The following is a 72,089-nucleotide window of genomic DNA, read 5'->3' as shown; positions in this document are numbered from 1 at the left end:
AACTTACTTATCTCAACTTTTAAATCATTACAGCTATTCTCTTGTAAACAAGTGAGCTTACTGAATTGATTTTTTAAGTTTTGATTTTCAGTCTTAACTTCCTCGAATAATTGAGAAAGTCTCGAGTACTCTTCCACCATGTCATGCAATGCTTTAATTAAATCAGTTCGTGTAAACTCGTCAGAGTCAAAGTCAATTACCTCTGTAGATGTCGAGGTTGATTCAGTGTCTGCCATTAGACATTTGATCTCTTCTGCATTGCTATCAGTAGAATGACTTTCTGAGTCAGAAGATTCAGAACTAGAGTCCGCCCATTTTGATTTGCTTTCCTCAGCAATCATCGCCTTGCGGTCTCTTATGATCTTCTTGTCATTTTTTTTGTAATCTCTTTTCTTCTGATCATCTTTCTTTGGCTTTGGGCAGTCAGCAATGAAGTGCCCGACTTTTCCACAATTAAAACATGCCATGTCACCAGATGGTGAATCCTTCTTGAAGTTTCGATTGGGACCTTGGTATGCTCGATGATTCTTCTTCATGAATCTGGAGAATTTCTTTACAAACAAAGACATTGCGTCACTGCTGATCTGTTCAGCAGTCTTTTCAGATGTGCTATCAATGATGACAGCAGGTAAAGTTTGTGGAACAACTGCAGTGACAGTAGAAGAAGTAGTAGTGCCAGCAAGAGCTTTGCTCGGTAAATTTGATGAGGGCTCTTCTCCGCTTCTTACTTCCAGTTCGAACTCATAGGCTTTTAAGTTTGCAAAGAGGTCATGCAGTTTTAACTTGTTCAAATCTTTAGATACTCTCGTAGCCATGGTTTTCACGTCCCATTCTCTGGGTAAGGCTCTCATTACTTTGAGCGCTATTTCTCGGTTGTCGTGCTCTTTACCCAGAGCTGCTAGCTCATTGACTAAGCTGCTGAATCGTTCATCAAACTCATTTAGAGTTTCACCAGCCTACATCTTTAGATTTTCAAACTTCTGCATAGCTACAGACAGTTTATTTTCTTTTGTCTGCTCATTTCCTTCACATATCTGAATGAGCTTTTTCCAGATTTCTTTCGCAGTAGAACACATCTTGATTTTGCTGAAGGTGTTCTTATCAAGAGTTTTATAAAGAATGTCCTTCGCAACATTATCAAGATTGGCTTTCTTTTTATCTTTGCCAGTCCATTCGTTTCCTGGTTTTTCAACCATTTGTGGTGCACCCTCAATAACAGCAATAGCTGCATTTGGCTTTAAGATCTTTAATGGGCCGTCTGTGATGACATACCACATGTCATCATCTTGGGCTGCAAGATGAGCTTGCATCCGGATATTCCAATCATCAAAATCTTCTTTCGAGTACATGGGAACCTTGCTAAAATGTGCCATAATTGTTGCAAATTTTCAGAACAAGAGAAATCTACTCTGATACCACTTGTTAGGGATCGATGTGGAGTTTAGAGGGGGGTGAATACACTCTACTCCTTTGACGATAGTTTTTGCAAAGGGTGCTAGAATCCTGTTAGAGATTGTAGTTGTTCTTGTTGGAGTGTAATTCCAGCAGATCACAATAATAAGTGCGGAAACGATCCGATGGAGTAAGGTGAAAACATTAATAACAGTAGGCAATAAAACAGTAGTTGTTTCTGGAAGTTCGAAGATAAAATCTTCTACGTCTCCCCTTCTTCTGTTTCCAGAAGGTATCATTAAAAGACTATGGATTTTACGGTACACCCTTGTACACACCCACTTCAGTAGGGTTTATCTTTTGCCTACTGAAACTCTTAGTAACTCAACACAAAAGTTAAATACAACAAGGTTCTGGAAAAGACTCTTTTTCAGTTTACAAACTCTTCTTCGAAATATAATAAAGTGTTTTGCTTGAAGAGATGAAGAAATAGCAGTACAAAATGATCTCCAAAGATCAGATATATAATATGAAGCATTTACTGCTTTTCTGCAAGTTTGAGCTTAGAAGATGATGATTGGTTCGCGATTGCTCAATGTAGCGTTGGATAGATAAACTGATCAGCGTTGTTCTCTAAATGGTTTTGATGCATATATATAGATAACTTGAATCCAACATCTATAATAAAAAACAGCTCTTTTGATTTCTGATAGAAACAGCTTTATTTCCTAAAGAGGATCCTGCAAAAAGCTTTCAACATTGTCAGTCTTGTTTTATACCAAAACTGGTAAAGCGAATTAAATGACTTCGTACAGCATTAATGGTGCAATTAATGCTTAGTACTAGGTAAAGTAACGGTAACATTTAAGACTTGAACAATCGAGTGGAAATGTTGTTAAGTACTGATCCAGTAGGACTAAGTGCTGCTTCTATTACACTAAGCCATTGAGTACTAACTAAAGTACTGCTTCTGGTAAAGCGAGACAAAGGCTACTGCTTTGCATCATCTTCTGGTTGGTGTTATTTCTACTGGTTTTGATTCTCATCACCACAATAAATTAGGTCTAACAGAATTGATTTTTGGGTAAATAAGTTTAAATTATTGAATTTATGTTATGGGAAACCCGTAGAAGTGAATTATGAATGTTAAGAATTTATGGGTTAATAGTAGGATTCCTAAAATTAAGGACCAATTAGGATAATTTTTGAGGAAATTAAGAATTAGTTTTGCAATTATTAAGAAAATTGGGGACTAATTTAGCAAAAAAGCGGTAATTCGATGGTTTAATTGATAGGAATTTGTGATGATTTGGGCTAGAAAGAATATTTAGAACATTGCGATATCTTAGTTATAATGTTATAAGGAATGTTAATCAAGGGTTTTTAAGAATGAATCGATATTAGGCTTGAAAATTCTAGGCGTTAGCGGATGCGTTTGGGATTTTAAGATTGAAATTTGATAAGTTGATGAACATTTTGGAAATAAATAAAGAAAGTAATATACGATAAGTATGGTCAACCATATTTTTATATTGGGAATTTTAAGAAAAGTTGAAATTCGATGTTATAATAGTAATAGCACTAAGTCATTTGGGTCTTTTTAAGTTGCTATTTGAAAATAAGGATTTAGAAGGTAAAATTAATTGGGATCAAGGAGACATAAGGACATTCTAGAAATTAAGTTTGATCAGAGTAGCGCAGCGGAAGCGTGGATTTTTGGGATACTAGAACTAAGTCAAAACTTTGGGTTATTAAGGATAAGCGAATTTCGAGGACGAACTTCAATCTAAGGAGGGAAGATTGTTACGCCCCGAAAATTTAAAGGTCCACGCGAATCACATGCATGCAATTATTAAATTCTTTGTGTAATTCCATTAATTGTTTTAATTACATAAATTAATTATGTGGTGCATATTTGTATGTTTAAAATATATTTTTCTACATGGTTGCATTAAAATATATTTTAAAGGATATTCAAGTTGCGATCGAGGAACGGAGACCGAGGGCTGAAAAATAGAAAATGTTTTTATTGATTATTTGTTTTTAATTATTTAAAATATGATTGTGGGTTTTTTTTATTTTTGAAAATAAGGGGGTTTTGTGGTGATTTTATACGCCGGGACGTAAATTTTATCGGTGTTGGTTTTTCAACAAAAATACGAACTTGTTGACAACCCGGTTATTAAATTCACAAACTTATTTTTACCAAAACTATTTTAATATTTAATTAAATCCTAATTGAGACTAATGGGCCTAATTTGTTGGCTTAATAGACTTAAGCCTTGTTAGGAATTTAATTAGTATATATATTATACAAAACCCACCCTAAACCCACACAACAACTCACGCCTACACCCCATAAAATTACAAACTCTTTCTTCAAGCTTTACACGGCCACCCACAAGGAGATTTGAAGGGAAAACATCAAGTTCTTCAGAGTTCTTCAAGCCAAGGTCCTCCTCGTCATCGTTCTTCGATTCGTCAACGTTTTATCATGCGTAAAATACGCAAAGACACGCCATTTTCTCATTTTACTCATCATCACACCATATTATATTTTTATGTTTGAAATTGCATGAAAAAAATGAGCACCATGATATATTTTCGTTTGTGCATCCAATGTGATTTTTAAAGCTTACTTTTTGTACCAAAAACATGTTTTATATGTACCTAAATGTGCTAATATGATTATTTTCAATGGTTATGGATGTTTATGGAATTTTTATATGTTAATATGTCAATTTTAAATGTTTCATGATTTAATATGTTAAAACGTTTATTTTAAATGTTTATGATTTAAATATTTATTTTAAACGGTTATGATGTTAAAATATTTATTTTGAAACGTTTATGGCTTTCTAGGATTTTTATACGTTAAAACGTTTATTTTAATATTTACGGATTTTAATCTGTTAAAAATATTTATTTTAAAATGTTTATGGATATTTATGATTTTAATATGTTAAATTATGATTTTTAAATGTTTATGAATTTTATGATTTAAATTGGACATTTAAAAGATATGTTGCATGCTTGATTTCAAAATAAAATGATATTATATACATGTTTTTATTAAGTGATGGTAATACGAGATGTTGAAAGATGTGAAGGATTGTGACTACTACATGTTGGAAATATCGTGAGGGTTACGGTCCCAGTGGGAGCCCGGCGATCGTGTTTCCGTTGATACGAATATGTTAATACGTTGGCCATGGCCTTGTTGACCGGTGAGAGTGTTGCTGGTGTCCCCCGTCGCCCAGTACTGTGGTTTTCTCTAGATGGATCCATCGCCCAATACGATTAAGAATACGAGTCTCAATCACGATCTGAATTCAACAAACATGAACATGAATATGAATATGTTGATACGGATACAGATACGGATACGAATATGGATATGGTTATGAATATGAATATGTTTATGTTGCTATGAAATTATTTATGAAAATGTTTTTATTTAAAGTTTTATGCATCACGAAAATGTTTACGAAAATGTTATGTTTTAAGTTTATGCATCTTCATGAAAATGATATTTTTAAGTACAAGTATTTTTCACTGTTATATGTTAACTGTATTAGTATTATTTGATATCAAGAATATGATGTGTTGAGTCTTTAGACTCACCAGGTGTGATTGATGTAGGTGATTATGATAATATTGTTAATGGAGGTCTTGATGGTTGATCTGACTGGACTGAAGGTGCACATAACCCGAGGACCGACGCTAGTTTTCCGCACTAGTTATGATTTATGATTTTTAGTGATGTTAAAGATAATTTTTTACGACAATTTATTTATGAGTGGTTTTTGAGAGATTATAGCATGAGCTATACTTTTCAAATTTTATTTTTAGATTTGGTAAAGTAGTTGGTTGTTTTACTTTTAAAATTGTTCCAAAACATTTTATGATTCGGCCGAATGCTATGTGAGGTTTTAAAAAGAAAAAAATTTTTTAGTACATTTTAAAAAAACGAATAAGCAGACGTTTCAATAAAAATCATCGAAAAAGAAAAAGTATAGAGAAACATGATGATCACAAAATAAAGAATGATATTCCAACATAAATACATGATGATAAAAATATTCCGTCAGAACCACAAACTGACGAGAATCATGAAATCTCTATCAATTATATTAATATTGGAAAAATATGGAACCGAAAAGATATAAAAGAAATTGATGAGATATTTTCTTATAATGTGACATTTGACATCATAAATGACAACGAAGATCATGAACCAAAATCATTTGGTGAATGTAAAAATCGACAGGACTGGATAAAATGGAAAGATGCCATTCAGGCTGAATTGAATTCGCTAAATAAACGTAATGTTTTTGAGCCTATAGCCCTTACACCTGAAGGTGTAAAGTTTGTTGGGTACAAATGCGTCTTTATTCGAAAGCGAAATGAGAAAGATGAAATAATAAGATATAAAGCTCAACTTGTTGCACAAGATTTTTCTCAAAGGCCTGTGATTGATTATGAAAAAACGTATTCTCCTGTTATGGATGCAATTACGTTTCGGTATTTGATTAATTTGACGGTATCTCAAAATTTAGAAATGCGTCTTATGGATGTTGTCACAACTTACTTATATGGATCACTTGATAGTAATATATATATATATATATATATATATATGAAAATCCCTGAAGGATTTAAGATGTCTGAAGCACAAAGTTCAAAACCCAGATAATGTTATTATGTGAAATTGGAAAGATCATTATATGAGTTCAAGCAATCCGGCCGAATGTGGTATAATCGGCTAAATGAACATTTAATGAAAAAGGGATATGTAAATAATTCAATATGCCCTTGTGTTTTCATTAAGAAACAACATCCGGATGCGTAATTGTTCTGTATATGTTGATGATTTAAACATCATTGGAACAAATAAAAAAATTTAAGAAGTTGTGTCGTATTTGAAGGAAGAATTTGAAATGAAGGACCTTGGAAAAACATAGTAATTTCTGGGTTTGCAAATTGAACATATATAATGTGGAATATTTGTTCACCAGTGAAATTATACAGAAAAGGTCCTTAAACGTTTTAATATAGATAAATCAAATCCTTTAAAGTAATCCAATGGTTGTTAGTTCATTAAACATAGAAAAATGATCCATTCCGTCCATGTGAAGACGATGAAGTACTTCTTGGTCCAGAAGTATCATATCTAAGTGCTAATGGTGTCCTTATGTATATTGCAAACTGCACAAGACCTGATATATCTTTTGCTGTAAATTTATTGGTAAGATTTAGCTCATATCCAACAAAAAGACATTGGAATAGAATTAAACATATATTCCGTTATCTATGAGGATCGACAGACTTGGGACTTTTATATTCAAAAGATACCAACTAAAGCACAATTGGTTATGCTGATTCTGGGTATTTATCTGATCCACACAAGACATGTTCCCAAACAGGATATGTATTTACTCGTGGAAGCACTGCAATTTCTTGGCGTTCACAGAAACATACACTTGTAACTACTTCATCAAATCACGCCGAGATTATTGCACTACATGAAGCAAGGCGTGAATAAGTGTGGCTAAAATCAATGACCGAAAATATCCAAATCTCACGCGGATTATCATTCGACAAGAAGCCCGTGACACTATATGAAGATAATGTTGCATGTGTTGCTCAAATGAAAGAAGGATACATAAAAAACGACATAACTAAACATATTCCCCCTAAGTTTTTATTTACACAAGAGTTTGAGAAGAATAAAGATATTGATATTCGTTACATTTAATCAAGTAAAAACTCATCATATCTATTCACAAAGGCACTTCCTACGACAATATTCAGAAATCATATATATAACATTGGGATGCGCAATCTACAAAATTTGTGAAGAATCGTTCGTGTTAACATGATGGGGAGTTTACGTGACTGCACTCTTTTTCCCTTACTATGGTTTTTATCCTAATGGATTTTTCGTAGTAAGGTTTTTAACGAGGCAGTATAAAACACGTAATAAAGACAATATTGGATCATGATCATCATCACAAGGGGGAGTGTTAAAAAATATGAGCTGTAATATTTGAGTGTTGTAAATAAGAAAGATGAATGTTGAAAATAAGAGTTGTAAATATTTAAAATTAGTATGTTTGATGTATGTAATGATGTATTTATTTTGGATTATTTCCAAAGAAATTATATAAATAAGTCTCTCAATGCGTGAAAAAAATCACAATTGAGTAGAGAGAAAATTTTATAAAGTATATAGTTTGATAAATTCTGAGAGTTTGAGATTTTTACTTTTTATCGTAAATTTTTTCTTTAACAAATATAATATTAATCCATATTTATTTATTTTTACCATGAAGTTTTATCGGGAACTTACTTTATAGAGATTATAAGTTAAAATATGTCGATAAAATTAGATAATTTAGATACATTTTGTTTTGGAACTACTAAACATTTTTGTCATCGTGATTAAAGAAAGATGTAAATAACTATTATCAAACACGTATTGAATTCCATGTTATTGAATTGTAGGAGGATAAGCTGACATCATAAAATTTATAGATATTTTGTTTTTAATATTAAATGAGATTTTTGAAAAATAATATACATATACATATATATATATATATATATATACACACACACTAGTAAAAAATACACACGCGTTGTATGTGTTATTATTATTTTTAATTTGATCAAATAATATTAAACAATTAACACGAAATTATTTTCAATTTAGAAGAGTTGTTCGATTTTAAAGGGGAGTTTTGTTTAGATTTTTTTCTATGTAAAATATGTAGTGACTTGGAGAGGTTTTAGTAGGGTAAAAAGGGTTATATTTATATATTATTTTTTTCGAATTCTGATTAAGGCCAACAACAAACCTGTTTTTTAAAAACCGTATTAGTTGTCAAATATTTTTTTGGGGGAATATAAATAGGTTTTTCTTAAAAAAATACTTTATCAAACAAAATTTTCATAATCTATCATGGCTAAGAATAAATCTCTTGTGATACGGTCTCACGAATTTTTATTTATGAGACGGGTCAACCATATCGATATTCACAATAAAAGTAATAGTCTTAGCATAAAAAGTAGTACTTTTTCATAAATGAACCAAATAAGACATCTGTCTCACAAAATACGACCCGTGAGACCCGTCTCACACAAATTTTTGTCATTTATAAATTATTTAGGAAAAATTGATTCCGATTTCCGACAAACACCATCCTAACTTAGGATGTGATGTAGGACACATTTTCCGAGCTGAAATTTATAAAGGCAATTTTTGATCAAATTTGAGGATATTTTTTACTCAAAAATTTGCTGTCCTAATTAGTTCCTCTAACCACCGCATGCGTGCACGTATCTGTGATTATTATCGGGGAATATTTCACCCTATATGTGAGGGCAGTGCTCCTATTTATAGATCCAGGATTCAGATTTAGCCATAAATACATGAGGTCCACTATTTTTTTTTAAATCACAAATGTGGCTAAATCTGGACCATCTAAATCCTGTGGGGGCTGCCCCCACAGGTAGGATCGAACGAACCTATTATCGAAGAGTGCTTTAAATAGATCGATATTTTCAAAGTATGATATTATGAGGCATAAGCATCTTTCTATATCCACATGGTATAAATTTAGACTTAATTAATGTATCTCATTAGAAAAGTTAATAAGATTTTATGATTTCTCATCATTAACAAAAGTCGATATTAATATCAGATGTGTTGATTAGAACTGAACTACATCACCTTGGAAAAAAATCTGCTCTTACATTTTCCGCAAGTTTCTGTTACATTAACGATTGATTGTCATATTGAGTTTTTATTGTTTTGATAGTTCTTTTTTTTTAAAAAAAAATGATAAATTAGATAACCATTTATAATTTGATATATTTGACGATTAATGGTTAATATAACAAGAAATTACGCAAAAAATTGTTTGAGTAAAAGAATTTTTCTCAACCAAATTCTTCCTTTAAATTGCAAGAAAAAGGAAAAATATAAAGATATTATCATGAAAAAGGTTTTTAAAAATATACTAAATTAATTCACTATAAAAGTTGTAGTAATTCATCCCACATAAATAAAACATGATGTATGAATAAGTATAGAATGATATATAACAGAGAGTCATATAACAACTTGAGTTGAACATTTTTATAAGACAATGAAATGCAAGAAGTGATAGTTGCACGAGTGGATTGTGCAAACGCGCTTATACGACTTGTACCCGAGACATGACATAAGCCCATATATGATTGAAATAGGGTGAAGTGTCCTAAAATCCCTAAATCCAAATGCAAGTTTAAGCCCATATTGTTTTATGTCAACATTCTCATTTTATATTGGGCCATGAAAATAGTATCAGAAACGAGGTAAAATAGTTCAAAACATACAATATTATTACTGTGTAATTACATGTTTGAGGAGAAGATTTTTTTCAAATTATGGATTTGAGCATATGTTCGAGATTTATTATTTTCAAGTTTTATTTCAATATTTTGGAATATTTAAAACAAGAAGATTTAACTCAGTAGGATATCAAGAGGAAATTGGAACAGATCAAAGAACTCGGGTATTATTCAAAATATTAGTTTTCTAGAAATATTTTCAGAATTTCTCTAAACTTTTCGAACATCTTAGAGAAATCTAAAAGATGGTACAAAACTATGACAGCCAGCTAACTATGTACCACGTAAAATTGAAAAAATCCTTGAAAAACGAGAATAATTTTTTAGAACTTGAAAGGATATTCAAACAAAATTCAAACTCTAGAACAACAACCAAGTTCTAGTAAAAAGATCTCGGAAGGAAGGTTATCACCATCATTTGGCACCGAACCCTTAGTAGATCATAAAGGAAAGCCAAAGAAAGGTTTGATCCAAACATATAGATCTGTATTTCTAATACATTAGATGTTTCCCCCATATCGTTCATGGAGAATTTACCAGCTAATCATTCTTTCGTTAATTGGAAATTGCAACATCCTTATATCATTTTCAATTAGTAGTATGTCATCAACATGAAGTACTAGCAATGTCACTACACTCACACTAACCTCCTTGTGAACATAAAGTTTTACAGGATTCTTAACAAAGTCAAACTCTTTGATAATGTTGTCAAATCTGAGGTTCCAACTCCTTGATTCCTGTTTGAATCCACAGATGGATCTCTGTAGTCTGCATATTTTATACTCATTTTTCACTGATTTGAATCCTTTAGGTTGAGACATGTAAATCTTTTTCTTAATGTCACCATTAAGGAATTTCGTCTTCATATACATCTATCATATTTCATAATCATATCTTGCTGATATGGCTACCAGTATCCTCATGGACTTGAAAATCACGACTAGAGCAAATGTTTTGTCATGTTTAATACATTTTCTTTGAGTATATTTTTTTGCTACCAATCTAGCATTGAAAGTCATTATCTTCCTATCTTTTCCAAGATTCTTTTTATAAATTCATTTGATTCATATGAGAACAATTCTCTCAAGTGGATCTACTAAGGACCATAATTGGTTCGAATACATGAAGTCCATCTCGGACTGCACGACTTCAAGACATTTGGATGAATCGACATCTGATAATGCTTCTTTGAAGTTTCATGGATTATGTACAAGATTGGGCTCATATTGGCCTTCTTCAAGAAGCATGATCATCCTCTTAGGTGACCTAGAGACATTTTTGGATCTCGTAAGAGCTTGTATCTCTTCAATTGACTGTTGGGGTGTGAGTTCTTTTATTTTAAGAATGTGTGTTTCTCGTATCTCCTCGAGTTCTATGACCCCAATTTTTATATCTACTACAAATTTTTTCTCCAATAAGGTAGCATTTCCTAAAACAAACACTTTGTTTCTTTGGCATCATAGAAATAATATTCAATAGAATTCTTTGGATATCTCACAAAATAACACAAATTGGCTCTACTATTCAATTTATCCATCACTGCCTACTTCACAAAAGTAGGACATCTCCATATTTTCAGGAAAGAATATTTGAAAAGATTTCTCATCTATATATCATATAGTATTTTATTTACTGTATTTGTATGAACTTAGTTCAACAACATTATCGCAGTCTCAAGTGCAAATCCCCAAAAAAATGATGGCAATTTAGTGAATCTCATCACAGATCGAACAATGTCCGTCAATTTCCGATTACGATGTCCTGACACATCATTCAACTAAGATGTGACATGTGGGGTCCATTGTTAGATAATATCATTCTCCTTAAGGTATTCTTGAAATTCAGTACTTAAGTATTCTTCATCTAGATCAGATCAAAGCATTTTAAAACTTTTTTTTAATTGTTTATCTACTTCAGTTCTGAATTTTTTGAATCTTTCAAATGCTTCATACTTGTATTTAAAATACTCATACCAATACTTCGAGAAGTCACCGATAAAGATAATTAAGTAAGAATGCTAATGTCTTGTGCTAACATCCAGCGAGCCACACACATATGTATAAATCAAATCCAACAGGTCATGTGCACATTCCACTTTCCCTAGGAAATGAGCATTGGTCATTTTTCTTTTCGGATAGGATTTACATGTATTAAGAGACTTTACGTCTGACAAGTCAAACATGGCATCTTCCACTAGTTTGTGCATCCTTTTTTGAAAAATATTTTATAGCCTAGCGTGCTATAACTGTGCTTGATTTCGATTACCTTATTTTTTTGTTTGCTATTGAAATTATATTTACTAGGACGTTGTTAGTTGAAATATATTTTATTTTTAAGTTACAGATATCATTTTCTAATTCGTTTGTTTCAATTAAACATTCATTCTTCTAAATTTTGTAAATATTTTTAGAAAATAAACAATAAAATACATCTTTATCAATAATAAAAATAGAAATAATATTTTTAACCAAGTCATGAATGTATAAAACATATCTAAAAAGTAACTTAAAACTATTGTTTAATAATAAAACAATATCTCTGATGACCTTCATGGCAACCCTTGCTCCATTGCTTATCATCAGGAAGGTCTTACCATCACTTATCATCATACTTCTTGTCATCATCTGTAAATCATTACATGGATGATAATCACATCCATTATCTAATGCCCAATAAGTTGAATTAATGGAGATATTTACTTCAATATGAAACATATAATTGTCAGAACTCTTCTGTGCTCGATATTCTTGTAGTTGTGCTTCAATTGTCCAGGCTTATTGCATTGGAAATAAACATCCTCTGTCTTATTGAGCTTTGTAGGCCCTTTATAAGTGTTTGGAGCTTGTTTCTTGGTAGGTTTGTATTTCTTAAAAGGAGCAGAATGTTTTTTCCCTTCATTTGTGGGCCTTTTCTCGTCCTCAACAAATAGCCTACTAGGAAAACAAGTTTTTTCTTCTTGATGGTGGCTTCATATGCGATAAGCATATTGGCTAGCTCTTCAAGGCTAGCCTCCAGCTTGTTCAAATTGAAGTTCACCACAAACCCATCAAATGATGGCGACGATGACAACAGTAGAATGTCCGTGGAAAATTCGTTTGGGATGGCAAGGTACATGCCCACTAGCTACTCGAGGAGCCAATCATCCTCACACCATGCTCATGGACCGAGTCCCTTTTTCGCAGGCGTGATATCATGAGATCATTGACAGTAGCATGCCTTAAAAGACGTGTTTTTGTACCATACTACTCTTATAGTAACCGTAAATGTCAATCATATTTGCAACATCCTCAAACCACCTCCGCGATTCGTTTGACATAGAAGCTAACATATAACTCCTAGGTTGCAGGTCATGGTCCCATCATTTCTAAAACTTGGCCAATTCTTCGGCAGGGGCATTGGAAGCCGCCTCTTTTGGATAAGCCTTGTTGAGCACATATGGTATTTTCTCATAATTTAAAACAATTAAATTATTCAACCAATCTTGATAATTAGGTTCATTCATCTTATTTTGATCGAGAATAACAGATAGAGGATTTCGCGACGATATCATAAATATATTGAAATGAAAACAGAATAAATGTTACCAGCAATTTTAAAATATTTTATAAAACATAAAAATATGTTATTTTGTTTTTATGAATCATCTCTCACTATTTCTTGAAACATCTCGTATAGAACAAAACATTAGCTGGCCGTTGTATAAAAAACTATAGATGACGTAACCGTACAACCTCAGATCTTTTAAATGTTACAACTACTTCAAATATTTTGATCAATTGATACTCCCAACAAAGTAGACGAGTTACAAATTAGTTCATATAAACTAGTATATCTACGAAGGCTGTCAATTCCAGCACAAGTACAGAGGCCAGGCCAGATAAGGATTTGCACAATCATCCACTACCTTTATCTCAAAGTTGCTTACAGGTGGGCAAGCAGTTCTCAAGGGAGCTTCTCTATTTTCTGGTCTCCAGCAATGATATGCTCCACTCCACATGTTAGGTTGAAGTCGATCATAACTCGAGGATTTTCACATTCGAAAAGAATTAGTTTAAGCGAATCATAAGTTATTATTTACATTTAGAACATGTGAAGAATATTTTATGGATAACCACATTTATCATTCTTGTGTTGTGTGCCTTTGAAGATATGACAAGATGACATATTCAAACTGAATTTTAAGCAATATCTGCTGTTCTAGGTCAATAAAGTTGCAATGTTAGCGTGAGATGGAATTAGGATTTTAGTTAAGAATAATTATTGTTCCAAACAATGTATGTAAAAAGTGTAAGGAGGAAAAGCACGCAAGCATCTAAATAAAGACTTGGAGCCAAGCACGGAATGTGTACAATTACATCGACAAAACATATAAGTCTACAAACATGGGTGCATTGTAACAGTTTATTATTTTCACATCAGATGACAGAAAACACTTACTGTCATTATTTTGGATGAGTTAATGCAAGAAAACACCAAGAGGTCTACTACACACATTAAGAGGAAGTTAAAAAGTTAAAAGCCAAGGACATCATATGGATAAAAGGAAGTAACGTTGACTGTAAACTAAAGTATAAAATAGAAACCTGTTTGGAACTGGTGCAGCTAAATGCCAATATAGAAGGAAGATGGCTCGATACTCCGGCCATGAACTCCTCCCCAATCTTGGACATTCCATATCTAGTCGATCCTCAGTGCACAATAAATACATTTTCACCACGGATAGCATCCCATGGAAGCTAAGTTTGGGAATTGCCAGCCCAAAATCCAGATACATGACCTACAGCAGAAGGTTTCCAAAGATAAAGTGTGACATTTATATATAATATAATTACAATGATCTATATCAAAATTAACATTTATTTTTCTTATTGTCAAAAGCACACTTTTGACTTATAGTAGCCACGAACAGCAATTTAAGTTTCACTGTAGCATGTGATAATGAAATGTAAAACAATAAATTATTTTTCAAACAGAAGACGATACAAATATATTAGAGCTCATCATTTGCACCAAACAATGTTTTTAGGTTACAAAAATATCTTACATATAAACAAAGATAAAAATAAATAAAAAAATTATGCTCATTATTTGTATCTTTAAAGTCAATGGGTATTAATTTTTAGCACCCTTAGCTTGTCCACATTACTTTGTTTAAATCACACAATTTTTACTTTATAATCTAAAGTAATATTTCATAATATTTATCATTTTGTCTTTAGGTATCACTACTGAATTCCACCATGTTTTGCAAATCTTCAGTCAATTTAGAAACATATAGTGGATGATTGTTTGGCTAAACAAAAGTAATAATAACTTTCATGTGTATATCTTTCTAAAATATATATGTAAAATTTAATCAATCCAAATAAATTTAATTTTTCATTGCCAAAATAATGCCTCCAAAATTTCAATGGACTTTTGACTTTGCTATCGATCTGTGTGGTATATATATAAATGCAACATTGTGTGCCTGTAATATATATTTCTTTAAATATTATATCTAATCAATTCTGAAGAGACAAACTACGATGAAATTCGTTTGTTTACTTCTCACTGTTTCTCTATTGTGCTATGTTTATGGTGAGGTGTTTTTTTTAATATCTTTTAGAGAATACATACTTTTTTAATGATAATTTCATGGTAGAAAACTTTGTAATCGGAGACGAATTTTTTTGAGGAGAGTAAAGTTTTAAGTTGCTTTAGATTAAATTATTGAAAATCCGTGATTTTGAATTTATCTTCGTTATTAAATGAATTAAACAGAGAAAAATAAAATTCATTTTCTATTTGTTTACATCATGATTATATTATTTATAATGAATTTCAAATAACTTTAATATTTAAAAGATTTGAAATATATTGTGATTAATATTGATTTGGATTTCTTATATGTAAAAGTTATCTATACAATATAATTTACATTTGAATATATCCGAAAACCTTATATCTTTTGTGAACAAAGTTTGCATTTTCCCAAAAAAAAAAGTTTTATACATAATTTTTTTGCAACTTTTGCTTGAGGGTACGTTTACGACAATCAATATTCTCTATGGTTGTCCAATCGAACCTCACATTATATATAAAAACAATTATTGCTTTTTTTTTTGAAAATTTATATATGTAGAATATGATTACTGTATTAATTTCTAATTTTTTTTATAAGAATAAACAATATCTATTTAACTTATTTGGTTTTTCTTTAGGAGGTATGTCGGCAATGTTCACAATAAAAAACAATTGTCCATACACTATATGGCCCGCAACATTGACTAGCCGTGGGGGGTCAATTCCAACCGGGTTTGAATTGGGAAGCAAAGCTTCAACAACCCTCAATGCACCAGCCGGATGGTCGGGAAGGATTTGGGCTCGATCCGCCTGCTCAAATTCTGGAGGCAGATTCCAGTGTCTTGCCGGAGATTGCGGATCGGGTCAAGTTGCATGCAACGGAGCCGGCGGTACCCCTCCTGTATCTCTGATCGAATTCACTCTAAATGGAGATGGCAACAAAGATTATTACGACCTTAGCCTCGTCGATGGCTTCAATTTCCCTGTAGTCGTGGAGCCGCAGAGCGACGGTTGTCCTACTGCGGTTTGCCCCGTCGATATTAATAATCATGGATGTCCTAATGAATTGGCGGTGAGGGATGGAAGGGGTGGCGTGATTGGTTGTAAAAGTGCGTGTTTCGCTTTCAATCAGCCGCAGTATTGTTGCACCGGTCAGTATAGTACTCCAGACACGTGCAAGCCGACAAACTATTCGGAGATTTTCAAACGGCTGTGTCCTCAGGCGTATAGTTATGCTTACGACGATAAATCTAGCTTGTTCACATGTCCGGCAGGAGGTAATTACCTTGTTACCTTCTGTCCATGACCGGATTGCCAGCCGGATTGCCGGCCTATATTTGCATGTTTGTAATAAATACTGATATCAAAATAAACTTTATTCTTCTACATCAAATTTTTTGTTTGCTTTTCTAATTGTTTAGATGGAAAAAGGTCATTTGTTTAGCGTAGTAAAGATCTATGTTGGGTAATCAATTGAATCGTGATTCTTAAGACTCTATATGATCTAAAAAATTTGAGTTACACCGTTATCACTCATTATAGTTTTTGGCAAAACATCAAACGTTCGGTCCTACAATTGATATCATAGTCCATGGCACGAGTTCGAGTCTCATTGATGCAATGAGTATAATTATTGAGTTGAAAATTGTTGGGTACAACAATTGTTTATGCTGGGTAGAACAATCGAAACGTGGTGTTTGAGCTGTTGTACGATTTAAAAAATTTGAATTGCACTGTTACCACCAATTATAACTTTTAATAAATCGAAAAACACTCCATCATATTTATTGGATTAAGTGGTTTCCCCCATATCGTTCATTGAGAATTTACTAGCTAACCATTATTTAGTTAATTGCGACATCCTTATATCATTTCCAATTAGTAGTATGTCATCAACATGAAGTACTAGGAATGTCACTACACTCACACTAACCTCCTTGTAAACACAAAGTTTTACAGGATTCTTAACAAAGTCAAACTCTTTGATAATGTTGTCAAATCTGAGGTTCTAACTCCTTGATTCCTAGTTTGAATCCACAGATAGATCTCTGTAATTTGCATACTTTATACTCACTTTTCACTGTTGTGAATGTTTTAGGTTCAGACATGTAAATCTCTTCCTTAATGTCACCATTAAGGAATGTCGTCTTCATATACATCTGCCATATTTCATAATCATATCTTGCTGGTATGGCTACCAGTATCCTCATGGACTTGTACATCACGACTAGAGAAAATGTTTTTTCATAGTTAATAGATTTTCTTTGAGTATATATTTTTTTGCTACCAATCTAGCCTTGAAAGTCATTATCTTCGTATCTTTTCCAAGATTCTTTTTATAAATCCATTTGCTTCATATGAGAACAATTCTCTCAAGCGGATCTACTAAGGACAATAATTGGTTCGAATACATGAAGTCCATCTCGGACTGCACGATTTCAAGACATTTGGATGAATCAACATCTAATAATGCTTCTTTGAAGTTTCTTGGATTACATACAAGATTGGGCTCATATTTGCCTTATTCAAAAAGCATGATCATCCTCTTAGGTGACCTAGAGATATTTTCGGATCTCCTAAGAGCTGATATCTCTCCAATTGACTGTTGGGGTGTGAGTTCTTTTATTTTAAGAATGGTTGTTTCTCGTATCTCCTCGAGTTCTATGACCTCAATTTTTATATCTACTATAAATTCTTTCTCCAATAAGGTAGCATTTCCTGAAACAAACACTTTGTTTCTTTGGCATCATAGAAATAATATTCAATAGAATTTCTTTAGATATATCACAAAGTAACACAATTGGCTCTACTATCCAATTTATCCCCCACTGCCTACTTCACATAAGCAGAACATCTTCATATTTTCAGGAAAGAATATTTGAGAAGCTTTCTCATCCATATATCATATAGTATTTTATTTATTGTGTTTGTATGAACTTAGTTCAACAACATTACCGCAGTCTCAAGTGCAAATCCCCAAAAAAATGACGACAACAGATAACAGATAGAGGATTTCGCGACGACATCGTAAATGTATTGAAATGAAAACAAAATAAATATTACCAACAATTTTAAAATATTTTCTAAAACATAAAAAAAATATGTTACTTTGTTTTTATGAATCATCTCTCACTTTTTTGGACTTTTTCACCCCCATGAAAACATGAAATCCTATTTTCTTAGTGCGTACACAAAACCCAATTGCTAAATTTTGATTTCGAATTATATCAGCAAATTATAATTTCCAAAAGGTAGAGCCTTGTTACAACACTTTGCAACCCTCACGTATGTTGCATCATGTTTGGTAAGAGCCCAATAATATGATACGTTTTTTCTTTATGTGTCAAGCCCAACCCATCATTTTTTTCTTTTTGTAAGACGAATTTATGAGAGTTACACATAGTTAACATCAAGTATTTCAGTGGAAGTTATAGTTTTCGACGTCCAGACCACCCCAATAATATGAGTCAAACACTGACTGCGGACAACATTCATCATACAATCACTGTTGATAGAAGGCAAGAAAAAATTTAATTTATGATTAATTTTCTTTTTATGGTCTTGATGTAAATTTTAAATCTTATCCAAAATGAGATATTTTAATTTTTGAAATTTTTTTCATCATTAATTTTAAAATCTCCTGTCATGTTTGTTTGTATGTTTATCGGATTCATACAACTGTTGTTATTATATTAATAATAACACACATACTGATTTTTATAATAAATCACATGCATTATCAATAATAAAGTATGATCGATAATCAAGAGCTATTTGATCTGTGAGATCTATGCACAGATCCAATTTCAAAACATAGATAAATAGAGAGATGCAAATGCAATATTACATTATATTACAATATTATACATGTCTTTGATCTTAATCTTGAGCATCTGGGTCTACCATCTTGAAATCTTGATCTCCCATTAAATCTGATATTTACATTAAATTTCAATGGCACATTGAAATAAAAATTTAAGAGATGAGAATGAGCTATAAACCAGAGTTACTTTAAATAATTAAAACACAATAATATATAATATCCAAACATACACCTAGTAAGTTGGTCATAGCGCTTGATCATCCTTTTATTACATAATATCATATATTATATAAAAACAGAATATCAAATATTATCATATCATGTATTTTACAAATATGTCAATAACCACCATAATTAAAAATTAAACTAAAAATTAAATAAATGCCTTTATTTAATTACCCAATTTGTCATAATTAAATTTTTTTAAACACTTTTACAATAAATAATATAAAAATCTTATTTTAAATTTTTTATTTTATAATAAAACCATGATTTTATTAACATTATTTTCAAGAACAAATTTATTAAATTTTCATAAAATATCAATTTTGATCCATAATTTTGAAAAATCATAAAATCACACCGACCTCAAAATGATTGAGCACATAGGCCAGGGATTGCACGAGATCATCTTAGGCAGCCATGTCTCTACCCTACCCGTTGCCGAAAATTTTTCGGGCAGCCGTCGACAGGCTCTCGCAAGTTAGTAATTAATTATCAATAAATTAATAAATTATGGAGTTTGATAGATATTTTATATTTAGTAGAGATTATTTAATTAGTTGTTCACTGAACACAAAAATGTTCTCACAATTTGATTGTAAGTCTGAATTTTATCAGATTCGGATGAAGAAATAAACAAGAAATTCACAATTTTCCTCACACCACAAGGTTGTTATATTTGAGAAGTATTACCATTGAGATTGGCTAAAGCACCACATATATCTCAAATAAAAATGGATAATTTCTTTAAATATTATCATAATTTTATGTTTGCCTATATAGATAATATTTTAATAGCATCTAAAAATATGGATGAACATATAAAAAACTCAGAGATTTTAAGTTCGTAAAAAATAAGTCATAGACATATCTGAAAAGAAAACATGCATAGCTAAAAGGTATATTGAATTTCTTATAGTAGAAATCGATGAGTCATGAATAACTATGCAAAAACACATAGTGGAAAATGTGCATAATTTTTCAGATGAACTAAAAGAAAAAAATAAACTACTTCAAAATTTCTTAGGAGTTGTTAAATTTGTTGAAATGTTAGTTAAGAACCTAGAAAAATACAGAAAAATGTTTTCCATTATTAAAAAAAGGTGCAAAATTTATATAGACAAAAGAAAATACTAAGGAATTTAGCCAACTAAAAGAGTTTTCCAAAGTTCTTCCAAAAATGAATATTCCTTGAGATGTAGATGATATGATATTATGTAAAGATGTTAGTGATCATTGGTAGACAACAGTCCTTACAAAGCTCACATCAGATGGAGAACAACCATGCATGTATTGCATGGTCTATTCTCATAGGCAGAAGCCTTTCAATGGCATATCAATAAAAATTAATTTTATAGAGTAAAAATGACTTTTGAAAAATGACCATTATTTTTATTTGCAAAATAATTTACCTTAAAGATTGATAATATATATGTAAAAGCTACCTTAAAAAATATAATTGAATCTAAACCGAGAAGACTAGATTATTTAGATGACATGCTTTATGTCAAAATTATATTTTTGATATTGTTATTATTAAATCTCATGAAAATATTCTTGCAAATTTCTTAAAAAGATATGAACAACGCTGATATCGATGTCATCACAAAAATATAGAATCATTTGAGGGAACATCTTTAAATGCTTCAAAACAAGTTTAATAAGTTTGCCCTAAATGCAGAAGTTACGGGTAGTCTACACCTAGTTGATAAGAGCATTGTCTCTAACCGAATTACACATGCTTGTGCTTAGTTATGATATGTTTTACATAAGACTACACTCCAAGCTATTAAAAAATCAATGGCTTCTCAAAATGAAAATTTTCAAGTACATGGCCTTGCAGGTGGAGTAGGAGATTCAAGTACACTTAGCACAAGTACTAAGTCATGATAATCTTTGTATGAGTTAGCCCAAGTAAAAATTGAAGCTCTGAATCCCTGTCTGGAGCCTTCAAGTCAACCATTCACCTCGAGGATTGAAGATGGAGAGATCAACCTTATACCTCAAACCGACAAGGGAAAATCAAAATTAGTACTAACGAGACTATAGTTTCTCTGTTTCAGGTATATATCAACATATTTTAGAGAAATTTTAAAAAAAAAGTTGATATCAACCTAGCCACAATCCGAGTTGATATAACAGGGAAATATCAAAGGATATAGGATATTGATGAAATCAAATTTCTATTCTAAGGAGGTCAAGATATAGTATGATTAGGGATCTTGCCTTGGTTTATACTATATCATCGAGCTCCCAGAAATTTTAGCTCTACCTAGGTGGATTCAAGAAGATATTCATGAAATATGGGCAAACAATAATTATTTGTACAAGAAAGGTATTTTGTAGCTTTATTTTTTTAAGTGCAGCAGTAGAACCAGCATAAAAGGGTCACACAAAGAATTTTACTTCATCAAGCTAAGGAGACTAGACATGAACATTCAAAAGTTCATCAAAGATCCTCCAAAAAATGGAACACTTCTTGTTTTATCACTAACTGAAGATGACATCTCCATTGCACTGTTTGTCTTACCCTTGGCTTGGACCGACTGAGAGCAGGAAGTTCGATCATGAGGATTATGGGTCTGTGTTACAGAGATGGACAAAGTCAAGTTTTCATTTAAGTTTGATTAAAATTTTATAAATAGATCTTTTATGTTAAATAATATGATAGGAAAAACTACAAGTTTTAAAAAATATATATTTGAAAAGAAAAGAAATCTTCCATGGAATAGCAAGCTACCGGGGAGTCAAGAAACTTGTCGAAAATTCTGCAATATGGCTCATGTGGGAAGATGGTAAGAAGAAATCTGTCCAGATGCTCGAACTAGAAAGAGATAGAATTCGGGAAAGATTTTCGATCAAGATCTAATCGAAAACTTACATCAGAGACCAGTCCAAATAGTGAAGGTCCATACAAGTAACGCTTTCTTCGGAGACCATATAAAAATTAAAATATTCCCCGACAAAGGTAAAAAAATACATGCGATCTAAGCACTCCAATGGTAGAATATTGACTACTCAACCACTAAAAAAGGACGAACCACTAACTAGTGGTTTGACGGGACTACCTACCTTAAGATATTGTCAGCCACAACTAGCAATAATCTGAATAAAAATTTCAAGTCTGAAATCGGTATTTTAGATCCACCAAGGCTTCTTTCTATATATGTATAAAGGTGGAAGAAAGATGAATGCATTATTCGACATCTTCATTTCTTTCAAAATAAAATTTGTATTTCAGTTTATGTATGTTTTAATTCCATCTTCGAGAATTAGCTAAATAAGTTTCACCTCTTCTACAGAAAGTTAGTGTGCAATACTATTTTATATGTTTGAAAAAAATTATTAAGTCATTCGGCCCCTCTCATGTATTATTTTCAAATTGAGCATATATATTATACACATTGAGGTAGAATATGATACAGAGTTGTGCTAAGTGATGTTGAATGGATCTACGTCAGGAACCATCCGTTACAACTATGTGGTTAGACTGTGAGGATCAATCTATAAAACTCGATGGGTATGACCCGACGGAATTCCGGTCAAAGATGTAAAATATTTACTTTATTTTACGGAAGCATGACGAACATATAAAATGTGAGACACCGTGATAACCGTGATATAACTAACGTAAAGGATGTAAATTATGATTCGCAAATCAACTCATAATATAATCATTATGTTTAAATTTAAATGTTGTGAATAAAAAAAATAATCAAATAAATTTTGATGGCAATTGTGTAAATTCATGGAAAATTGGTAAATAAACTGAAAAATATTACATTAAAATTTGATGGCAATTCTGTAAATAATTTGAAAAATATTTGAATTAAATTTAAGGGTAAAACGGTAACTAGCAAAATATAATGTCCATGTGTCAATACAATGGCAAAGCTTAATGGAATTTCAAGTGAATCCACGTGAATGTGGATTAATATTAGTATAATAATAATAATAATAAGGAACAAGTGAGATAACCGAGAAGAAGAAATAAATTATATTTGTTATCTGAAATTCGAGACTATTTAAAATCTTTTCCCAAATAATTAACACAATTATTATAGGTTTTTTCCCCCTATTGAAAGCATACTATAGGGCCTAAGGGGTATTTCCGGAAATGAAAAAAGAAAGCTATGTGCTAAGTTGGTAGTGGGCCCCACGTATGATTCAAAGGAAGGGCACGCCCCCCCCCCCCCCCCCCCCCACACACACACACACACACACACACGGCGGCATTGCAGCTGATTTGCCATCCGTAACGTGTCGTTGTCCCCCCCACACACACACACACACGGCGGCATTGCAGCTGATTTGCCATCCGTAACGTGTCGTTGTCTGATTGGTGGTAATATGTGGGGCATGGGTCTATGAAAATGATTTACTCCCTTGTTGATCAATTCAAATCTCATTACGGGTTTTTTTAAAATAATTTAAAAATATAAATTTATTTCATAAATAATTCAAAAAAATTAACTTTTGCAAAAATACTTTAACACGTGCTTCGTAAGCACGGATGCTCCACCTCAACACTAGCGTCGATGCTTACGAAGCACGGACGCTCCACCTCATCCGCCACCTCACCATATATGTGCTTCGTAAGCACGAATACTCAATGATTTTGTTTTTTTGCTTTCAATAATTTGCTAGATTCCTTATAGATTCAATGCAATTACATTATCTTTTTGCAATCTTTTCAGAAATAATTGAAGCTTTTGCAAATATTTCATGTGATTTATGAAATATGTCGGATCAATCAATGAAAGTTTTACAAATTATAGACGCATATTATAATATATATATATATTGTGAACTTCGATGATATTTCAATCAGTTGTAATTTCTCCTGCATTCTGCATAAATTTTTCAATATTGTGAGAGATATCTTGTTCGAGCATTCTGCTTAAATTTTCTCTCAAATTTCCTCGGTAAAATGTCTAATATCGATGTACTCTTATATTTTGGTGGTCATGTAGTTATTGATAATGGATTGATTGAATATAGTATTTCATTTGTTAGACCGTTGCGAGTATTACGATATATTAATTTGTTGGAGTTGGTTGAAGTTGTGCATAAAATGTTAGGAATCGTCAAATGAATTTTTCTCTGAAGTTGTCAACCAAATATTCATTCATTGAGAGATCATCTTGGCATGAAATTCAAGTCAATCTCGGTGATGATGATGATTTACAGTTTATAATGCAATGTGACAATATACATATATTGTATTTATACGTGGAAGCAAATTCAATTGAGCATCATGTTGGATCTGATGATCCTGAATCCTACGTTCCACATGCATCCGATTCAGGGTTTAATAACCAACCCGAAACTTCTATATATGGTGGTTTCCACGATCTAGAATCTTATGTTCCACAGGTTACTGAAGGACTCAGTAATATAAATTTCGATAATGTAAGTGGGTCTTGGGATCAATATATCAATGTCTCGTTGGAACAAAATCATGCTCCATATTGACCTAATACAACATTAGATACGAATGCTCGTTGTCCGGATCTTGCCACTAATGATGATATTTTTAGGAGTGTTACTGAACCCGATATGTCATATAGCGAGTCTGAAAAAGAAGAAGTGAATGATGATGAAGAAGTACATACATTTTCAAATCTTGATGAGGGGACATCATCTCGGCAATCACCTCGTGAGACTTTACAGAGGCAAACCGTACCATTTCTTTCTATCACATCTGAAATGCCATCATTTTTCAATAGATTTTTTGGGGAAGAGCTCGGTGTACCTTTTGGAATGCAAAAAAGCTATTATAATCCGGAGAGAGGTGAATTATGCGTTAATATGTTATTTAAAGATAAGAATGATCTTATTGCATCTGTGAAGGATTATTCCGTTTTATGTTGCAGAAATCATTCTTCTACGGTCATTTTAGATGGGGACTACGCGCTTCTTTGAAGGCCAAATTGGAAAATAACAAAATATGACGGGCCTCACACATGTATATCTGCCTCTGTTGGTATAGATCATAAGAACTTGAACAGTGATATGGTGGCACATATGCTATTGGGAGTTGTTCGTTGTGATCCTTTGTACGAGATTAAGTATATCATTGAAAATGTGAAAGATAAATATGGATATCAAATCTCGTATACGAAGGCATGGCGAAGTTTGAAACATGCTATGGAAATTGCTTATGGTACATGGGAGAGCTCCGTTCAATTACTTCCAAAATATATGTGTGCTTTGTCCAAATATATTCCGAGAACAGCTGTGGAGTGGAAGCATCTCAAATCCAACACCGAAATGATTAAGACACTAAACTATGTTTTCTGGGCATTCAGGATGTGTATTGATGGGTTTCGGCATTGTCGAAAAATAATTAGTGTCGATGGTACACACTTGTATACCAAATACAAGCACTAAATGTTAATCGTTGTCACTCTGGATGCGAACAATCAGGTTCTACCGCTAGCATTTGCTATTGTGGATGAAGAAACATCATATTCTTGGAAATGGTTCTTGGAGAATCTAGGACGACATGTAGTTTGTGGTGAAAATGGTGTGTGCCTAATTTCTGATAGGCGTAGGGGAATTGTACAAGAAACTGAAGATCTACACTATTTTCAACCTCTTTATGGTGTGCATCGTTTTTGTTTGAGACATGTGTGTTCAAATTTTAATGCTAAATTCAAAGACGTGCATTTGAAAGATTTATGATGAGAGGCAGGCACAAAAAATCAAATTTGTAAGTTTGAAGCAACAATGGAGGCATCAAGCAAAAAAACATTTTGGCGCAAAGATATTTGGCCGGAATTGCGAAAGAAAATTGGAGTTTGGCTCATGACGGTGGTTGGCGTCGTGGGTTGATGACAACCAATATGTCGGAGTGTTTAAATAGTAGTGATCGTAGACTTCCTATATCTGCGATAGTACACTTGACACTTCTGATGTGTGTATAATATTTAATTGAACGCGTGACAAGAGGTGGTCGTATGGTTCATGAAAATCAGCTGTGGTCAGATTATGCATGTCGGAAGTATGAGAAATGGGCGAGAAAATCTAGTGAACACCGTGTTGCCAAATATGATATACGTGAGCAAACTGCTTCGATTGCTACTACAGGAAGACCAAGTCGTGGCCAACATATGCAGATGGTCCAGTTATCAACGAGTGATTGTTCGTGTGGTAAATGGACGATTTTTGCCATCCCATGTTCCCATGATATTTGAACTGCTAAGTGGAACTCGTTAGATCCCTCGACACTTGTGCAGCCATGGTATAATATATCTGAGTACTTAGCAACATACGAGAGTAGATTTCAACTTCTTGCAGATGAGCAATATTGGGATCCTCCAGCGTTCGAGTTGCACCACAATCCGGTTAGACGTGAAAGAAGAAGAGTTGGGAGAGACAGAACAACTCGATTGACAAATGAGATGGACAAACCGGTAGTTAGAGAAAAACAACAACAGCAAGGTGTACCTAAATCACCATGAGCAACACGAAAAAATAAATTTCGAGTACAACAATGTAAAAAAAATTTGTGCTTTTGAGAGGCAACACAAATGTTTGTACTAAATATTTATAATTTTTGTGAAGATGAAGCATTTTTTTAAAGTTTTTTTATCGAAAAACATGGACAAAATTCGGCTGAGTCAACGCCTAAGCGCCAGCTTTGTGCAAGGCTAGCGCCGCAACGCTACATGTTAAGCACTGCAGTGCCAGCTTTGCACAAGACTAGCGATGCGGCGCTACACAATAAGCGATGCGGCGCTAGTCTCCCGAGAAGCAAGCACCGCGGTGCTACTTACTCAATGTCGCGGCGCTCATGCGTGACTATAAAAAAAACCTCAACAAACCTCATTCACCCTACACAAAAAATCATCACCTCCCTCCTTCTCCACCACAAAAAATCCATCCACTTCCACAAGTCGATCCCGGACGAAGTGCGCTACAATTTCGGTCCCATCAAAAGGTAAATGTTCTTGGTGTTATGAATCTTGAATTCCATGTTCAATTTTGAATTAATAAAGTTCTAGAGTTTGTGCATATAAATTGTTCGATATATTGCTTCAATGAGGGTGTTGTTGATAATTGTTGGATTGGCACATTGTATGTAATAGGGGAACTACTGTTTGATTGTTTGTGTTCATGTTGTAGGCACTATATTGTTGATATTGTCATTGTTTGATTCGTTCTTGTTGGGGACAAGTACTAGCGAGTGAGGACTATTATTTGAGTTGAAACATGTCTCCTAGAAAGAAAAATAAGCAAGTTCAGTTTGGAGATGGTGAGTCGTCTGATGCTGGTTTTTATAGACGACGGTTTTGGGATGCAGTTTCCGCAAAAAATTATACAAAATTACAAGAGAAAAACATGTAGTGGGAAATAGGGATGGATCATAGTATCCTGGCTTGTGAGACATTAGTTCTGGCTCAGTATTTGCATTGGACTGAGTTTGTGAAGCCACTGGCAGATGCTGTGATGTCACTTGTGTGGGAATTCTACGTTAACTTAAAGGTTAGGCATGAGGACTATCACGTCAAACTCAGAGGGCAGATGGTTCTTTTCGACAATAGGACTATTAACTCGTTGTACTCGATGCCTGACTATGACACCGATGAGTACACGAGATTTATGAGACATGCCTATCCCTATTAGACGATAATGAACACATTTTGTGAGCCGGGCACGGTTTGGAAGCTCAATAATCAGCGAGCTTCGGTCACATTTCCTGCGACATCCATGATTAGGGAAGCATATAACATATATCATTTTGTCGCCTTGCGGTTGATGCCATCTGGGCATGTTTCTGATGTGACAAAAACAAAAGCAACATTGGTCTATTGCATCATCACCGGGAAGACAGTGGATGCAGGTCGGGTGATCATGAATTCAATATTGCAGGCTGCACGGGGCACATCCACAGTTAGCATGCCCCATTCTTCGACCATCACAGAGCTCTGTCGCCTAGCTGAGGTTACAAGGGATGATAGTGAGCCAATCTTGCACAAAAAAGACGATATCTTACTTGTTGGGAAGCTCCCGAGGGATAAAAGACGGAGGCAGATTGAGAGTGGTTCGGGCCAGGCTTCAGGGAGTGGAGCACAACCACAGCTGGCCCCACAAGAACCACACGCACGAAAGGCACGTGCAGAGAGGGGACAGACTGCACACCAGTGTCTCGATGAACAAGACCGCATTATGAGGAGACAGTGGCGGATGACATGCGAGCACATGGATTACGTGCATGATTTTAATCGTGTGCTTACGCAGCGGTTCCCTGTGACTAGTATCTCCGACTAGCCATTTCCAACCCCGCCGGCATTTTCACACCGACCCATCGAGGATGATGATGAATATTATGACGAGGATGAGGAGGTTGATATGTCATGCGAGGACAACGAGTCCTGATGCTCGCTGTATGAGGTACGCAATACTATGATTTTCTTGTTTTATTACTTTTGATGCATTGCATGATTAGTTATTCCTTGCAAGTAGAATCTAGTCTGGAATGTGAACAAGATACATGCACGAGCCGAAGATCAAGAGTGCGAAGATCGAGCACGAAGACGAAGAACGATGAATCTAGGGACAGAGACGCCACCTCTGATTTGTCATCTTATGTTTCATTTCTTTAATTTCTTGTGTTACGATGTGTAAATCTTCATGCATATTCAAACATGACGTTGTTTTGCGGATAAGATGATTTGACGTGGTTGTTTATATGATTGAACTCCGATTTGGTTTACTTGTGTTTCTTTGTTTTTATTCGACGGCAATTTATTGGCAATAAATTGTTTGTTGTCTGACAAAACATATTGTACTATATCTCAATCAATTAAAACAACTTGTAGAAATAATATAATTTATACGATGCAACAATGCAAATGGTACAACAATACAAATGATATAGTTCCAATCAATTAGAAGAATCATCATCAAAATTACAATGATACAAATGACTCCCGGTTCCACAAGCGGGTGGATCGCGTATTCTCGTCCCTCTACGCAATCCAACATCTTCAGGATTTCACTCATTTGGGTAACCTGGAAAAGTGATAGGTGAAATAACATTCCTCTGTGATCGCATATCATGAACAAGCTACCGAGAACAACATTAAGCAGATTTGCGAAAGTTTGTATGTTTGACCAAGATGGAGTCCGATAATCCTGGTGATCAAACGAATGTAAGTCACCAATCCCCGAATCAAAACAAGTTTGAGTAGTAGAGGGTCCTGCATTATTCAACTCAGTTGACGGAACAGTAGTGCCAAACCCACTTGGTTGCCTAACCATATCACTTCCCCACCCGAATGATTGTTGATGCGAAAAAAGAGAAAGCGTACTGAAATTTTGTAGGACATTAAATTGCCCGGCAAAATTATTATACGGATATGGTTGAAAACCAACGACATTAACTGTAGGTGATATGGTGCGTACAGTTATTTGATTATACTATTGAAATTATTCTTTGTCAGTTTGCATCGATCTCCTATGTCGTACCCCTTTAGCAACATATCTCAACCAACTATTCCACAACTCAATTGAATTTTTATGATACTGTCTCCAATTTGTGTTTCGATAACATTTTCTCGTGATATTATGCAGATCATCGTTGTTGAGGGCAAACCCTGGAATTGATTGTCGTCTTCTGAATTGTCGAATCACCTGATTAGGACGATGCATCTCCACGATGTCAAAGCAAATAAGGGGACAAACACATTGCCATATTTTGTTATCGTATGAATCAATAATCTTCTTTACATCTAAGTCATTCTTCTGGTTAACGATCCAATTAAACTGTAAAACATATAAATGTTATAATTTAACATTCATTTAATCATAAAAAACTTTAATATTCATTTAATCATAATTAAATACTAAACATTCAATAATACCTCATTTTGATTCATACGATCTAGAGAATCCCTTATAATTCTTACAGCATGTGTGGGCGAATGTGTGTAACTAAATCCAATTTTTCACCTACAATTTAACAAATACAATTACATATAAAAAATTATAAGAGATATACATGATATTATCACAATAAATTTGAAATATTACCGTGCACCATATGGAGAAACTGAAATAATAGCATCTGGATCAATGGGAGGTACAACTAATGTTAACCCATCTTGGTCGAGGTTAACACATTTAATCCTGCTTCATGCCCATATCTGCTTATAATAATAAAAATAGTTAAACAAAAGTAACAAAAAATTGTGTTAAATAATCACTTTACACTATTTATATTTGCAGGATATATAAAGGTCCATCCATTGTAGTCTTCTCTATATGTGTTGCGTTACACAACTCACGGTATAGAAATGCTAAAACTGCACTACCCCAACAATAAGACTTTACATTATCAATATGCCGTAGCAGTTGCAAAAATATGAGTCTAGCAGACCCTATTTGATATTTAGGGAACAATATCCCTCCAATAATCATTAACGCTACACAACGGGTATATTTCACAACATCTACTTCTGCACTATCATCATTTCATAGACAAATGACCACCTTTCAAATGTTTTGATGGTGGCACAAATCACAACAAATCCAAACATATGTGTTGACATTCCTCAACTTTATGTGACGCATCTATTCCAGTGATTGCTTCACCATCAATTGTTAGACCCCAAATGATTGAAACATCTTGTAACGTGATAGTTGCTTCACCACATGTAAAATGAAACGTGTGTGTCCCATGTCGTCAATGTTCAATAAGAGCAGTAATCAAATTTTATCAAAACTTGTAAGCCACATTCTAAAACTCCATAAAAAATCATATGATTCAAGTATGCAAGTACACGATTGTGTATGTAATTATCAATGTATAACTTCCAAATCAAATTGTCTGACCTCTTCACTTTGACAATATCATCAATGGTTACAGAAGAGACTGTAGATGACATATGTGTCGCTTGTAAATAGAGGACATTGGGATCTTTTGGACCTCGATTGTCTGTCATTATGAAATAAGTTGTCGATATTCTAAACTTCATTATAAGATAAGAAATGAGCTCAAGATCCAGGGAGGAAAGGAGAATTTTCGAACGCCAGATAAAAAAAATAAAGCGCGAAAGAGTAAGGAAGGAGGAAGAAGGAGAAGAGAGTCAAAGAGAAAGAGATAATATGCGATACAGTGCGGGTGAAGGGATTATCTCCACGTGGCCTGGAACATCCGTGCTTTATAAGCACGGATGCTTGCCCACGTGGAGCATTCGTGCTTCGTAAGCACTGATTCTTGAACACGTAGAGCATCCGTGCTAACGAAACATGGATAATGCTCACGTGGACTTTTAATCCGTGCTTCGTAAGCACGGATTAAAGTATTTGTGCAAAAAAAAATTAAAATTATTTTTAAATTAATTTTTTATTTTTAAATTATTTTATATAAAAAAATCTCATCTCATTACTAGTGTCAGGGAATGGGTATTACACCAAATTCGTCAAATTAATTGTTCGCAGAACGTAGGCAGTTCATCCCTATTAATGAAAGAATGTTTTATTTTAAAAAAATATGTTTTTTAAAATAATTACATAATTTTTTAAAATAATTACGATGATATTCAGATACTTATTCCATCCATCTGAAACAAAATATATATATATATATATATATATATATGTATATATTATAATCGATCTTAATTATTGAATCTTAAACATTCATAAAGTAACAAAGTATACCGAGATACATCATATGTCATATTTTGGAGTAAAATAATAAATATATGTATATAACTGGATGATACGATTGATGAAAAATTGTAAATCTTGTCATTCATGTTGTCAAATTGTTGCGTATTTTCACTACCGCAAGTGTACGGTGTCAAGTTTTAGTACTGGTTTGAGTACATATATCTATCCCACTGAGAAGTACTTATTTAAAACTGTATATTAAGTACCATAATTGACATAGTTCAACTTTATTTAGAAAAATCAATAAGATAGTTTATGATCAATTCAAAGAAAATAAAGAATCAGGGAATTCTTAGCACGCAGTTGAAGTCCAATGAGTAGATCAATCTAGAGATATGATTTCGTCTGGTCTCCCCTATGCTAAATTAAAATTGACTATCATATTATTAAATTGCATCATGTTTACTAACCAAGAACTCGCAATTTTCCTATTCCCTTTTTCAAGTGATAAATAGAACTGTATTACCTATTACCGATTTTAATACGTCTATTCAAAATCACGTAACACGTAATAAATGCAAACAAGGTTCTCTTATGGATTCGTCAGAGTTATACCGTCTTTTGCACGTTATAAATATCTGACGATGTGATTTCCCCTGTCCTAATTTCAATCCCCTCTCTCGAGTGTTAAATCTTAATTATTTAATCAATCCAATTATAGCCAGTAATTCAAAAGCATTAATGACAAGAAATCACAAATAAACACAATGAATTAATTCAATGAAAATTCAAAACGTCAATAACATATGTTCAACCAAGACTACGTCAATCTCTAGAAAATAAAATTAGTTCATACTTGAGTTTGAATCAATACAACACCTGTTTGTAATCATTAAAAACGTAAAAGTAAAGAACCAAATTAGAAACGTGTTTAGGAGAGATGAAAGCGTGTCTCCATGTCCGGATTCAGCGTCTTCTATCTCTGTTCTTCGCGTTTCGTGCTCTCTGACTTTTACTCCCTTTTCTCACGTATGACGACTGCCTCTATAATTTTTCTTCATTCCTCCCTTATAAAGCCCACGAAGAAACCTACAGAATTTGGCATTCGCGTCGCGCACATATGCGCACCCTAAACTTGCGCATATGCGCGAGACCTTCTGTGTATGAGCTTCTTCTCTCGCACATATGCGCGCCCAAGCTCCGCACATATGCGCGAGACTCTCTGGATTATGCATCTGCTTTCCTTTCTTGCGCGCATATGCGCGACCTAGACCGGCGCATATGCGCAGACCTTTCTGTTTTGCTTTCTCTTCGGAAATCTTGCGTGTATATGCGCGCCTATGACTCGCGCATATGCGCGGGTCTTGCTGTCTTTAGAGAATGGCCATTTTCACCATTTTCTTCTAAGCGCCATTTTCGCTCCTTTTTACGCCCATGTAGTAATTTCACCTATATTCCTGCAATACATCCAAAATAACAAAAGACGCATAATTCTGCCCAAGAAAACTAACAATCTATCTGAATTATAAGGATAATTTAAATGCACAAAATGCACTTATCAAATCCCCCCAAACTTGAACTTTTGCTAGTCCCGAGCAAAATAATATAATAAAAAAAACATTAGCTAGACTAAACTTAACACATCCTAAAGAATGTAACTGAACGAACAAGAGTTGTGGAATAACAGGATAGCCACTAGCCTCAGAGATTGTAGTCCCATCATATTGAATCAAACACATGCTATATTACTCATAGTTCACGTGCGTGTATGTTTTGCTATTCTCGTTTACCCACCCCATATACCAAAATAAGTTCATAATTTTTTATCTCATAAATTCTGGACTCCTTGATATACATGTAATTAACAAAGTCATTGAGATACAAATTTACCTTCACAAATCAACATGATTTATAGGGTATCATTTGTCTAAACAAGATGTCAATTAAAAGGACATAATTAACCAAACAAAATCTAATATCATGAGATGTGCACGTATACACAATCAAACTCCCTGTTTATCGACGGCATTTTTCAAGTGTCCATAGGCTTAACTTTGGCAACTCTTCTCCACTAGTATATTGGGTACATGTGACTTGGTTAATAGGTCTTTTAAGCTTATAACGTTAGGCTACGGCTAATGGCTATAAAGGATGTCCAAGCACTTGCGTTAGGACCCATGTCGGATTTCTTTAAGGAAATAGGCCCGCTCGATCTCATTTTCCAAGCAGCACCGGCTTGACATATGGTCCGGATGACCTCTGTGTAATCAACACCCGCTTCGAGAAATTCATTGTACTCGTCATGGTCGAGGCTGGGCATCTGATATATCATATTGATCGTTCAAGAGTCGAATGACACCAATTGACCTCGCACCAAGACTTTAGACTCGTCATGACGAATCCTGAGATTTGCATAGAATTCTCGCACAACCGAGATTACGGAATCCAACGGGTGTTGTGCAAATTCAACCCAGCCTCGGCGTTCCAGTTCCTCTATTATAACACCACATGGAATTGACAAATTGAATCCCCGTTCCGGGATGATGGACCATTTCATAGAGCTATCATATACTTGTTGTGCCTCCTCATTCCAAAATCTGTGGGCATCAAAGCTTGAGGAGGAAGAGGCACTCTTTTTCGATTTCTTTTTCGGTGCCATGGACTACAATAAGGCAAAGACAACACCCACACACTAACTTCAACCAACCGAAGAACCAAAGTCACAGATAATCGGTCCCCAAACTTGCGGTATAACAACTATAATTTCACCACACCAATTAATCCAGTAAGCAATGCAACGTACAATCAGTCACAAAATACTTTAGTTTAAAACACCCACTGCACAATCTCACAAATTCCCCATATAGAATGAACACCAATTCTAACCAATCTCGGAAGATTCGAACAAAATCTGAATAAAAATCCTTACTTGCACCAGAGAATGAATAGAAATCGGAGTGCGGTCGAAGCTTTGGGCTGTGGTCGGAGGTGGCGGTCGGCGGTTCTAATGACGGAGGTGGCTGTCGGTGGGGAGGGAGAAGAGAGTTTGGTGTTTTGCTGAAGGAGAGCGGCTGCTATGTTGTATTTCTGAGAAGGGTTCACGTTTCTTCTTTTTTTTCCTTAAATCAAGTCGCGCGCATATGCGCGACCTAAATCGGCGCATATGCGCAAAGGCTACTGTCCCGCATATTGTCATATCGTGCATATGCGCGCCCTATGAGTGGCGCATATGTGCGAAGGTCTCTGCCTTCCGAGTGTATGCGCCTAGTATTCTCGCGCATATGCGCAACTTGACTGGCGCAGATGCGCGGCATCCTCTGCCTTACGAGTTGGGATTCGCGCATGTGCGCAAAAATAAATCGCGCATATGCGCGAAGCACACTGTCCATCAGTTGTTTTTTTTTTTTATAAATACCTGCAAAAATAAAATATTCAAATCAATACTTGAACAGAGAAAATTAAAATCAACAACAAAAGAATTAAAATAAAATAAAATAAAAACAAAACGAATGCTAAAATAATTGTGGGTTGCCTCCCACACAGCGCTTGGTTTATAGTCATCAGCCTGACTTTCTCCTTTCTACTTTGGGTCTCCAAGTGGAATGTTGTCCATGTGTCTCACTTCACTTCCAAAGTAATGCTTGACCCTTTGACCATTTACTTTAAATGTCTGACCGTTGTTGCATTTCAGCTCAATTGCCCCATGTGGATACACTGTTTCTACTGTGAATGGTCCAGAACATCGTGATTTTAACTTACCAGGAAACAACCTCAGTCGAGAATTAAACAATAGCACTTGTTGTCCTGGTTCGAAGTCTCGTCGAAGAATCTATTTGTCATGCCATCGCTTGGTCTTATCTTTATATATCTTTGCGTTCTCGTATGCATCGTTCCTGAATTCCTCCATCTCATTTAACTACAACAGTCGTTGCTTGCCAGCTGCCCCTATATCAAAATTCAGCTGTTTCACAGCCCAGAAGGCCATGTGCTCCAGTTCCAAAGATAGATGGCAAGCTTTCCCAAAGACCAAACTATAAGGCGACATCTCGATAGGTGTCTTGTATGCAGTCATGTACGCCCATAAAGCATCATCTAGCTTAATCGCCCAACCCTTCTGGTTTGTCTTCACTATTTTTTCTAAGATCTGCTTGATCTTCCGGTTGGATATTTCTGCTTGACCATTAGCTTGTGGGTGATATGACAGTGTCACCCTGTGCTTCACATCATACTTAGCCAACAGTGAGTTAAAAATTTTGTTACAGAAATGTGTACCTTCATCACTGATTATGGCTCTAGGCGTTACAAATCTTGTAAAGATGTTCCTGTGAAAAAACTTAACAATAACTCGAGCATCATTAGTACTGGTGGCAATTGCTTCCATCCATTTTGAAACATAGTCAACAGCAAGTAAGATATAAGATTGACCAAAAGAGGATGAGAATGGACCCATAAAGTTAATATCCCAGACATCAAAAAGTTCCACCTCCAAAATATTTGTTAGTGGTCACTCGTGGCGTCTAGAAATATTGTCAGCTCTTTGGCATTTATCACATGACTTTACTAAGGTATAACTGTCCTTAAACAGATTAGGCAAATAGAAACCTGACTGTAATACCTTAGCTTCTGTTCTAGATGCTCCAAAGTGTCCACCGTAGGGTGAGGAATGACACTGCTCTAGGATCGTACCTGCTTCTTCCTCTGCTACACATCGTCTAATTATCTGATCAGCGCATCTCTTGAACACGAAGGGATCGTCCCACAGATAAAACTTGGCATCATGAATAAATTTCTTCTTTTGGTGATAAGTTAAATATAGTGGTAATTCACCTGTAGCAAGAAAATTAGCTATATCTGCAAACCAAGGATGTGTAACATGTACCTTGAAGAGTTGTTCGTCTGGGAACGACACATTGATAGCTCCACTTTCAGTTCTTTCTTCCAGCTCTAGGCGTGACAAGTGATCTGCCACCTGATTCTCACTGCCTTTCTTGTCTTTGACTTCAAAGTCAAATTCTTGAAGTAGGAGTATCCATCGTATCAACCTGGGCTTTGCATCCTTTTTGGCAAACAAGTAACGAATAGCTGCATGGTCAGTGAAAACAGTTACCTTGGTGCCAATAAGATATGTTCTGAACTTGTCGAATGTAAACACCACTGCCAGCATCTCTTTCTCAGTGGTTGTGTAATTCTGTTGGGCTGCATTAAGTGTGCGACTTGTATAGTAGATAGCCTTGAACATCTTGTCTCGCCTTTGTCCCAATACTGCGCCTACAGCATAGTCGCTAGTATCGCACATGAGCTCAAAGGGCTCTTTCCAATCAGGCACTATCAGATGGGTGCACAAATCAGCGCCGTCTTGATCCTGTTAAATGCCTGCAAACAATCATAGTCAAAATTAAATGTAGACTCTTTCTCCAACAAATTACATAAAGGTCTAGTAATTTTAGAGAAATCTTTAATATAGCGACGATAAAACCAGGCATGTCCCAAGAAACTTCTGATCGCTTTCACATTCTTCGGCGGTGGGAGATTTTCAATTGCTGCGACTTTGGCTCTGTCCACCTCCATTCCTTTGGTTGAAATCTTGTGCCCAAACACAATACCTTCTTGAACCATGAAGTGACATTTCTCCCAATTCAAAACTAGATTCTTCGCCTGACATCTCTGCAAAACAAGGGTCAGATTCTGCAAACAGTGATCAAATGATGAACCAAGTACAGATATATCATCCATCAAAACTTCCATGATTTCCTCCACCATGTCAGAAAATATGGCCATTATACACCTCTGAAACGTAGCAGGTGCATTGCAAAGTCCAAATGGCATTCTCCTGAAAGCAAATGTACCGTAGGGGCAAGTGAAGGTAGTCTTCTCTTGGTCCTCCGGTGCTATGACAATTTGATTGTAACCTGAATAACCATATAGAAAGCATTAATAATGATAATCACCTACTCTATCAAGCATCTGGTCAATAAAGGATAGGGGAGGTAATCTTTCCTAGTTGCATCATTTAATTTCTAGTAATCTATGCACACTCGCCAACCAGTCACTGGACGAGTTGAAATTAATTCATTCTTCTCATTTCTCACCACAGTCATACCCCCTTTCTTAGGCACTACTTGCACTGGTGAAACCCAAGAACTATCAGATATAGCATAAATAACACCAGCATTTAACAATTTTAATACCTCTGCTCTCACCACTTCTTTCATGGCTGGATTAAGCCTCCTCTGATGATCAACATAGGGGGAATAGGATTCCTGCATCAAGATTTTATGCATACAAAGAGCAGGGCTAATCCCCTTTATATCAGAATTTGTCCATCCCAAAGTAGATTTAAACTCTCGCAACACTCTCAACAACCTATCTTTCTCATCAATAGTAAGAGCAGAAGATATAATTACCGGATAGGACGAACTCTCGTCCAAGAATGCATAGCACAAGTGACTCGGTAATTCCTTCAATTCAGGAAATGCTTTTGGTACCTCTTTACTCGCCTCTTCAGGTAACTCTTCATGATGGGCATCAATATTTTCTTTAGGCAGCACATTGAGAGCAAGTAACTCCTCACACACATCCCAGTCCTCTTCATCCACTATGGAAGCTGATTCAAATAAGCATCTCTCCAAAGAGTCTTTCGTCAACTTACCTGCACCCACTTGAGATACACATGAATCAATGATATCAATACTATTACAAGTACTTACCTCGTTTGGTCCTTTGATGGTGTTGTAGATGTTGAACGCCACTTCATCTCCACCTTCTCTCAGTGTGAGCTCGCCCTTGTGCACATCAATCAGGGCTTTTCCGGTGGCCAAGAATGGCCTTCCAAAGATAAGTGGCGTCTCCTGGTCTTCCTCCATATCTAAAATGACAAAATCAGCAGGAAATATGAATTTGTCTACCTTCACCAGCACATCCTCTACTATCCCTCGTGGATATGTAAGTGATTTGTCCGTTGTTGCAAAGTAATAGTGGTAGGCTTCACCTCGCCAAGCTCCAAGGTCCTGTAAATAGAAAAAGACATTAAATTAATACTGGCACCTAAATCACATAAAGCTCTATTTACTCTAGAACCACCAATAACACAAGGAATAGTAAAACTCCATGGATCTTTAAGTTTTTGTGGTAGCTTCCTTTGGAGTATGGCACTGCACTCTTCAGGTTAGTTTCACGGTCTCAAACTCTTGAAGTTTCCTCTTCTTGAACATCACATCCTTGATGAACTTAGCGTAATTGGGCATTTGCTCCAATGCATCGGCAAATGGGATGTTAATGTGTATTTTCTTGAAGATTTCTAGGAACTTCGCAAACTGATCATCTAACCATTTTTTCTTGAACCTCTGTGGATATGGAAGATTCGACTTTGGTAAAGGTTGCTGTTCAAGCACTTTCTTGGGTTCCTCTACTTTTTCTTTCTCAATACTTACATCCTTCCCATCATCTTCCTCAACAAGAATCTCTACATTCTCTTCAGTAGGGTCTGGAATTCCAATTTCCTTGCCACTCCTCAATGTGACAGCTTTGCATTGCTCCCTAGGATTTACCTCTGTATTGCTTGGGAACAGTCCTCTATTCTAATCTTTCAAACATTGGCTACTTGCCCAATCTGTGTTTCCAGGGATTTCATCGTGGCACCCATGTTTCCTATGTGTGTCTCCATGCTATCAAGACGAGACTCAGTTCTCGCCATTCTTTTCCTAGACTCAGCTACAAACGTCCCGACTAGATCCTCAAAAGATGGCTTTCCTTCCCCCTTATGTGTATTGAACCTCGGTGGAGGATTCAACACGTTCTTGTTGTTCGCATACGAAAATTTCTCTTGATTCCTTAAACCTGGATGATAAGTAGTAGGGAGAGGGTTACCTCGATATCCTCCATAGCCACGATTGTTGTTGATGTACTGAGCTTCCTCCACAACAGGCTCTTCTTCGGCAGTCACTAGTGCTACATCAGACGTAGATTGGCCTGCCTTGTTCATCGCTGCAATCTATGCGGTTAATGTCGAGACCTGTGCAGTAAGTGATGTGATCGGGTCTACGACATACACTCCAGCAGGTTTCCTTGATCTAGATCTCTCACTTGACCACTGTAACTGTTAATGGTCATCTGTTCAAGCAATTCATAAGCCTCATCATGTGTTTTGGAGAACATAGTACCTCCGGCGGCTGCATCAACATTCCCTCTAGTTGGCCCATCTAAACCATTGTAAAATAACTCAATCTGCATCCAATCTACATATCCATGATTCGGACACTTTCTGAGTAATTCTTTGTATTGCTCCCAAGCCTCATATAACACCTTGAGTTCCCTCTGCCTGAAATATGTGATCTCTATTTTCAGTTTAGCAGATTTGGCAGGAGGAAAATACTTTGACAGAAACTTCGTAACCAAATCTGCCCATGTAGTAATACTCCCCAGAGATAGTGATTGGAGCAAACTCCTTGCTTGATCCCTAAGAGAAAACGGAAACAGACGCAATCGAATAATTTCGTCAGAAACACCGTTAAATTTTATCGTGTCCGTGATCTCCAGAAAGGTTCTGAGGTGAAGATGGGGATCTGCAGTGGCTACTCCTCCAAACTGGTTCTGTTGAACCATATTGATGAGTGCGGGATTTAGCTCGAAGTTATTAGCAGCAATGGTTCCGCGAGCTATTCTAGAATAATGAGCGTTGATGATTGGGCGGAAATGTTCTCGGATTGGCACCTCTCTCGGGAGTTCATTCTGATTATCTCTGTTCTCAACCATTGCTTTAATTTCCTCCCTTCTTTCTTTCCTTAATCTCCTTGCAGTTCTTTCGATTTCTGGATAAAAATTCAGCAAGTTGGGATTTTGATATTTTCGCATGCACTGCAAAACAGAAAAGATTATCAATTAACAAAATAAATAAATAAAATAAAGTCTAAATTAAAGTCAAGACTACTTAGTAACGATATTAATATGCAATTAAATAATTTACTCCCCGGCAACAAGCGCCAAAAACTTGTTGCATATTTTCACTATCGCAAGTGTACGATGTAAGTTTTAGTACTGGTTTGAGTACAAATATCGATCCCACGAGGAGTAATTATTTAAAACTGTATATCAAGTACCATAAGTGACATAATTCAACTTTATTTAGAAAAATCAATGAGATAGTTTATAGTCAATTCAAGACAAATAACGAATCCTAGTAATTCTTAGCACACGGTTGAATTCAATGAGTAGATCAATCTAGAGATATGATTTCGTGTGGTCTCCCCTTGTTAACTTAAAATTGACTAACATATTATTAAATTGCATCATCTTTACTAACCAAGAACTCATAATTTTTCTATTCCCTTTTTGAAGTGATAAATAGAACTGTATTATCTATTACTGATCTTAATATGTCTATTCACGTAACATATAATATATGCAAACAAGGTTCCTCTTTATGGATTCGTCAGAGTTATACGTCTTTTGCACGTTATAAACATCTGACGATGTGATTTCCCCCGTCTTAATTTCAATCCACTATCTCGAGTGTTAGATTTTAATTATTTGATCAATCGAATTATGACCAGTAATTCAAAAGCATTAACGACAAGAAATCACAAATAAACACGATTAATTAATTCATTGAAAATTCAAAATGTCAATAACATAGGTTCGACCACGACTACGTCAATCTCTAGAAAATAAAATTAGTTCATACTCGAATTTGAATCAATACAACACCTGTTTGTAATGATTAAAAACGTAAAATTAAAGAACCAAATTAGAAACGTGTTTAGGAGAGATGAAAGCGTGTCTCCGTGTCCGAATTCAGCGTCTTCTATCTCCGTTCTTCGCGTTCCGTGCTCCGTGATCTCTGACTTTTACTCCCTTTTCTCACGTATGTCGGCTGCCTCTATAATTTTTCTTCATTCCTCCCTTATAAAGCCCACGAAAAAAACTACAGAATTTGGCATTCGCGTCTCGCGCATATGCACGCCCTAAACTCGCGCATATGCACGAGACCTTCTGTGTATGAGCTTCTTCTCTCGCGCATATGCGCGCCCAAGCTCCGCGCATATGCGCGAGACTCTCTGGATTATGCATCTGCTTTCCTTTTTTGCGCGCATATGCGCGACCTAGACCGGCGCATATGCACGGACCTTTCTGTTTTGCTTTGTCTTCCGAATATGCGCGCCTATGACTCGCGCATATGCGCGAGTCTTGCTGTCTTCAGTGAAGGGCCATTTTCATCATTTTCTTCTAAGCGCCATTTTCGCTCTTTTTACGCCCATGTAGTAGCTTCACCTATATTCCTGCAAGTACATCAAAAATAACAAAAGACGCATAATTCTGCCCAAGAAAACTAACAATCTATCTGAATTATAAGGATAATTTAAGTGCACAAAATGCACTTATCACAAATTCAAGAGTTCATATGTCATCTTTATTATTTTTGTTGTTGTAAAGTCGGTTCTTTTTACAATATGATGTGAATTTATGCACTATAACATAACATCAGTACTCGCGATTGAGAAACGACTGAAATCAATAAAAAAAAAACAAATATACAAGATTAAAATTCAATTATAACAAATCGAGGAGTTGATGTAACATGGTGAAATGAAAGATGGGAGGAGAGGATCCCTTTTTTAACCCCACCAAATCCTTCCTTGTTAAATGTGGAAAATAGACCAATGATAATAAGATGGTGTAGGCCAATAATACCTTTGTATCGTATCTACTATTGTCTTATGGGCCTATACGCCATATGTTTTTGGATTAAATATTCGTTATTCAAATACTTTGAGACAAATGTTTCATCCAATCTTAAGATACCTAAAAACAAATAAAAGTTAGTTTTGAAAACCTAAAATGATTTTCGGTTTGATTTGCTGTTTTTTTATCGAAATCTAATCATAGATCAAAGTTTATAGTATCGATTCATAAAGTTTCGAAAAAAATGTAAACCGAAACGACATCGAAAAAGCTAAAATCTTTGAATTGAATAGATATACATGCCCAAGATTTTATGTAGGCCATCGGATATATATTTGAAATATATTCAATCACAAGTTAATAACTTAATAAAAGTAAATAACGACACAAATAAAAAATAAGCCGTCCACGGCCCATATGAAAGTCGGGCTCCAGTGCATCAAGTCCACTAGCTACAAGTCGGGCCCATATCACCATTTCACGGTAGAACCAAAATATGAAAATCACTGAAAAAATAAAAATCATTTACAAGAGAAAAATTCATAAATTAGTTCAATGCACAGATTTCCATAAAATAAAATTTTGATCAACCACTTTTCATTACCTGTCCTAAATAAATTTCTTAAAACATGGATAAATTTTTTTTATAAAGAAGAAAAAACTTTTTACTCAATCGCAACTTCAAATCTATGTTCCCAAATTCATGTTTCATCTACTATTCATTCAATGACATACAACAATTTTCTTAAAAGAAATTTCAATTTTAGAACAGTAAATGAACTTACAAACAAGGCAAAAACTTGTGTGAGACGGTCTCACATGTCGTATTTTACGAAACGGATCTCTTATTTGGGTCATCCATGAAAAAGTATTACTTTTTATGCTAAGAGTATTACTTTTTATTGTGAATATCGGTAGGGTTGACTCCTCTCACAGATAAAAATTCATGAGACCATCTCACAAGAGACCTATTCTACAAATAAATTAATATTAATAACAAAAAATAAATTTGAATAGAAATCAAATAAGAAAATCAATTTTCCATTATTTTTTTATTGGGTAGAAGAAAATAAACTACATCAAATCTTATACAGATGCTGGAGGAAGCTTCCATTCAAGTGTTAAGAAAGGGGTAAATTGGAGATTTCACATACAAGGTCTATTTTTCAAATGGGATTGTGAGGCCAATTTTTCTAAATTTTCCAATAAGCATACATCGATCGTAAAATCTAGCTGCTGAATCCATCTCAGCGGTTTTCCCGCCATGGATTTGTGGCAGAGAGCTCGGAGCTTGGCGGAGGAGACCGCCAAGAGATCTCAGGAGCTTACGCAGGGCATTGGCTCCATGAATTTCTCCGACGTCGTCTCCGAAGCGTCCAAGAGGTCCAAGGAGTTCGCGACCGAGGCATCCAAGAGGTCCAAGGAGATTGCGACCGAGGCGTCCAAGAGGTCCAAGGAGTTTGCTAACGAGGCGTCGAAGAAGTCGAAGGAATTCGCCGTCGAGGCTCTGAAGCGCGCCAATCAGCTCACGGCTCAGATTCCCACCGCCGCCACGGTGCTCACTAATATCGTGGATTCGTCTCAGAAGGGCAATGAGGCTGCTGATCTGGACAAGTATGGGATCACGGATGATTTGAGGGATTTCATTAGAGGGATTACGATCTGTACTTTCCAGGATTTCCCGCTCGAAGGTGTTGCTCTTTCGTTTACTGCCTGATCTATCTGCTTTTTTTCCCTAGTGAATTGCTTGCTTTATATGCTGACAAATGTGTTTTTTCATTTTGAAAATATCGGAATTGGAAAATCATCTATTGGGTATTTAATTAAAGATTAGAGAAGGTTGTTGAATTTTCCGTTTAATTGTGATGTATCACTCTTTTCTGTGAATTGATCCTCTCATTTTAACAAATATGGTTTCTGCCTCCGAATACACGCAGAGAGAACTCGTTGGATACGATTTGTAGTTTGAACACTGCTATAGTTATGTTATTGTTAATAGTTACACTAATGGGGGTGCACTATTAACGCGTTGCTTCATTTTTGAAAGTTAACTCGTATGGCGCTCCTCCTTTTCATGTCAGGTCCTAGGAAGTTTTGTTTTATTGATGGGACAAAAAGCAAATATCAAAATAGGTAGAAATTTGAAAATCAATATGTGACGACCAAACCAAACTACAATTGAAGATTTTATGCATAGACAGTCAATTAGGAACAAAGAACCAACTGCCTTTCGTGGACTTCATGTGATGTATATAAAAATGGTGAGCTTTGTCTTACTCATGAGACCAATGGCATATGTAAAATAAAGGTGTGGTCAACTGAAATTACATACTATTATCGTAGGGAAATTGCGAAGTGCCATACATAATCATATTTTAATTCTTTCAACAAACAAACCTCTCATCTTCAGAGGTAGCATCACGCAGTTAATGAATGACATAAAAGAATGATTTGTAGCATCACTAGATCTTGGTTATACTGTCTAGAAGCGTCAAACTAAATACACAAATGGCTCCACATTGGTGCGAAACAGTCTCGGGGAATGCATGCTGCTGCTCAAATCTAGTGTCAAGTCAAATAGCTCTAAGAACAGGAGAAAATCTGTAACTGAATATGAAAGAATGAAAGTAAAAGAAACAAATGTGTTTTAAATCACAAGGATTAGGCAAAAAAACTCAGCAACTTTCACAAACTTATTTTGCATTTTCTCGCAGGCAGGCTTTCATCATTTGGATAAATTGAACTTAAAATTTAGCAATTTTACAAGAAGGTTAAACCTAGAATTTTGTTACCAACTTGAAATATGGGTTACCAAAATCGCCATCTCATTTCATAAAGGCTGATTGACTTTGATGCAAAAGCTTATATTTGTTACCATCTTGTATATGCAGATGACTCAGAGATGTCAGATATTCCTGCACGTTCAAATGTTCGACAGGATCTCAATGAATGGCAAGAAAGGCATGCAAAACTTGTTCTCTCAACGGTGAAGGTTAGATTTTCTTGTCTCTAATTCGTTTTTGTGGCTGACAAGGAGAGACTAAAAAACCGAAAACCTTTTGAGTAGTAGATGTTCCATTGTGAGCTTGAGTCTTTATTTATGTTGTTTCGAAAGTTGATGTACTGGCTTGGGGATTTCATTATTATTTTATCTGAATATGGATAAATAGCGTACAAGTATATGATGATTGAACTTTATATTCTTTCAAAAATCAATGTAATTTATCCTCTTGCGCTGTTGTCTTTACATTAACAATTAACCAATTAACTTAAATTTTTTCTCATAATAAAAATGCTCTGTTATTGTTTGAACTCAAGCTCATAATATGCTCAACTACAAGTTGGCTAAAGGAACTTGCAAGCTCGTGCTCATATTCAGAACTTCAAGCACGACCTTAACCTGTACCTCGTATGAAAAATTGTGTGAGTATGACCTAAACATGGCATGTAAGTTATGGTTAATATGAATTATTTTGAAATGACCTCAAATTGTACCCTAACATCATCATTCTGATTCAATCCTCACTTCCTTTTTTTCCCTCTCTTTCAGGACATGTCAAAACTAAGGTATCAGTTATGCCCAAGAGTGATGAAAGAGAGGAAGTTTTGGAGGATATACTTCATTCTTGTTAACAGTCATGTGGCACCGTAAGTTACTTCCCCATAGCACTGGCCTTTATGTAAGAAATTCATTTGCATCATTATTAACTATCAAATTCATCGTTTAAATATCAGCTTTTATTTTGTATATATGTTTGATGTTCTTTGATATCTACATCATATGATATAAGAATTCTAAGATTATCAATACATGATAAATGAGTGATGAAGGATGCTTGGATCTTATTATGTTGCCTCAAATGGTATGAATTGTTCTGTTTCTTGCTTACCAAATCTTCGCCAACTTGAATTCCAAATTATCTCAGAAAAATGATGTATTTACGAATTATTTTTTTATTTATGTTTGATGTTCTTTGATATCTACATAATGTGATCTAAGAATGCTAAGATTATCAATACATGATAAATAGTGATGAAGGATGCTTGGATCTTAATATGTTGCCTCAAATGGTATGAATTGTTCTGTTTCTTGCTTACCAAATCTTCGCCAACTTGAATTCCAAATTATCTCAGAAAAATGATGTATTTACCAATTGTTGGTGGGGTTAAAAACAATGTCATGATAGTCTCTTGGGAGTCATGAAACAAGTGGACAGCGTCTGGAAAATGATTTTAGAGTTCCTCAAGTATCTGTACTTCAGGAACTAATAGCAACTGATTTACTAAAGATATTTCTAGCAGTTTGTCAAAAATTTCAGCCATTTCCTGTTATATTTGCTGTTTCATGTAGTACACGACACTTGAAATCACTTATTTTCCATGCCACCGGCAAGTGATAATTAGCTAAAATACCTAAAGTCACATCTAGAGGTCATCAAAATATATAAAGCAAGTATATTGATATTACATGTTTAGTTAATATAACATCTATTTGATATAAAAAATGGATTTGGAAATTTTCACGGCTTTTTTTTCTTTTGAGATTTTGAAATTACAAAGGGAATCATTCCGTGAACTGTATTGTATGTATGGGTGGCAAAACAGATGTGTAGTGATTCCTTGTTTTCTCCAAATGACTAATAAAATTAAGCTACCAAGCAGTAAGCTGTTCTATGATCCGTTCTAATTCTATATTTATATGCTTAAATTCTGTTTTAGATTTCTTCCCCAGCAGCCTTCAGGGTAAGGACCGAGTAATTTGTAGGAAATGATAGCTTGAGCTGTTAGCCAGTGCCACGTGTGCCAAGAGAATGAACCGATTGGAAAATTTAGTTTTCGATTTCTTTTTTGAATCACTTCATTTGAATGATAAGCAACCTCAGTTTTCTTAGTTCATTAGTTTCAACTTTGACATATTTATCATAGCATGTTTCTCAACTGGGTTATTCATTACTTTGCAAGTGGAGACTTTCTATCTGCAATTTATTGTTGTTTTCTAGTGAAATCCTCACTTTGAAGAGACTATGAAATTGCTATTTGATTTTCCGAAAAAAAGCTATTTGATTTGTTTTTGTTTAATTTTAGTTCGCAGTATTTTCGTGTATGTTCCCTGAAAAGTTCTTTATTTCATGCATAACGGAAATTTAAAAACATTTGGATTGCCTCAAGTTTTATCTTTGCGATGGATATGTTCCCCTGCTTTTGCCAGCTTTTGCCACCATTGTCATTTCTTAATCATAATTTTTATCTTCCCCTTCGTGGTGGTTGATAACTTCTGACCTGACTCACTTGTGAAATTTTTTATTTATTTCATATAATCATATCAGCATGTAGCTACTATAGTTGAGTTCCGAACTTCGCTCAGCCCTTGATTGAGCAGGCTTCTTATTGAACCCTTCCGGTCTATCAAAGCTTATTGTATATTACTTTATTCGAAGCATTGGTAATCTTTCCTAAGAATTTTCAGGTTATTGCATTGTCGTGATTGTGGAACCATATTAATGTTAGAAATCTTGGTACAGAGAACAGAAAGCGTTCTCTCTTTCTCTCTGCATTTTGGTGTTTTTGTTTGCGGTATGTATGACGTGTCTCGAGTCAGTCAGTTCTACCTTGAACTTGTCTAACTTAAATCTGCTATAGGTATGAAAAAAGATACCTGGAAGATCTAAAGCTGAAATCTGAGGAAAAGGCGAAAGATACCGAAGTGAAAGAAGTTTCGTCGGATGGAACATCATCTAAAAAGGGAGAGGGGATTTCAAAACCAAATAGCAACAAGTCATCAACTTCTGAACAAGATTTAGATGTCTTTCTTCTCGGAGACCTTGAGGATAGTGACAATGGCCCGGGTATCTTTGTCTCCAAACATATCACAAACTAAATTACTTTCCGCTTTTGCTCTTACTATTTGTTCCAAATTTTTACTTTTCTTTTACACTCCACTGGATCATATCCCTTTTTTTGGTTTATTCAGATGATGCTGGAGATGACTTTGACGATGATTTTGACAAGATATAGTTCGGGAGGGAAGTGAAGCTGTTATATGTATGTCTTTGCCAAATTTCCGCTGCACAACATTTAAATGTGAAGTTACTATGTTGGAAATTCAAGCAGTGAATTTTACTTTTTAGCAACCAAATTTCATTTCATGCGAATTTTCAAGTCAATTACAGTTTGTATTATTTTTATATTTAATTTTGTAAAGAATGCAAGTTTCTCCCTTGACCGCTAGATTTGTTTTCAAATTTGCCGGGTCCATCCATACTTACAAATGCAGGCTGGAGAGGTGTCCGACATGATCACTCCGATGCTTAAGTCAGTGAGGAACTCAAGTAAGAAACTAATGTAACCAAGTGATGGTTGTGAGATTGGTGTGGGAGGTGTAGTGAATGCATAATAAATGAGTGTATTTAATATCTGAATAGAGAGTAAATGCAAAGAGTGAACCTGATATTTATAGTAGGAGATGTAATGATGAACTCGTTTTTTGTGTTGAGCATTAATTATAGTAGGGCGGCTGATTATATCCTATTGTTCTGACATATAAAATCTCATACTAGTCACATCCAGCCTACTTGATTTTGTCAATCACTTGCACTAGTGTCAGAGATAGGTCGGCCGCACACACCCTATGATGCGAACACGGAAGGTCAAGCCCCAAGGAAAGCATGGGACCCTTTAGAGTTGCCGGAGGGACCAATCACGAGGGGACGTCTGAAGAGGTTCAAAGAAGCATTGAATGGGCTTATGAGCTACGAACACGGAATTTACAAGCGAAGTACAGAGTGATAAAATGTTCGTGATGCATGGGAATCATATGAACATTATTCAAGTATCCATGCAAAACGGAGCGCAAATCTGGACAGAAGATCTTGCGCACATGCGCGAAGGAAAGGCGCGCATATGCGCAAGCTCGCGCACATGCGCCGACAAGGGGCGCGCATATGCGCGAGGGGTACTGGACACCGAAGATTTTAACAGAGACTTGCGCGCATATGCGCGAGTTGTGGCGCGCACATGCGCGACATAGGCAGAGACTTTCGCGCATATGCGCGCGGCGCAGATTTTTCCTATTTTAGAGTTTGCATTATTTTGGTAACTAGATTTGGTATCTTTGATTATATGTAAACATATTGCACGAAATTCGGGGACAATTTTTAGTCATTATTTTGAGTTTATACAAACTTTTGAGTTTTCTCTCAAATTCTTTCAAGGCTTTGCTTTGTAAATCAAAATCAAACTTATCAAAGTTTTACTTTGTGGCGTTTGTCGATCGTGCTTGTGCGGATTGTCTTCGACTTGTTCTTTGAAGGTTCGTCGAGTTTTCGATTGTTTATTCCGTGATTATTTGTTGCTAAACTTTTCATAGTTTAGAGGTGAAAATCACAACACACACACTTGATTCAAAAGATCGGGACAACACATCGATCCTTGTTCGTTATTGAATAGAGGGCGCGATTCGATTTTAATCGTGTTTGCTATTTATTCGTACGGGGATTCACATCATTTGGTATCAGAACTTTGGCTCATTGAATTCAAGTTTACCCTTTGTTCTATTATCAGATCTAATTTTTCTTTCATTCCGCTTTCAGATCTGTTTTGTTCTATTATTCTTCGTCGTTCGTGAATCTGTGATAAACGAAATTTTGTGCCTTATTTTTTTTTCTTTGAATTTTCGGAATTTTTAGAAGGAAAAAAAAAGTACCAAAAATCCGAAAATTCCCTATTATATCTTTGTGGTATTTTGTTTTATTTCCTTTATAGAGTCATATTCAATTGCCTCTCACAATCAAAAAAAAAATTAATTATCTTCAAATTGCTTGTCTACGCAGTCCAAGTGAGTCGATCACATTTGTTCACGGGTTGAAACTTGATTGTTTGATATACTCAAATACAAAGCTTGAGCACCTAGAGAGAACTCTCGAATTTGAGTGACATTACTTGAGTGCGAGTGAATTTTCTTTGGAGTGAACGGTGAGTATTTGTTGTGAGCAAAAAAAAAATAAGGAAGGAGAGACGAGTGAATTTTCTTTGGAGTGACTGTGAGAATTTGGGTGAGGACTATTTTGTTTTCTACTAACGTTTTCTTGCATGTACATTTCTAAAAGTAAATGGAGAGGGAGGTACGAGATAGTTCGAACCAAGGATTATCTAAGGTTCAAATGGAGGCGTTGTTTGGGCATTTTAGTAGGATGATGAGAAATGAATTAGAGCCCTTACATGAGAGGTTGGATAAATTTGAGGTTAGTACTAACGGGAGTAAATCTAAACCTAAGGATTTGGGTAGAGAGGATGAGGAATATGATTTGGGAGAAGACGAGGAGAGTCAAAATGAGAACTGGGGTAGGAATGGAAGAAGTAGAGGATTTGGGAGAGGAAAAAGAGAAGCCGTGCGGGGTAGATATGATGGGAATAGGGAAGATGGTAACATGGGTAGTATTAAGATGAAAATTCCTTCATTCCATGGGAAATCTGACCCGGAGGCGTACTTAGAGTGGGAAAAGAGGGTAGAGTTCGTGTTTGAGTGTCACCACTATTCCGAACAAAAGAAGGTTAGGTTGGCGGTTGTTGAATTCTTAGACTATGCTCTCATTTGGTGGGATCAATTAGTGACCACTAGGAGGAGGTATAATGAGAGACCCATTGAATCTTGGGATGCGATGAAGAGGGTCATGAGGAAGAGGTTTGTGCCCAACCACTACTATAGGGAGATGTTCAAAAGGCTACAAACTTTAAGGCAAGGGGTGAAGAGTGTTGAGGACTACTATAAGGAGATGGAAGTAGTCATGATTAGGGCCAATATTGAGGAAGATAATGAGGCGACCATGGCACGTTTCTTTGTGGTTTGAACAGGAAAAATCCAAGATCAAGTTTAGCTTCGGCACTACTTGGATCTAGACGAGATGGTGCAAATGGCCATAAAACTGGAGCAACAACTTAAAAGGCGTGGAGTTGGCCGCACCAATCAAACTGGGGGTTCATCATCTTCATGGCGATCAAATGTGGTGAAACGTGAGGAGAACAAAGGTGGTTAGCAAGCCCAAATTTGAGACCAAGCAAGAGGCACCTAAGCAAGGAGTGCAAGGTAAATCTGAAACTCCTTCTCATCGATCTAGAGATACTAAATGTTTTAGGTGTCAAGGGTTAGGGCATATTTTGAGTGAATGTCCTAATAAAAGGGTGATGATTTTAAATGAGTATGGTGAATATGAGTCTCAAAGTGAGGGTGATGATGATGAGATGCCTGCGTTAGAGGATCCTGATGAGGGGTATGAGGCGGTTGTAGGTGAAGCACTAGTGACTAGGCGTATCATGGGTGCCCAAGTCAAGGAAGAGGAGACTAACCAAAGAGAGAACTTGTTCCATACTAGGTGTTTTGTGAATCAAAGGGTTTGCAATTTAATCATAGATGGGGGGGAGTTGTACTAATGTGGCTAGTGTTGAGATGGTCGAAAAATTGGGTTTACCTACATTAAAGCATCCTCAACCATATAGACTTCAATGGTTGAATGATTGTGCGGAGGTGAAGGTGAACAAACAAGTTTTGGTGTCTTTTTCTATTGGAAAGTATGTGGATGAGGTCTTGTATGATGTGGTACCCATGCATGCATGTCATATCTTGTTGGGTAGACCTTGGCAATATGATAGGCGGGTGACACATGATGGTTTCAAAAATAAATACTCATTTGTGTTGAAGAATGAATCCATTGTATTGCTCTCTTTGTCCCCAAAGCAAGTGTTGGAGGACCAATTAAAAAAGAAAAAGAGAGATGAGGCCGAAATAAAGAGTGAACAAAAAATTGAGGTGGCCTTTGAAAATAAAATGAAATGGCTGAAAAAAAGAGTGATAAAAAGAGCGAGATAGCCATGCAAAAGAAAAATGAGAGGAAAGAAATTGAGGGAAAAGAAAATGAGAGGAAAGAGGCCAAGAAAAAATCATATATGGCCCAAAAAAGTGAGTTGAAACAATTGTTGCACACACATGAACCACTTGTGTTAATTGTTTATAAGAAGATCCTCCTAAACACAAGTGATATAGCCGGGTCCCTCCGAGCATTGTTGTTTCACTTTTGCAGGAATTTGATGATATATTTCCGGAGGAACTACCTCAAGGACTACCACCATTGAGGGGGATTGAACACCAAATTGATTTGGTACCCGGGAGTGCATTGCCAAATCGTCCAGCTTATAGAAGCAATCCGGAGGAGACTAAGGAGCTTCAACGGCAGGTAAGTGAATTGTTAGATAGGGATTTTGTGCGTGAGTCCATGTCCCCTTGTGCCGTACCTGTTTTATTAGTTCCTAAGAAAGATGGCTCATGGCGTATGTGTGTGGATTGTTGGGCAATTAATAATATAACCATCAAGTATAGGCATCCCATACCTAGGCTAGAAACTATGTTAGATGAATTGCATGGTGCTTGTATATTTAGCAAAATTGATTTGAAGAGTGGTTATCACCAAATTAGGATGAGGGAAGGTGATGAGTGGAAAACGGCTTTTAAAACCAAGTATGGGTTATATGAGTGGATGGTCATGCCTTTTGGCTTAACTAACGCTCATAGCACCTTTATGAGGTTAATGAACCATGTCTTGCGTGCATACATAGGAAAATTTGTTGTTGTTTACTTTGATGATATCCTAGTATATAGCAAAGACTTGGATGAGCATGTTGGTCACTTGAAACTTGTGCTAATCACACTAAGGGCTGAAAATCTATATGCTAACTTAAAGAAATGTGATTTTTGTACAAGCAAACTTGTTTTTCTTGGTTTTGTGGTAAGCTCACAGGGGATATAAGTGGATGAAGACAAGGTAAGTGCTATTCGAGATTGGCCATCGCCTACTACTGTTGGCAAAGTCCGAAGTTTCCATGGACTTGCAAGCTTCTATAGGAGGTTTGTAAAGGATTTTAGCACATTGGCAGCACCAATGACGGCGGTAATCAAGAAGAACGTTCCATTCCATTGGGGCGAGGAGCAAGAGAAGTCCTTTAATATTATCAAGCAAAAATTAATTAATGCTCCTTTACTTGTTTTGCCTGATTTTTCTAACACTTTTGAAATTGAATGTGATGCGTCAGGTGTAGGTATTGGCGGAGTTTTGATGCAAGGAGGACGGCCAGTGGCGTACTTTAGCGAGAAGCTCAATGGAGCAGCCCTGAACTATCCCACGTATGATAAGGAGTTCTACGCACTTGTGAGGACTCTAGAGACGTGGCAGCACTACTTGAGGCCTAAGGAATTTGTGATTCATACGGATCATGAGTCTCTTAAGCACCTTAAGGGGCAGCAGAAGTTGAACAAGCGGCATGCCAAGTGGGTGGCATTCATTGAAACATTCCCCTACATCATAAATACAAACAAGGTAAGGAAAACGTAGTGGCCGATGCACTATCACGGAGGTACGTACTACTCTCTACCTTGGAGTCAAAATTTTTGGGGTTTGAGCATGTAAAAGAGTTATATGTGTTAGATGATGATTTTAAGAGTGAGTTTGAAACTTGTATGCATGATCCACATGACAAATTTTATTTGCATCATGGTTTCTTGTTTAAAGAAGACAAATTGTGCATTCCCAAGTCATCAATTCGTGAATTACTTGTTAGGGAGGCACATGGGGGTGGTTTAATGGGGCACTTTGGGGTGGCCAAAACTTTAGGAGCATTGCATGAACATTTCTATTGGCCACATATGAAACGTGATGTTGAACGTGTGTGTGATAAGTGCATAACTTCTATGCAAGCTAAGTCTAGAACACAACCGAATGGATTGTATACGCCACTTCCTGTTCCTAGTGAGCCTTGGATTGACATCTCTATGGACTTTTTTTGGGGTTGCCTAGGACTAAGAAGGGGAGGGATTCAATATTTGTTGTTGCTGATAGATTTTCTAAGATGGTATATTTCATTGCTTGTCACAAAACTGATGATGCATCTAACATTGCGGATTTGTTCTTTAGAGAAGTCGTTAGGTTGCATGACATGCATAGGACTATTGTTTCTGATCGCGATGTTAAATTCTTGAGTTACTTTTGGAAAACGTTATAGGCTAAACTTGGCACAAAATTGTTGTTTTCTACCACTTGTCATCCTCAAACGGATGGACAAACTGAAGTTGTTAATAGGACTTTAAGAACACTTTTGCGTGCTATACTTAAAAAGAACTTAAAGAATTGAGAAGATTGTTTGCCATTTGTTGAGTTTGCGTATAATCGTAGCATGCATTCAACTACAAATTATTTGCCATTTGAAATTGTATATGGTTTTAATCATTTGACTCCGTTGGATTTGATATCTTTACCTGTGAGTGAAAGGTTAAACATGGATGGCAAAAAGAAGGCTGAATTTGTTAGGAGCTTGCATGAAAAAGTCAAGGCCAACATAGAGAAGAAGAATGAGCAATACACCAAACAAGCCAACAAGGGGAAGAAGAAGGTGGTCTTTGAGAAGGGTGATTGGGTGTGGCTACACTTGAGGAAGGAAAGGTTTCCTGAGAAGCGACGCTCGAAACTACTACCTAGGGGAGATGGACCATTCCAAGTCCTTGAAAGGATAAATGACAACGCCTACAAACTCGATCTACCAGGTGAGTATAGCGTGAGTTCTACTTTTAATGTTAGTGACTTGTCGTTGTTTGATGTAGGTGACGAACTAGATTTGAGGACAAATCCTTTTCAAGAAGGGGAGGATGATGCGAAAACGGAAGGTCAAGCCCCAAGGAAAGCATGGGACCCTTTAGAGTTGCCGGAGGGACCAATCACGAGGGGACGTCTGAAGAGGTTCAAAAAAGCATTGAATGGGCTTATGAGCTACGAAGACGGATTTACAAGCGAAGTACAGAGTGATGAAAGGTTCGTGATGCATAGGAATCATATGAACATTATTCAAGTATCCATGCAAAACGGAGCGCAAATCTGGACAGAAGATCTTGCGCACATGCACGAAGGAAAGGCGCGCACATGCGCCGACAAGGGGCGCGCATATGCGCGAGGGGTACTGGACACCGAAGATTTTAACAGAGATTTGCGCGCATATGCGCGAGTTGTGGCGCGCACATGCGCGACATAGGCAGAGACTTTCGCGCATATGCACGAGTTGGGGCGTGCATATGCGCGCGGCGCAGATTTTTCCTATTTTAGAGTTTGCATTATTTTGGTAACTAGATTTGGTATCTTTGATTATATGTAAACATATTGCACGAAATTGGGGACACTTTTTAGTCATTATTTTGAGTTTATACAAACTTTTGAGTTTTCTCTCAAATTCTTTCAAGGCTTTGCTTTGTAAATCAAAATCAAACTTATCAAAGTTTTACTTTGTGGCGTTTGTCGATCGTGTTTGTGCGGATTGTCTTCGACTTGTTCTTTGAAGGTTCGTCGAGTTTTCGATTGTTTATTCCGTGATTATTTGTTGCTAAACTTTTCATAGTTTAGAGGTGAAAATCACAACACACACACTTGATTCAAAAGATCGGGACAACACATCGATCCTTGATCGTTATTGAATAGAGGGCATTCGATTTTAATCGTGTTTGCTATTTATTCGTACGGGGAATTCACATCACCCTACTTTGTCGGCGTAATTAAATGTGGCACGCTTATCGAAATGGCCCGGGTAAAGTGCCTCACGGGCATTTACATGAGGGCCCGGGCATCCATTATCCCGGGTGGTTTAAGTCTGGGTGTTCCAATGGCCCAGCCTTTCGACTGGCCTCTCTGCTTATTCTGAAGTCATACTCCCAACGTCCCGGGCAGATTGAGATCCGGATTTCTACTCAGATTGTCGTCTTATTGATCCGAGAATAATTTATACTCCTGACCCGGGCACTACCCATGGCTAGGCTTCATGGCCTGGGACATCCCGGATACTATCCCTGACTCGGGACATCCCGGGGTATCATCACTCCCTCCTTAAATAGTCGGGCTAGAGTCGTACTCGCTGTCCCGATTAGTCTTGTGTGCCCGGTCAGGAAAAATAATTTGTATTTTAGTCTTCCCGAGATGATAGGGATGATGTCACCCTATCAATGATGAGGTAAGTCCTAGCATTAAAAGCCTGTAAGAGACTCTTCGAATTCCGAGAAGATAAATATCATGGCGCCTCGAATCTCGCGCTTGTCTTTTCAGATACCCCGCGCGATTTCTCATGTCAATCTGATTCGTTCGATTCATTTTAAATCAACGACGTAGATTAACTTCTCTCATTATATATAGCACTTCACTAGTTTTTCAAAGATCATTTGAAAATTCGAACCAGTGGCCAAACTCTGCCGAATTTCTCTCTCAAGCTTTCCGACGTGCAAGTCCTACTTCCGGTGATCTCTGCCACCACTATCGTCTTTAATTCGTAAGTGCCTCTCACTTCCTCTTTTATCCTTTTTTTACCATGTTCAACTCCACATCCTCTACTTCTGGAAAAAATGTTTGGGGTCAGTCAGAGGATAACTCCCCGACTCCTTCTGAAACTTCTGCTCATATTGCCGTAGCTATCCCCATCCCTTTCTCCCGACTTGTTTCCAAAAAACCATCCAAATCTTCTTTCTCCAGTCCTACTGGCATCTCTGGAAAGGGAAAAGACAAGGTAGCAGGGCCCTTGTGGTTCTCTACTGTGACTTCTACCCTTCGCCCGGGTAATTTAGAAGAAATCAGGTCCTTAGGCTCCATTCCTCCCACCCACAAAATACTAATCCCTAAGCCTAGCGACCACCCGGACACCCCTCCCCCGGGCTTCCAAACCTTCTTAGTGGAACAGCTCAAGAGTGGGCTTCGATTCCCGATTCATCATTTTTTCGAAGGGATTGCCCGGTTCTATGGGCTCCCGATCAATCACCTCCACCCTAATGCCTTTCGAATTATGGCAGCCACCTTCATTCTATTTCGCATGAAAAACCTATTAATTAATTCTACTAGCTTTCATTTTTTCTATTCATGTCGCTTTAATGAAGGGGTCTTTTCTTTCATGGCCGACATGAAATACCGCTTTTTAACATGCATCCCTTCCTCTCTGAAGGGATGGAAAAACAAATTCTTCTTTTTGCAGTTCCCGGGTCTCCCAGCTATGCGACACGAGTTTTCTATCCTCCCTTCCCATATCAACTTGAGCTTCCTCAAGACTACAAACTCCTTCCCCCTTTTACCCAGGCTTGGGACGCGATTGAGGGCCAATCTTTCATGTCCTCAGTGCTAATTGGGGGGGGGATAATATGGTGAATTATGGGATCAAGCCCCGGCCTAAATACCATGTGGACCAGATGATTGATGAATTTAGCCAGGCTGGGTCACTGGCCAGTAAATTATTTTCCTTAGCTTTTAAACTTTTCCCTTCTGTTTTATGTTTCTGACTTTTCTTTGATGCAGCCGAAGAAGAGATGATCCGGGCAAGTCTCCTGGAGGCGGCGGCCAAGAAGAAAGCCGAGCAAAAACAAGCCTGGGCGGAAAAGAGGGCCCGGGAAACCCAAGAGCAAGAAGAACACCGAATCCGGGCAGAGGCTGAGGCCCGGGCACTAGAGGAGAGCCGGATCCGGGCGGAGGTCGAGGTCCAAGAGGAGGCTACTTCTACCCAGGAAAAGGCCACCTCCCCGGTCGTTGAGGAGGACCCGGCACCTCTGAATCACCGCAAGAGGAAAGCCGAGACAGAGCCGACTATTGAAATGGTGGTCGTGGAGTATGAGACTGAAGAGATTGTCCGGCCTCCTCCTCTCGCCGGTTCGTCTACTAGTCCCCAGGGTGGGAAATCCTGGGTCCTCCCCAATATCTTTGGGGATGACATCAGTTCGGATTTGGTCAAGATGATCCGGGGTCTTTTGCGCCCTGAGGAAGTGGTGCATCTCCAAGGACTCCACCCCAATGAGATGTTATGCGAAGGAGTGGCCCGGTCCTTTTCTGTAAGTTCCCTTTACTTGTTCCATTATTTAATTATGTATTAATTTTTCTAACTCTTCGTATTTACAGTGCTTGCAAATGCTTATGTCAGCCTTTGAGCGAGTGGCTCAGGCTGCCAAAAGAGCCAACGTACAAGCCACCTCTGCCCGGGAGACGCATGCCAAACTCCAAGAGGAGGTAGGTCGGCTGAATGAGCTCCACGATCATGTTCTTGCCCGGGAGAAGGCTGGCTGGAAACAACAAATGGACCTGGCCCGAGCAGAACTGGCCGAGGCTCAGAAAACCTTTGATGCCCAATTAGAAGTTGCCCGGTTAGAGATACAGGCAGCCAGGGCAGATGCGGAGTCCTCCCGAGTTTCGAGCTGAGGAGGCGCAGGCTGCTCTAGAGCAGGCAAAAATTTCCCGGGAGGAGGACATGGCGAAATTCCTGAAGTACTCGGGAATTCAAAAAGATGGTGGCTGATAAGGCCTTCGTCTATTTTGACCTGGGCTTCAATAAGTGTCTCGAGAAGTTCCAGGAGGCAGGTCCGGTTCCCTCTGATCGGGAAGACTTCCCTGATTTGGAAAAAGCTGCAGCTTCTCTCCCGGAAGAAGAGGAGGAGGAGGAGGCCCCCAAAGTAGATTATGATTTCTTTTTCCGCCTTGTTTTTTTTTTCCATTCCCGGGCTTCCAGGCACCTTGTAAATTTTCTCAGTATTAATGAAAATATTTTGCCTTTCCTTTCTCGCATCTGATAACTGTTTTAAAATATTTCTAAGTGTTGCAGACTTTTTTCGAATATCCTTATAGGTTTTAACCAACCTTCACCAAGCATATTAAGAATCGGGGTATAATCTTTTAAGAAATAATCAATCTTGGTAAATAACCGGGGTACGGGTCCCCGGGCCTTAGTAAATAACTGGGGTGAGGATCCCCGGGCCAAGGTACGGATCCCCGGACTTAGGAGATGACCGGGGTGCGGGTCTCCGGGCCAGGGTGCGGTCCCTGGGCTTAATAAATGACCGGGGTGCGGGTCCCCGGGCCAGGGTACAGGTCCCCGGGCCAGGGTATGGGTCCTTGGACTTAATAAATGACAGGGGTCCGGGTCCCCAGGCCAGGGTACGGGTCCCTGGACTTAATAAATGACCGGGGTGCGGGTCCCCGGGCCACGGTACGGGTCCCTGGACTTAGGAGATACTTCCTTGAACAATTTCTTTATTTGATGCATATGCAACAGATACAAAAGCTTTAAACATAATATTCTTCAAATGAAATGCATTCCAGGGTCTTTTAAGGGTATGTCCCTGAGAGTCTTCTAGATAATAAGCCGCCCCCGAGCTTACTCTCTGAATTACTTTGAAGGGTCCTTCCCACCATGCTTTTAATTTTCCCACGTCACCCACTGGCTTTTCTTTTTTCATGACTAGGTCTCCAACCTGAAAATCTCGCGATCGAACATGCTTGTTATAGGATTTCATTACCCGGCTACGATAAGCTTCCATTCGAATGGCTGCCCGGTTTGTTTTTCTTCAACCAAATCAAGCTCAATGGCCCGGGTCTGATCATTGTTGCTTGGATAAGATTCTATCCGAGTGAAAGATTGTCCGATCTCCACAGGTAAGACTGCTTCTGAATCATAGACTAAGATGTATGGAGTTTCCTGGGTAGTTGTTCGGGGTGTAGTTTGATATGCCCACAATATACTCGGTAACTCCTCTACCCAGTCCTTTCCTTTTCCATGAAGCCGGGCCTTCAGTGCTTGCACAATGATCCTGTTGGTTACCTCAGTTTGGCCATTGGTTTGGGGGTAGGCCAATGAGGTGAAGGATTGAGTGATCTTCATTTCTTGACACCAACATGTGATCTTTTTTCCCTGGAATTGCCTTCCATTGTCTGAAATCAATTTTCTTGGGATGCCATATCTGCAAACAATATTTTTCCAGAGAAATTTCATGACCTCTTCCTCAGTAATTTTGGCTAATGGCTCGGCCTCCACCCACTTAGAGAAATAATCTACAGCCACCAAAAGGAACTTTTTCTGTGCCCGGGCTCTTGGGAATGGGCCCACGATATCCAATCCCCATTGATCAAAGGGACATGATGCTGAGATGGGTTGCATTCCGGCAGCTGGGCGATGATGAAAATTAGAGTGGTACTGGCAGCCCTTGCATTTCTGAACAAGTCGGGCAGCATCTTGAATCATCCGGGGCCACCAAAATCCAGCTAATATAGCTTTTCGACACAGGGCAGTTCCACCGAGATGTTCACCACAGCACCCTTCGTGTATTTCTCGGAGGACATATTCTACTTCATCTTCTGATAAGCATTTGAGCAAAGGGCCCTGATATGATCGTCTGTACAAAAAATCATTTAAAAGGACAAACTTGGGCGCTTGTTTTTTTACTTTCAGGGCTCGAGCTCTATCTTCCGGGAGCTTGGCAAGGACCATATATTCAATTAGAGGAGTCATCCACGAGCTTTTCCGAGTCTGTGGTACTTCCTCATCAACAGAAAGGACTAACCGGGTAAAACACATGACTTCTCGGGTGCTCGTGTCCGACATAGAGGCAGCTAATTTGGCTAAGATATCAGCCTCCTCATTCTCTTCTCTAGGAATCTGTTCAATACTCCAGTCGGTTAGAGAGGCTGTCCGGGCCGTGATGAGCCCTAGATATTTGATCATTTTTTCATTCTTGGTTTCATACGTCCCTTTTATTTGCTGGGTGACCAGTTGAAAATCAGAGTAAATAATGACCCGGGAAGCACCGACTTCCTGGGCAGCTTGTAACCTTGCCAGAACGGCTTCATACTCAGCTTCGTTGTTGGTGACCCTGGAATCGATTCTTAGAGCCAACTTGATTTTTTCTTCTGATGGGGCAATTAAAACCACCCCAACTCCACACCCCGACAAATTTGATGCCCCATCGATGAAGACTCTCCACACTTCCTCTTCTTCCGGTTGAATCATTTCTATCAGGAAATCCGTCATGGCCTGAGCTTTTATAGCAACTCGAGGTTTATATTCAATGTCATATTCCCCGAGCTCTATTGTCCATTTGACCATCCTGCCTGATACTTCAGCGTGTGTCATGATTCTCCCGAGTGGAGAGTTCATGAGAACTACAATCGGATGTGAGAGGAAATAAGGTATAAGCTTCCGGGCAGTGACCACTAGGGCCAGGGCTATTTTTTCCACTTCGCTGTAATTTAACTCGGCTCCTCTGAGGGCATGACTGACATAATACACTGGTTTTTGGTCAGTTTCTTCCTCCCTGATAAGTACGGAACTAACAGCGTGATCAGTAGCAGATAAATAAATCCACAGTTTTTCCCCGGGCTCTGGTTTCACCAAAACAGGCAACTCGGCCAAATGCTTCTTCAAGTCTTGGAAAGCTTGCTCACATTTCTCATCTCAGCCAAATTTTTGTGCTTTTCTCAAAACCTGAAAAAATGGATAACTTCGATGGGCGTACCGGGATATAAAACGTGACAGGGCCGCAATTCTCCCGGTCAATTTTTGTACTTCCCGGACGGAGCGGGGGAAGGGCATGTCAACTATTGCTTTGATCTTTTCTGGGTTTACTTCAATTCCCCGATCAGTTACCAGGAAACCCAAGAGTTTTCCACTCCTGACCCCAAACATATATTTTGCCGGGTTGAGCTTTATTCCATACTGTTTCAAAGTTGTGAAGGTCTCGGTCAGATCATCAATGAAGCATGAGACTTCCCTGGTCTTGATCAGGATATCATCCACATACACTTCAACGTTCCTATCTATCTGCTTCTGAAAAACGTGATTCATCAAGCGTTGATATGTGGCCCCAGCATTCTTCAATCCAAAGGGCATAACTACGTAGCAGAAAGTGCCCCCGGAAGTGATAAAACTGGCTTTATCTTGATCTTCATGAGCTAAAGGGATTTGGTGGTACCCTTGATAAGCATCCAGAAAGCTTAATAACTCGCACCCGGACGTTGAGTCCACCAGTTGATCAATCTGGGGGAGTGGGTAACAGTCCTTGGGGCAGGCTTTATTTAGGTCCCGGAAATCTACACACATCCTCTATTTTCCAGTAGCTTTTGGAACAAGAACCACATTCGAGAGCCAAGTGGGGAATTGAACCTCCCGAATGTGGCCGGTTCGTAGCAGCTCTCCCACCTGTTCATCAATGACTTTATCTTTTTCCGGGCCAAAATCCCTCTTTTTCTGCTTCACAGGCCGGGATCCCTGGAGGATATTTAATTTATGCTCAGCCACTCGTGGCGAGATCCCGGGTAGTTCCTGTTGAGACCAGGCGAAAACATTAACGTTAGCTTTTAAACAATTCAAGAGTCTTACCCAGATGGAAACTTCAAGATCCCGGACCACCCAGATATGCTTTCCTGGCTCAATCTCCAACGCTTCTTAGCTCTTCTTCTGCAACAAAATGTACTTTCCTTTCCTCGACCACCTCCTCCACTCGATTCACTACCTTCCCCTTGTCTTCTCTCCTTGCCTTCTTCTGATCCACTCGGAAAGTCTCCCCATAACACTTCCGCGAAGAGGGATGGTCTCCCTTGACTTCCCCGACTTGCCCTCGTACTGGAAATTTAATTTTTTGATGATAAGTGGAGGCCACGGCTCTCATCTCATTCATAGCCGGCCTCCCAAGGATGATGTTATATGAGGACGGGGCATCCACCAATGTAAAGATTGTCATGACAGTCTTCCTCAAATCCCCAGTTCCCAGGGTCAGTGGCAAGGTTATTTCCCCTTCATGGTATACGGCATGACCAGCGAAGCCAAACAGGGCAGTCTCAACCGCCTCTAACTGATACTAGTGCAAATTCATCTGAACCAGTGCTTCTTTGAAGATGACATTGACAGAGCTGTCATTATCAACAAATACTCTTAATATATCGTAATTAGTCATCCGGGCTTGGATAACAAGAGCATCATTATGGGGTAGACTGACTCCCCTTAGGTCTTCTGGACCAAAGCTTATAACTGGCTCATTCATCCCCCTCCCATCAACTTCCAGGCACTCCCTCCTACTTCTTGCTTTTCGTGCTTGGTTGGAATCACCATCTGTAGATCCTCCTGAGATCATTTTTATTACCCCTCGACTTGGGGAGGCGTTTCTTTTCTCCGGCTGTCTACTTTTTTCTTCCCGGGAACTTCCTTCCTCTCTCCTACTTCCACTCGGGCTATCTGCTGTTTTTCGGGGAATATTAGGTCCGGGACGTCGAGACAACCAAGGTGGTTGTCTAGACCTATCTCGGGGGGGATGAGATTCTTGCAAAAGACGCCTACCAGACTCCTTTCTTAGTGTTCGGCACTCATTGGTATTGTGAAAACATTCTTTGTGAAGGGTGCAGAACCCTTTCTTTTCTGATCTTGATGGTGGTGCTGCTGGATTTGGGCGAGGAATCATATTCGAGCTACATTCTTGGATTTACCGATCTCGAACAATTCTCAAAGAGACGTGGGAGAAATGCCCTGGACCACTTTTCTGGTGAGCTCTCTCCTCGGGTCTGACAACCCGGTCTCCTCTGGCTCTTTTCAAGGCTTCCCTTTTCTGGTTCTGCGCCTCTTCCATATTGATGTATTGCTCTGCCCGGGACAAGAGATCTTCGAAGTTCCCGGGCAACTTTTTGGTCAGGGATCGAAAGAAATCTCCCTCCCACAATCCTTGCATAAAAGCTGTAACTTTTGTCTCTGGAGCACATGCAGGGACCTCCAAAGCTACTCGATTAAATCGCTTGATGTAGGCTCTTAGAGTTTCATCTTGGCTCTGCCTTACTTCAAACAGACTGAAGGCAGTCTTCTTGTATTTCTTGCTGCTACTGAACTGATGCAAGAATATTTTTTGAAAGTCTTCAAAAGAATGAATGCTCTGAGGTGCCAGCCCTTCGAACCATCTCTGGGCCGAGTCGACCAGTGTGGGGACCCGGACGCTAATCATACTCTTACTCATTATTAGGACAATTTAATCAATTATAATAAACAGGGTCTAAATTTTATTTTTTTTTAAATGCGGAACGTAATGGGATTCAATCTAATATACATATCAGTATTAAAGTACAAGTCTTGTACTATATATACAATCATTCAACTAAGGTTTAACAACTAGCCATCAAGTGTTCAAACCCTATCTACAGCAACATCAAAGTCCGTGGTCTCCACTCTAATCATGATCTCTCGTCATCTCCTCGACCCTGATCCAGTCCCACCTGTTGTCATACACACATACAAACATGACAACAGCCGGATAATTCCGGTGAGAATAAAATCCCAGTATAAATCAATGAAACATGCAATCATATAAACAATGTAAACGCATGTAATAAATATCAGTAACATGTATCAAATCTGAAACATAATTAATATGAAATCGTAAATCATACTCGTGACTCTACGGCTCAGACTAGACTCAATCCTAGTCTAGGGATCCCGGTTTCCAGATGTTGGCATTCCTATATCGACCAACAGTAATAGAAGAAACTTCAATTCTATCCACGTCGATATAACCAAACACCCAGTGTCTTGACCTATCCGTCACAGACTTTGGCACTATCGCCAATTCACTATCTTGTGACATTGTGCAATGTGTCCGTGGCGATCCCACTACTATCAGACACTTCTGTCACAAGATCACTCGTCTAATACTCCTCTAATGCGTACTTTCTATAAATCAATAGAACAAGCATATCAAATCAAATCAATGCATATAATATCAATAAGTATGTGATTTATGAAACTCAAGTATATCCTACTTGAGTCGATCTCCCAATACCACATTGACTTATACCTTTCTTTCGTTGAAGTTCTGACAACGTTCAAGTCTGGAATTCAAAGTCTGTTAATCCCTCAATCTGGCTATGACAATATCAATAATATCATATCAATATACTGCTCAAATCAATACCAATCTGATCCATCTGGATCCAACTCAAAATCAACGGCATAACGGAACGATCTTGACATCCCCGTCAATACCACATCAACATATATCAATTACAATCTATAACCCATATCCAATACAATTTGTAATCAATAAACAATCCAAATCTGTTCAATATCAATCGATATATTCTGAAAAATAATAACAATTTCATAATCAATCTGTTTCTCAATCTGACTTCGATTCTACGATGTCTAATATATCAAGAACATCATATATGAATCATATCCGATTCTGACAATATCATAATTTCAAAACATATCAAAACGTAACAAAACTTACGTCCAGTTGTAGCCTGCGTCGATAGGAGCACAGTACTGAAGTCAGATTCAAAATCTAACGGGCGGATTTTGCACAAATCGAATTCTAGTATCAAGGATTAAGGCTTTTTCCCCAGACTTCCGTTTTCTCCTTCTTGGTCTGCTGAGGATGAAGCAACATACATATATATATATTGTATGCTCCGGGGCAAGTGGTTTATTCTTCATAAAACACGTCTCACCGCGGGTGCGCTACACTTTGGACCGCGGGTGCGCTGAGCATACTGATCCACACTCAAAATTGCATGAATGACGACCGCAGGTGCGCTATCCTTTCTACCGCGGGTGCGGTCTGGTCTCTGTTCATTTACCGCAGGTGCGGTGGCTTTTCGGGCGCGGGTGCGGTTCGCCTACTGTAAACCTTCAACATTTCATGATAAACGAGCGCAGGTGCACTGTCTCTGCTGTCTCAACAATATATTTTGCAACTAAAATCGAATCGCAACGTCGCTTCTTCGACCTTCGATAAATACATCAAATCATGCATTAATAATTGTTGATTACCAATTCACATCTCGGGCATTACATTTCTTCCCCTCTTAAATATGAGTTCGTCCTCGAACTCGCAGGCAATCAATCATATCAATAAGAAGGCATGTAATAGAAACTGAAATAAAAACTCCCAAGTAGCTTCCTCAGTGCCATGACGAGTCCACTGAACTTTCACAAGAGGAATAGTCTTCGTTCTGAGTTGCTTTTCCTTACGATCGATAATCTGGATCGGTTTCTCGACATAACTCAAAGTCTCGTCAAACTCGGTCTCATCTGGCTGAATAATGTGAGAATCATCAGGGAGATACTTCCGTAGTATAGATACATGAAAGACATCATGTATTCCAGATAAAGAAGGCGGTAATGCGAGTCAATAAGCACAATCTCTTATCTTTTCGAGAATCTCATATGGACCAACGTATCGTGGAGACAATTTCCCTCTCTTGCCAAATCTGACAACTCCTCGGAAAGGTGAAATCTTCAGGAATACTCGATCTCCTGCTTCAAATACCAACGGTCGTCATCGAACATTGGCATATTTGGCATGTCGGTCCTGAGCTGCCTTCATTTTCTTCTGAATCAGCTTCACTTTTTCCGTCATAACTCTGATCATATCAGGTCCAATCTCAGGAACCTCAGAGATATTATCCCAATATAAAGGAGATCTGCATTTCTTTCCGTACAACGCTTCGAATGGAGCCATCTCAATACTCGTCTGATAGCTATTGTTGCACGAAAATTCACAAAGAGGCAATGCATCTTGCCAATTAGTGCTAAAATCAAGCACTACAGCTCTCAGCATATCTTCCAATGTCTGAATCGTCCGCTCTGACTGTCCGTCAGTCTGTGGATGATATCCGGTACTCAGATGTAACTTCGTACCTAGAGCCTGCTGCAAACTCTGCCAGAAGTGCGAAGTAAACCGAGGATCACGGTCTGAAACAATCGACTTCGGTACTCCGTGCAATCTAACCACTTCTCGAACATAAATATCGGCCATCTGGTCATATCTGTATGTCATTTTGTATGGAATAGAGCATGCAGATTTGGTCAATCGATCAATCACGACCCAAATCGCATCACAACCTCTGGAGGATCTCGGTAACTGCGTCACAAAATCCATGGAAATGTGATCCCATTTCCATTCAGGAATAGACAAACTCTGTAACAATCCTCCTGGTTTCTTCCTCTCAGCTTTCACCTGTTGGCAATTCAGACACTTTGCTACAAATTTAGTAACATCATATTTCATCTGTTTCCACCAATATTGTGTCTTCAAATCATTATACATTTTCCTACCACCGGGATGAATGCTAAAACGACTGCTGTGCACTTTAGTTAGTATCCGCTGTCTCAAATCTGAAACATCTGGCACAACAATGCGATTATTTACATACAAAACATTATCACGAACCTTATATTCTGATTGATGTCCAGCTCTGACCATAGCAATCGAATTCTGTACGTTCTGATCAACTTTCTGTGCCTTTTTGATTCGCAATATCAATTCTGGTTCGTCCCGAATAGCAAATAATCTCAGAGGCTGACGATACGATCTGTTTCAAAGGCTAATTCAGACAAACAGCAATCTTCTATCAAATTGGAAACACCAATCGTCGATAAGGATAACGAACATACCTTTCGACTTAGTGCATCTGCTGCTGCATTGGATTTCCCTCGATAGTATTTGATTTCACAGTCGAAATCTTTCAGTAATTCGCTTCGCTGCCTCATATTCAGCTCGGACTGTGAAAACAGATACTTCAGGCTCTTATGGTCAGAATAAATCTCAAACTTCTCACCGTACAGATAATGTCGCCATATTTTCAATGCAAAGACGATGGCAGCCAATTCAAGATCATGAATTGGGTAACGAGATTCATGGGGCTTCAGTTGTCTCGAGGCATAAGCGATTACATGCCCTCGCTGCATCAAAACACAGCCCAATCCTCGGTGCGAAGCATCACAATAAACAACAAAGTCGCCAGTACCTGAGGGGATAGTCAATACTGGAGCACTGGTCAACCTCTTCTTCAACTCCAGAAAACTGGATTCACAGTCTTCTGACCAAACAAACGGAGCATTCTTCTGAGTCAACTGTGTAATTGGCTTGGCAATACTCGAGAAATATTTGATAAAATGTCGATAATATCCTGTCAAACCCATAAAACTGCGAATCTCTGGTACAGAAGTCGGTCTCAGCCAAGAAATCACAGCTTCAACCTTACTGAGATCAACAGAAATACCGTCTCCGGATATAATGTGACCCAGAAATACTACATGTTTCAACCAAAACTCGCATTTCGACAGTTTAGCATACAATTTCTCAGCTCTCAATATTTTCAACACAGTTCTCAGATGTTCTGCATGCTCAATCATATTCTTGGAATAAATCAGAATGTCATCAATGAATATGATTACAAATTCATCAAGATATCTCTGAAAGACACGGTTCATCAAACCCATGAATACAGCTGGTGCATTCGTTAAACCAAACGGCATGACAATAAACTCATATTGTCCATACCTGGTTCTGAATGCTGTCTTTGAGATATCAGAATCCTTGACTCTCAGCTGATGGTATCCAGATCTCAGATCGATCTTGGAATACACTGAAGAACCCTGCAACTGATCAAACAAATCATCAATGCGAGGCAAGGGATATTTATTCTTTACCGTTGCTTTGTTCAGTTGCCGGTAGTCGATACAAAGCCTCATCGAACCATCTTCTTTCTCACAAACAGTACTGGAGCACCCCAAGGAGACACACTCGGTCTGATATACTCCTTGGCCAATAAATCATCCAACTGTACTTTCAACTCTTTCAACTCAATCGGTGACATTCGGTATGGAGCTCTAGATATCGGAACTGTACCTGACATCAACTCAATGCTGAAATCTATCTCTCGAATCGGAGGCAAACCAGGAATCTCATCTGGAAAGACATCAGCAAACTCACACACCACTGGCAAGTCCGCCAATGATGGACTTGATTTCAGTAAATATACTGAATAGACAAGGAACCCCTCCGCTCCTTTCTGCAACAATCGAGTCATATATAAGATGGATATCAAAGGAATTCTGGCTCGAGAACCCTTACCGTAAAATTTTCACTCCTCAGCCATCTCAGGTCTGAATCTCACTATCTTGTGGAAACAATCAACTGTAGCTCTGTACTTGGTCAACATATCGATACCGATAATACAGTCGAAATCAGATAGCCCAAGCACAATACAGTCTAATTCAATCTCATACCCATCATACCGCAGTATACAAGATCTAACAGAAGTCACTGATACAAGACCTTTCCCCAAAGGAGAAGAAATAGATACTACAGCAGACAATAACTCAATAGGCAATGCATAACTCAATGTAATTCACTCAGATATAAATGTATGTGATGCACCAGTATCAATCAATACATATGCAGGATAACCAGAATTAGAACAGTTACATGCAACGACATCATCAGGTGAATCCTGTGCCTGGCTCCTCAGTCAAAGCGAACACTCTGGCCTGTTGTCTCGGAGGCTGGCTCACTGTCTGGCTACCTCCTGGCCTCTGTTGTGACTGGGTCGATGGTGCTGGCTGGAAAGAATGAACAGCAGATGGTCGTCTTCCTGTCTGAGCCGCTGATCCAGATGACTCTGCTGCCTGGGATCCCTGGGCACCTCTCTGTGAACACTCGGGCAAAATGTCCCTGCTTTCTACAATTACGACAGCTGCCAAACACTCCGCGGCACTGCTCTGTGGCATGCTTCGCTCCACAAGTGCTACAATAGGGTCCGGTATAACTCTGGCCCTGACCAGTCTGTCTCGAGCCACTTGAACTGGATGAGCTACTTCCAGATTTCTTGAACTGCTTCCCCCTAGCTTTCAGGAAGTCTTTCTTTCCACTACCACTGCCACTCTCAAATCGAGGAAGTGGTTGCTGTGGTCTCGGTGCTGGAGGTACAAACGAAGCTCCCTTCTGTCTCATCAGACCGGCTTCGGCTCCCTTGGCCCTGTTCAAGGCATCGGTAAAATTATTCGGTCTCCCGGTATTCACTAAGGTAAAGATCTCCGGATTCACGCCGTTAATGAACTGATCAGCAACAACTTCTTCATTCTCGGCCACATGTGGAGCAAACCGCAATAAGGTCGAGAACTTGGCCACATATTCCTCGATATTTAACTGGCCCTGTCTCAAATTAGCAAACTCGGCCCCCTTGTCTTTCCTGTACGACACTGGAAAGAATCTCTAATAAAATTCAGTTCTAAACACATTCCAGGTAATAGTCGTACATCGATGCTCCAATGCCTTCTTCGTGGTAATCCACCAGTTCTTTGCAATATCGTGCAACTGGTGTCCAATTAGTTTCACTCTCCTCTCATCAGTATAATCAAAGGACTCGAATAGCATCTCAATGTCATCTAGCCAACTCTCGCAATCCACTGAATTCTCAGTACCTTTTAGAGTCGGTGGATGGAATGACTGAAATCTCTTCAATAGTGTTTCCATCGGAGTGGCTGTGACATCCATCAGAGGATTCGAAGTACTACCCTGTTCTGGTATTCTTCTCGGAGGCATATCTGATAATCAAAAGGATTAGTAACCCCAAACAACAATTCTGTTTCAATCCTCTTCCGATCATCTTACTGCTGATCTAGAATCGGTGATGATTCATTCTCAATAACACATGTTTTCAAATCAATTCAGATAAGCAGATAAACATGCATTATAAAGCAGTAAATCATGCTAGCAATCAAAGGTAGGAAAGAAAACATATTCTACCCCGCTCACTAGCTCTATAGGATCTATCCTCTGATACCACCTGTTGTAGGGACCCGGACGCTAATCATACTCTTACTCATTATTAGGACAATTTAATCAATTATAATAAACAGGGTCTAAATTTTTATTTTTTTTTTAAATGCGGAACGTAATGGGATTCAATCTAATATACATATCAGTATTAAAGTACAAGTCTTGTACTATATATACAATCATTCAACTAAGGTTTAACAACTAGCCATCAAGTGTTCAAACCCTATCTACAGCAACATCAAAGTCCGTGGTCTCCACTCTAATCATGATCTCTCGTCATCTCTTCGACCCTGATCCTGTCCCACCTGTTGTCATGCACACATACAAACACGACAACAGCCGGATAATTCCGGTGAGAATAAAATCCCAGTATAAATCAATGAAACATGCAATCATATAAACAATGTAAACGCATGTAATAAATATCAGTAACATGTATCAAATCTGAAACATAATTAATATGAAATCGTAAATCATACTCGTGACTCTACGGCTCAGACTAGACTCAATCCTAGTCTAGGGATCCCGGTTTTCAAATGTTGGCATTCCTATATCGACCAACAGTAATAGAAGAAACTTCAATTCTATCCACGTCGATATAACCAAACACCCTAGTGTCTTGACCTATCCGTCACAGACTTTGGCACTATCGCCAATTCACTATCTTGTGACATCGTGCAATGTGCCTGTGGCAATCCCACCACTATCAGACACTTCTGTCACAAGATCACTCGTCTAATACTCCTCTAATACGTGCTTTCTATAAATCAATAGAACAAGCATATCAAATCAAATCAATGCATATAATATCAATAACTATGTGATTTAGGGAAACTCAAGTATATCCTACTTGAGTCGATCTCCCAATACCACATTGACTTATATCTTTCTTTCGTTGAAGTTCTGACAACGTTCAAGTCTGGAATTCAAAGTCTATCAATCCCTCAATCTGGCCATGAAAATATCAATAAT

The 72,089-nt window shown here is 37.5% G+C and overlaps 4 protein-coding genes across 4 annotated transcripts; 2 read left to right on the top strand and 2 right to left on the bottom strand.

Moving 5' to 3' along the window:
• The first annotated feature begins 15,266 nt into the window (after positions 1 to 15,266).
• LOC142530210 (thaumatin-like protein 1) lies at positions 15,267 to 16,660 on the top strand. The gene is made up of 2 exons (XM_075636009.1): positions 15,267 to 15,369; positions 15,996 to 16,660. Exons 1-2 carry the CDS (start codon positions 15,318 to 15,320, stop codon positions 16,658 to 16,660), a joined length of 717 nt encoding a protein of 238 aa, XP_075492124.1. The 5' UTR covers positions 15,267 to 15,317.
• A 19,279-nt stretch (positions 16,661 to 35,939) lies between these two features.
• Positions 35,940 to 40,004, bottom strand: LOC142528301 (uncharacterized). Its single transcript, XM_075633345.1, has 6 exons — positions 39,628 to 40,004; positions 39,199 to 39,559; positions 38,067 to 39,030; positions 37,535 to 37,932; positions 36,639 to 37,385; positions 35,940 to 36,239 (listed from the first exon to the last, which is right to left on the bottom strand). Exons 1-6 carry the CDS (start codon positions 40,002 to 40,004, stop codon positions 35,940 to 35,942), a joined length of 3,147 nt encoding a protein of 1,048 aa, XP_075489460.1.
• Positions 40,005 to 43,888: 3,884 nt separating this feature from the next.
• LOC142529899 (uncharacterized) lies at positions 43,889 to 48,928 on the top strand. Its single transcript, XM_075635592.1, has 5 exons — positions 43,889 to 44,391; positions 45,592 to 45,692; positions 46,251 to 46,348; positions 48,341 to 48,546; positions 48,672 to 48,928. Exons 1-5 carry the CDS (start codon positions 43,965 to 43,967, stop codon positions 48,713 to 48,715), a joined length of 876 nt encoding a protein of 291 aa, XP_075491707.1. The 5' UTR covers positions 43,889 to 43,964; the 3' UTR covers positions 48,716 to 48,928.
• A 13,689-nt stretch (positions 48,929 to 62,617) lies between these two features.
• On the bottom strand, positions 62,618 to 63,644 carry LOC142528300 (uncharacterized). The gene is made up of 3 exons (XM_075633343.1): positions 63,444 to 63,644; positions 62,988 to 63,365; positions 62,618 to 62,836 (listed from the first exon to the last, which is right to left on the bottom strand). The coding sequence occupies exons 1-3, from the start codon at positions 63,642 to 63,644 to the stop codon at positions 62,618 to 62,620; spliced, it is 798 nt and encodes a 265-aa protein (XP_075489458.1).
• Positions 63,645 to 72,089: the final 8,445 nt, after the last annotated feature.

Source organism: Primulina tabacum, chromosome 16 (genome assembly GCF_025594145.1).
Source record: "Primulina tabacum isolate GXHZ01 chromosome 16, ASM2559414v2, whole genome shotgun sequence".
Lineage (NCBI taxonomy): Eukaryota > Viridiplantae > Streptophyta > Magnoliopsida > Lamiales > Gesneriaceae > Primulina > Primulina tabacum.
Note: the sequence above shows the minus strand (reverse complement) of the source record. Positions and strands in the feature narration are given on the sequence as shown.

Bases quoted from the DNA above. Each gene is read 5' to 3' on its own strand.
- LOC142528300 (XM_075633343.1), bottom strand. From the start codon at position 63,644: ATGATCTCAGGAGGATCTACAGATGGTGATTCCAACCAAGCACGAAAA. The intron at 63,366-63,443 runs GTATTTGTTGAT...CACTAGTATCAG, and splicing joins CTAATTACGATATATTAAGA to TTAGAGGCGGTTGAGACTGC. The intron at 62,837-62,987 runs GTACATTTTGTT...TGGTCTCAACAG, and splicing joins AGGTGGTCGAGGAAAGGAAA to GAACTACCCGGGATCTCGCC.
- LOC142529899 (XM_075635592.1), top strand. From the start codon at position 43,965: ATGGATTTGTGGCAGAGAGCTCGGAGCTTGGCGGAGGAGACCGCCAAG. The intron at 44,392-45,591 runs GTGTTGCTCTTT...TTGTATATGCAG, and splicing joins CCAGGATTTCCCGCTCGAAG to ATGACTCAGAGATGTCAGAT. The intron at 45,693-46,250 runs GTTAGATTTTCT...CCTCTCTTTCAG, and splicing joins TTGTTCTCTCAACGGTGAAG to GACATGTCAAAACTAAGGTA.
- LOC142530210 (XM_075636009.1), top strand. From the start codon at position 15,318: ATGAAATTCGTTTGTTTACTTCTCACTGTTTCTCTATTGTGCTATGTT. The intron at 15,370-15,995 runs GTGAGGTGTTTT...TTTCTTTAGGAG, and splicing joins TCTATTGTGCTATGTTTATG to GTATGTCGGCAATGTTCACA.
- LOC142528301 (XM_075633345.1), bottom strand. From the start codon at position 40,004: ATGAACAAGGCAGGCCAATCTACGTCTGATGTAGCACTAGTGACTGCC. The intron at 39,560-39,627 runs GCAAGTAGCCAA...GGTAAATCCTAG, and splicing joins TCCCTGGAAACACAGATTGG to GGAGCAATGCAAAGCTGTCA. The intron at 39,031-39,198 runs GTGAAACTAACC...TTCTATTTACAG, and splicing joins AACTTCAAGAGTTTGAGACC to GACCTTGGAGCTTGGCGAGG.